The sequence below is a fragment of the Malania oleifera genome, chromosome 1 (genome assembly GCF_029873635.1).
Source record: "Malania oleifera isolate guangnan ecotype guangnan chromosome 1, ASM2987363v1, whole genome shotgun sequence".
Classification (NCBI taxonomy): Eukaryota; Viridiplantae; Streptophyta; class Magnoliopsida; order Santalales; family Ximeniaceae; genus Malania; species Malania oleifera.
This window is the reverse complement of record NC_080417.1, coordinates 15244270-15316358: the sequence shown is the minus strand read 5'-3', so window position 1 is coordinate 15316358 and position 72089 is coordinate 15244270. Positions and strand designations below refer to the sequence as shown.

General features: G+C 34.2%; 2 protein-coding genes across 9 annotated transcripts; one reads left to right on the top strand and one right to left on the bottom strand.

Moving 5' to 3' along the window:
* Window positions 1-31609: 31609 nt before the first annotated feature.
* LOC131163581 (kinesin-like protein KIN-4A) lies at window positions 31610-60586 on the top strand. 7 transcript variants are annotated; one of them, XM_058120185.1, is made up of 27 exons: window positions 31616-31916; window positions 32179-32312; window positions 34704-34850; window positions 34945-35094; window positions 37172-37422; window positions 39543-39730; window positions 39809-39933; window positions 40782-40818; window positions 42713-42804; window positions 42886-42996; window positions 43150-43254; window positions 43508-43601; window positions 43866-43981; window positions 47696-47794; window positions 47877-47990; window positions 48082-48198; window positions 48300-48380; window positions 51903-51974; window positions 52736-52853; window positions 52932-52963; window positions 53210-53307; window positions 53405-53500; window positions 53678-53899; window positions 55565-55727; window positions 56115-56270; window positions 59619-59932; window positions 60256-60586. In XM_058120185.1, the coding sequence occupies exons 2-26, from the start codon at window positions 32196-32198 to the stop codon at window positions 59832-59834; spliced, it is 3117 nt and encodes a 1038-aa protein (XP_057976168.1). In that variant the 5' UTR covers window positions 31616-31916; window positions 32179-32195; the 3' UTR covers window positions 59835-59932; window positions 60256-60586. The 7 variants fall into 7 exon arrangements, with proteins under 7 accessions (XP_057976182.1, XP_057976168.1, XP_057976191.1 ...); XM_058120199.1 differs by having other exon boundaries at window positions 31610-32312; window positions 52760-52853; XM_058120208.1 differs by having other exon boundaries at window positions 31616-32312; window positions 47877-47984; window positions 52760-52853.
* Window positions 60587-63964: 3378 nt separating this feature from the next.
* Window positions 63965-67898, bottom strand: LOC131159330 (uncharacterized). Of its 2 annotated transcripts, XM_058114184.1 has the most exons (5): window positions 67700-67898; window positions 66964-67020; window positions 65271-65421; window positions 64632-64739; window positions 63965-64462 (listed from the first exon to the last, which is right to left on the bottom strand). In XM_058114184.1, exons 3-5 carry the CDS (start codon window positions 65406-65408, stop codon window positions 64367-64369), a joined length of 342 nt encoding a protein of 113 aa, XP_057970167.1. In that variant the 5' UTR covers window positions 65409-65421; window positions 66964-67020; window positions 67700-67898; the 3' UTR covers window positions 63965-64366. The 2 variants fall into 2 exon arrangements, with proteins under 2 accessions (XP_057970167.1, XP_057970159.1); XM_058114176.1 differs by lacking the exon at window positions 66964-67020.
* Between the last annotated feature and the right edge of the window lie 4191 nt (window positions 67899-72089).

The following is a 72089-nucleotide window of genomic DNA, read 5'->3' as shown; positions in this document are numbered from 1 at the left end:
TCATTTAGGAATAAAGAAGATTCATTTGTACTAAAATGAAATAGGCTAGTGATACCTCAACAGCCTATAAGAGTTTAAAGTCTGTCTATTCTAATATAAGAAGAGATCTAGTGTGCTGTGTTAGTAGATAGTGCTTAATAGATATGTCTACTATATTAGAGACCTTGAGAATATAATGCATAAACTGAAAGTCTATCTTGATTATGCATATCATGGTAAATAGTTCTCTATATCAGCTATAGATAAAGGAATGAGATAGTATAACCTAGAAAATTCATCTCTTATGGACAAAAGTAGGTGACCTTAGTTGTATTGTCAAATATAATCCATGAATACTTAAGGATAAAATTTTTAAGAGCACAACATATGTTGTTATTTGCACGTACTTGAGATCCATAAGATCCAATTAAAAGAGATTTAGTAAAGTGATCAAACACTGAAACAAGTTCAAAGTAAGAATCTGAAATTCAGCTAGTTAAGTATTAAATAAATATACATGTTACTCTTTGTTAGTGTAGGTACAATAAAATTATTCTTGAAATATTCACAGCATATGGTTAATTCAAGAAGAAAATACACCTAAGTAATCTTTCTAAGATTATATAAATTAGTAATAGCTTAATAGCTTCAACTCAATGATCATATCAGAAGCAGCTACTAAAAATTCAGGAAGTTCACAAATTCAATTAATACAAGAGTATTGGCAAAGATTGATAGAAGGTATGATAAACTTAAAGAAGAGTTTTTGAGCTTATTGTTGATTTTTATATTGCAACAAGAACATAATAATGACATTGTTGGCCGGCTTCAAAAGAATTGAATTCAAAGAATTATATGCTTCAACAGTCAATTTGGAAAGATATTTGAAGATTGGTAAATCCATATGCAAAAGAAAATGAGCTTATTGCATAATAAAGAAGTTTTTTTTTTAAGGAACAAGGATAAATGGTTGAGGAAAGCAGGTAAGTCAAAAACACTGAAGTACAGTCGATTGACATGTTACCCTCAGTCAACTGGTTGCTCTATGACTTGCTAAAATTCCCAAGTTCAGTAAATTCGAGCGACTGACTCTCTCAGGCCCAGATGACTGAAGCTCTACTATTTGAAGAAAAATTCGAATAAATAAAATTTCAGGTGATTGCCCCTCTATTTCAGTCGAATGACTGATAGCAGTTTATATACTAAACAATGCACCTGCTATTTTATGCTCGTTTGATGTTTCTTATGCTATTTTGGGATTCTTGATTATCGTCTTTAGCATGATGAATAGTCAGTTATCTGTTTTATGCTGATTGTATATGCTTATTGATGACCTTCTCCTTTTGATTGATGCAATATAATAAGGAGGAGATGTGTTGAGTGAAAACATAAAAATTGAGCATGGATATTTAATTCATACCATCTGACATATGAATCTGAGCATGAACCTTTGAAATATGACTAAAGCATGCAAGCATGAGCATGAGCATATAACTCTAATGGAACTGCAGATGCATGAATATTTTCGTAAACCAAACATGAATTTGGGCTGTAATATTTGACTCTGCTATTCCATGTTGTTTAGCTCGGTTATTTATCTTGACCACGTTAGTTCATGTGCTGATGTTGGATTAAGTTATATATGTTTGTTGGCATGCTGAATGATGGATGACCATGTAATGATTGAAATATATGCTAGCTTATGGACCTTGTTATCTAAATGTGAAAGTTTTTTGGTCCTTAGTACTTTTGCATAATATTTATTTTGGTTTATCCTTTGGTTGATATAAAAAGGGGGAGAAAATTTAGCAAATCTAAAAGTGAGCAAACTGAGCATGAGCATAACATAATAAATTTAAAAATATGTGACTCACTCTAAAAATGAGCAACTCGGAAGCTATCCCAAGTATAGGAGTTTAGTCGTGTAATAATTAGCCTAAGGGCCAGATCATCTCCTCAGGGAATGCAGTCTAACTCCAAACTTTGTGTAATCCCAAAAGAAAATAAGAAAAGAAAATTTTACTGAACATGGTTCAGATTTGGTTTCTTGGATTGGTGAGATTTTTGCAATGAAACTTAAACCCTAACTAAAAATTAAACATGCATAAGATTAACTAAACAAACGTCAGGTTCAATCTCAGAATAGAAAAATAAGTAAACCCTGTAATCATCTAACTGAATAAAAATACTAACTTTGAACACAAGTCCAAACAAGATTAAATTCTAACAAGATAGAACCACTAACTTAATAATAAAAACACCCAAAGAAACCCCCAGGGTGTGGTTCAGGTGGTAGTACGGGCTGCGGGAGTGCCTTTCACGAGGTCAGGTGTTCAAACCCTCCCGAACTCGTTTCCGCCCCTGGACTCCTGAATTTACCCTCCCTTTGGAGTTGTGGGGTCAACTTCAAGGGGCGCATGATTAGTCACATGGATTGTAAAACGGACGCGTGGATACCCGGTGCGTATTCCAAAAAAAAAAATTGATTTTTATAATAAATAATAACCTAAACAAATATTTAAGATTCAAAATGAGACTTTAAAAAGAACAATCTAAACTCAATTATTCAAAATAAACCAACTAAATTAAAATTCCAACAATGGCTTTGAATAAAAAAAAGACAAATAATAATAACCCAATCAAAAAATTAAAAATTCCAATGGAGACTTTTAAATAAAACAAGAATAACAATAATTAAAACAAGTATTTAAATGGAAAAAAGAAAAGGAAAGAGAAGAGAGTAAAAAAGAGATAAGAGAGATGGGAGAAGAGATGAGAGAGAGAGAGAGAGTTGCAGCTGCTCGAGTTGGTTTGTTGGTGGTGAGGGAGAGAGAAAGTAGCGTGGTGGGCAAGCTGGAGTTGCTGTGTGGCTGGAGCTAGTACTGGGTGAACGTAGTCGAATGGAGTTGTGGTGGTTGCCGGAGAAGAACAGAGACAGAGAAAATGAGAGAATCCAAGAGACAAAGAGCAGAGATAGTGACGTCAGAACTGAGAAGGCAGAGAGCTAAGAGAGAACTGAGAGCTGGAGAAGACGACCACTGGAGAAGATAACCACTGTTGCTACCTTCCAAAAGTTGTTGCGGTGCACACCCCAAAAAAGAAGACCCAACAACAACTTTTAAAACCCTAAAGTACTGCCTCTTGCCTCCGCACGAACCCAAAAAATTTTCTCTCCCAACCTTACCTCCCTGCATGGCTGGGTCACCTCAGCCCAAAGGCCTCTGCCTATTTCTTGACTTCCAGGCCTGCGCATGCTTCACATGTCATGCCTAGCTCTAGCGTACAAGCCCAGCCCATGTGACAGTTGCATGCATGCCCCCCTATCGTGGTCCTGTCAAACTTTGAGACTCACGGCCTGCTTTCAGAAGCCCATTCCCATGCACTCTCCTTCACTTCACATGGCCCTTATATATTATTTTTGCATGGCTTCAATTTTCTTGCATTCACGTGCATGAATTCTTCACGGTTTCTTTTCACGCATGCACACAGATCACGTACACGCACGTACATTTTTAATTTTGGCTTTAATGTCCAAAAATTGTCCTGCAAATATAAAATACAAAAAATTCGTAAATTATCGAATAAAAACCCAAATATTATAAATTGAACTCAATATTAAAATATGAGACATAATCAGGCATTTAATTAAAATTATAGTCTTTAATGCATGAATTTAAATGCTCAACTACGCATCTTTGACGCGTAATCACAGCCCCTAACTAACTTTTACTAGTCTCTAGTAAATAATGTGAATGAAATCCAGGGTGGTACGCACAAACACTAATTCTAATGAATATTAAATAAATGCACATGCAACCTAAATATACCATTTCACATATGGAGATATCACCAAATTACACACAAGTTCATTCATACACAATTCACACAACTCCGAAGCAAGTCATTCATGCAAGTTTCATCATTACATAGTCATTAAGAACAGTATACTCACATAAAGTTAACCACCAATTACAATTCAGAGTTAATGTAGCCACATAAATTTGAGTATAAATAGGCAAAATCTCAAAGCATATGTAATGTGTAAGATTCGTTACACCCATGATACTAGTGGACACCTACAGAACGGTCGTTTTTACTCGACCTAACTAGTATACCCTAAAAAATACTCAAAAAAGGATGGGTTTACTCATCAAATGTGAGGAGGAGTTTCATGATAAAACATCCCACATATTGCAAGGAACAAACGCTAAATGTATGAAGTGGACTAGTCTAAAAAGGATCTAGCCTATTTGTGAGGTATCGAGTCCTTCACCCTAGCATCTTCTCACCTACTCGCCATATCCAACCAAGGTCACCCTAGATCAACTTATTCACAAACTAGGCGTGAATACATCTGAGGCATTAAGCAGTTGAAGAGTCTTCATATATGGAGAACATGTGTCGTGTCCATGACTTTTTTTGGTATTTGTGTGGAGTAGGTATTAACCTTTCACTTCATTCTTGTGCATTTATGTTTTTTTTTTTTTTTTTCTTTTTTCTGCTCATTCTTCAATTTCTTTCTTTTCATGGTCAATTAGGATAATCATTACACTTCTTTTGTTGTCTTCATACCACCCATGTGAATTAAGCTCGAACAGTAGTTTATGAACTAAGTCTATTTCTATGGGTGGCTTAGCCTTCACATCTTGAGTAGACTACAAGACTTAGGTTTCAATCTCCCCACTAGATGTCACCTCTGGGCTAGCAAGTCAAAAATAGAGACTAGTGTATAAAGAATTATCCAAAAGAAAAGAGAACTGAGTTTCATGAACTCTGATTTGATGTTAACAACTCGAAAGAACGATAAATGGCGCAAGAATACCTCACAAGGTGTCATAGTCATCACGAGTGTTCTCTCAGTGCTCATAAGGAACCCTAAGTGCTACGAATCACGTGAATATGTATATTCAGCCTCTTGAGATACCATGTAAATAGAAAAGTTTATATAAATTAACACGAATGTACTACCAGTCAACCTTTATGGAGTTACAAAGCCATATAAAGAGAAATTACACATAAATAACTCAAGTGTGTAACTCTTATGTTATATGCAAGTATGTGAAGGGTAAAAGTCAATGTTAATCATGGCATAATCATCCATCTTCAATAATTTTTTTTAATAAAAACTCAGCAAGTGGAAGCGTATAGTGTCACATGCAAATTCTCACCTCCCCAACTAAAGTCGAACATTGTCCTCAATGTGAAAGCATAGGGGAAATAGAAAAGTTGTGCACGTAGGAAACAAGCTAATAGGAAAAACACAGAAAATCACTACCAACTAATGCAATAGAAAAAGAAAAGAAATATGCAAATAAAGAAACAAATAAAGCAAAAAGAAAAAGAAAAAGAAAAGTAATAGGAGAGAAAGGTTAAAAAACTCCCCTAAGGTCTTTCAAAAGCAAGACCTCTTCATTTGGATCGAAGGGAGTCATGAAAGGCTTGAGCCGCTGTCCATTGACTGTGAAGTCGTTACCATTCTTTGGATCCACAATGTCTACTGCACCGTGAGGATGAACATGTTTAACGATGTATGAGCCATCCCATCGAGACTTCAGCTTCCTAGGAAACAGATGTAATCTGGAGTCGTAGAGAAGAACTTACTGATTTGGGAAAAGGTGTTTATCCTTGATTTTCATGTCATGCAGCAACTTCATTCGTTCCTTTGCTAAGTAAGCATTGTCATAAGCTTCCCTCCTAGATTCTTCAAGCTCACATACCTGCAACTTTCTCAAACCTTTGACATCATCAAGTGAAAAGTTAATCTGTTTAATAGCCCATAATGCATTATGTTAAATCTCAAAAGGTAAATGACATGTCTCATCGTAAACTAACCTATAGGGAGACATCCTTAAATTTATCTTGAAAGCAATTCGGTAGGCCCAGAGTGCATCAACCAGCTTTTCTAACCAGTCTTTTCAATTAGGATGAACTGTTTTCTCAAGTATGATCTTGATCTCTCTGTTGGCTAGCTCGACTTGACCATTAGTTTGAGGGTGGTATGGAGCAGAGACCTTATGGGTAACTCAATATTTTTGCATTAGTTTTTCAAACGGTTTATTACAAAAGTGCAACCTGCCATCACTAATGATCGCTTTGGGTATGCCAAAATGGGCAAATAACTCCTTGAGAAACCAAATGACAACCCTATGGTCATTTGTACTACAAGGTATATCTTCCACCCATTTTGAAACATGATCCACAACAACTAGAATATAAGAATTCCCAAAAGAGTTTGGGAAAGGTCCCATAAAGTCAATTCCCCAACAGTCAAAAATTTCAAAAGTCAAAATGGGAGACATAGCCATTTCATTCTTTGCTGTGATTTTCCCTACTTTCTAACAGGCCTCACAAGTTTAAAAAAAATTCTCAACTTCTTTGAACATAGTAGGCCACTAGAGTCCACTTTGCAAAATTTTTGAAACAATTTTCTTTGTAGAAAGGTGGTCTCCACATGCTCCACAATGAAAAAAATGCATCACTGAAATGAATTCATCATCAGGCACACATCTATGAACCAACTGATTAGAGCAATATTTAAATAGATATGGGTTGTCAAAATAATAATGTCATGCCTCTGCAAGGAACTTGCACTTATCCTGAGTTAACCAATGTTCTGGCATTCAGTCGGTGACAAGGTAGTTCACAATATCAGCAAACCACAGAGTGCGTGACAGTGCAAAAAGATGCTCATCGGGAAAATCATCATTTAAGGGAGAAAGAGATACAAACACATCAAGTAGCTGCAAACGAGAGAGATGGTCAGATACAACATTTTCTACTCCCTTTTTATATCAAATGGTGATGTCAAATTCCTAAAGAAGTAGAATCCATCTGATCAACCTAGGTTTAACATCCTTCTTTGCCAACAAATATTTCAAAGCAAAGTGAGCAATAAAAATAATGATAGGTGATCCAATGACATAAGAATGAAATTTTTCTAAAGCAAGCACAACAGCCAACAATTCCTTCTCAGTGGTGATATAATTTTTCTAAGCATCATTCAAAGTATGACTCGCATAATAGATGACAGACGGCTTGTTATCGACTCTTTGACCCAAAATGGCACCAAGAGCGAAATCACTAGCATCAGTAATGATTTCAAATGACAAGTCCCATCGAGAAGGTTGCATAATGGGTACAATAGTTAAATGTTTCTTCAGTACTGTTGACATTCATTAGTCCACAAAAATTCTGTCTCATTTTGCAATAAAGTATATAGTGGTTTAGCAATACTATTAAAGCCCTTAATGAAACGCCTATAAAAGCCAGCATGTCCAATGAAAGAACGGATATCCCTAACTGTCTTAGGGACAGGTAACTGGGAAATCAGCTCTACCTTGGCCCTATCAACCTCTATATCACGCTTAGAAACCAAATGACCAAGTACTAAACCACTACTTACCATAAATTGACATTTTCCCTAATTTAAAAGCAAATTCTTTTCTTCACATCTTTTTAGAATAGCAGTCAAATTTTTCAGACAGATATCAAAGGACTTACGAAACAAAAAAGATTCATCCATGAAAATTTCACACATATCATATAACATATCAAAGAAAATACTCATAATGTAACGCTGGAAAGTAGCAGGCGCATTACATAGACCGAATGACATTCTGCGAAAGGCGAAAGAACCAAAGGGATAAGTGAAGGTAGTCTTCTCTTGATCCTCAAGTGCTACATCAATTTGATAATAACCAGAAAATCCATCCAAGAAATAGTAAAAGGCATACCAACTACTTTTTTGAGTATTTGATCTGGGAAGGGTAATGAGAAATGATATTTTTGGCTAACTGAATTCAATTTATGATAATAAATGCACAATTTCCAACCCGTTACTTTCCTATATGGGATCAACTCTCCATTAGCATTTTCAATGATAGTCAAACTAGATTTCTTAGGAACTACCTGTGTTGGGCGTACCCACTTGCTGTCGGAGATCGGATAGATGATGTTGGCAGCTAATAATTTCAGCACTTTTTTCTTTACCACCTCCTTCATGATTGGATTCAATCTCCGCTTGTTAGTTTTAGTGCAACCCCAAGAGGGGGAGTGAATTGGGTGTTTAAAATTTATCGTCTAGGTCTACTGGTTTTAATGACAGTATAACACAGCCTAGGGTCAATCTATGCAATTTAGAAATTAAGCATATACGTGCAGAAAAGTAAGGTGCGGAAAAGTAAACAATACACGCGATATGTTATCGGGGTTCGACCAAATTGCCTACATCCTTGCCTTGGCTACACCAGCACAAGGATTCCACTACTGCTCACTTAACGGGTGGAGCGACACCAATTACAACCAGGTCAATTCAATGGGATAACCTCAACCAACACGCCTTACTAGGATGGGGTACCTACCTTTCCTAATCGAGTCTAAGCCAGTTCAGGACTATTCCATAAGGTTAGTCTCCCTCTTTAGGCCCACACCTAGAATACAACGAATGATATAAAATTTGTACATGGAAATACGCTTCTCACACAAGCAGGTATGTGCACCAGTACAACTCAAGTAATAATGCAAGAACGTATGATATGTAATTATGCTCAGTGCTCTAACATATGCTAAACACTCAATCAAGTATCGATTATCAGTCCATATCTAGAGTGTATGTCAAAGCAAGTTTTGAAACACAATATGTGAATAACACAAGATCGGATCAAGGTTTCAAATATACTAAGCAAGTTGATTCAAACAAACTCAACAAGATATTTCAATATACAAAGCACAATGGAGTGTTTGAAAACTAGCTTTTGAAAAGGATTTTGCGCACAAAAATATGGGTTTGGGTATCTTGCAATGACAATGCAAGAACCACAACCCTCAAAGTCTTCCCACACACGATTTATCAAATGAAACCGGTGGAAGAACTTTAATGCTAAACTCTTAAAGAAAATCAATTAAGTAATAATGCAAGTGAGAGTTCTAGCTAGTAAGATTAAGCACAATAGCCTTAGAGATACTCACAACACTTAAAAAGATCAAAGAGAGTGGAGTATGTGAGTATTTGGAAGTAGTATTGACTAATATAGGGTTTTGGATGTTGAGAGAATTTTGTCCTAATCAAGTTTGCTAATTCTTGCTAATTATGACAAATGAACAGGTATTTATAGGGAAGGAGAAATTTTTGACCGTTGGAGACTCAATGGGGATAATTAAATTTATTTTAAAATCTATTAAAAAAATTAACCCAATTTACCCCATTTAAAAATCATTAAAAAATATTTTAACCAGAGAGGTTCGGGTGCCCGACTTGAGGTTCGGGTGCCTGAACAAACTTAGTCACAAAATCATTTTAAAAGGGTTCAGGTGCCCAAAATTATGCTCGGGTGGCTGAATCAAAGTCAGTAGCCAAATGTTCATAGGTTCGGGTGCCCGGTTCCAAGTTCGGTTAGCCGAACCAGCCAATTCGATCGCCTGAGCCTATTTTGAACGTGATCGTTCGATTGCTTGAGTAGTTGAAAAGTGTTCTGACACTGGTTCGGGTACTCAAGGGAGATACGCTAAAAAAGGTTCGGGTGTCCAAACACCAAGTCAACATATTGACATATTCGGTCGCCCAAGTCGTTTTACACGGCGTGACCGAACCCTCTCAACAATCTCAATTAAGTTCATTTTTAGCCTATTTTAATTCCTCTGATATGAAGAGTGATGTTGGGGACTCTGTGCACTAAAAGTAGGTACCTAAGGTCCAACTAAGGTTTGTATGAGCATACCTACCTACCATGCATGATGCAAATTATTACAAGCCATAGAGTGCACAGTCCATAACAATATTATCCAGAATGAAGAAATGAAATAATAAATACAAATACAACACAAAATTCTTCATTCTTTGGCACGAACACTACACGCCATCATGATATGTCTTTCAGTTCGAATACACGTGCACAGTGAACCTGCATGCAAGCCTTAGTACAATCATCAGTACCAAGAGTATTTATCATGATCAAAACTGAGCGTGACCTATCAGATCAACACCGCTGCGCATCACGAACTGGTCTAGCATCTCCTTTTAGGAAGATGTTATGAGTACAAATTGAAGGGTCAATACCCTTGATGTCTGCGATGCTTCCTTAGTACATGCAATAACTCAGTTTCTTGTTTAAGAGTAAGGCAAGAAGAGATTACCACCGGGAATGTGCCCTCTGTTGGACCCAGGAAAACATACTTCAGCTCTTCAGGTAATGGCTTCAGCGCAAGTGTCGGAACTTCTTCTTTTGATGACTTCATGACTTCTGGAAAATCAATAACTTCAAAAGTTGGCTTACGCCAACTACTCGTGTAACTCGCATCCAACAAGTGAGAGGAATCATCTATCTCTATGAATTGGCCCTCTAATTTTGGCAACTCTCTAATCAAGGGAACTTTTTCATCAAATACCTTAGGTTGCTCAGAAGAATCATTCTCAAACACCTCATCAATATCAAGTACTGACAACAACTCTGCAATATCCAAATCATCTATTACATCAACTGCATGTGCTTCTGCATTATCACACCCACTTGACATCTTGTGAGCATTGAACACGTTCATCTCCAATGTCATATTTCCAAACGTGAGTTTTGGTACTCTGCTTCAACAATTAATCAAGGCATTAGAAGTAGCAGCAAGGAATGGTCACCCAAGAATAACAGGGGCCTAGTATATGGTGAAGACAGGCTGCTGCATATCCAAGACTACAAAGTCCACTGGGTAGTAGAATTAGTCAACTTGAACTAACACATCTTCAATAACTCCTCATGAAAATTTTACTGATCTTTTTTCCAACTATAGTATCATGGATGTTTTCTTCAGCTCACCTAAACCCAACTGCTCTTATATTTAAAATAGGAGCAAGTTCACACTACTCTCCAAATCAAGTAAAGCTCTCCCGAGATTCATCAATCATGATAGAAATAGTGGGAGAACCAAAATCTCTGAGTTTTTGAGGAGTCCGACTTAATATCTACGCACTGACTTGCTCAATCAAGAAGGTCTTCTTCTTTACGTTCAGTTTTCTTTTCACTATGCATAGATCCTTCATAAATTTGCATATGCAGGAACTTGCTGTATGGCATCCAAAAGCGAGATTTTGATCTTCACTTGCTTGAAGATTTCTTGAATCTCAGTGTGATACTTATTCTTTTGACTAGATGTCAACCTCTGAGGATAAGGTACCACAACTTGATACTCCTTGATAGTCTCATCCTCCTTATTACCCGACTTCTTTGAATCTGAGCTTGTTTCATCTGATTTTTCGTCTGTCTCAGTTGCAACTTTAGGTGTTGGAGCAAATATTTGTTGATCAATGGGTATTTTAGGATAGGAAACTTCTCTTTCCACTCCTCAAAGTAATGACGACCTTTGCTAACTCAAAAGAATCCCCTGAAACATTATGCACTAGTTGCTGATGTTGTCGATATACCTAGGGATTAGGTTGAGGTTGTGCTGGAAATTTCCATTTTTCTAAAGCATTCAACTCTATACTCATCTTATAAATAGTGCCTCATAGCTTATTTATGGTCTGAGTGTTATTCTGCATAAATTGTTGAAGAGTGTTCGCCATCTGTGCCACGCCATTATTATAAGGTTTTTATTTTATTTTATTTTATTTTATTTTATGGAATATGAGCTAAATTAAGTTGAAATCCTGGAGGTGGGTAGCTTTGAGAGATCTGTTGCGGCTGATACTGCTATTAAGGTGTAACGTCCTCAAAATTTTCACCATTTTATTATTATTATTATTATTATTATTATTATTATTATTTATAATAATAAATTGTTCCAATACTTGCATGTAATGGGAATCCCTATGCAGCGGAAAAAAAAAACATAAATCGCATAACCACTTATACATGTATATACAATACCAGAATTCAGTATTTTCAACCATAGCTACATAATATATCCCTCTCTCCAGTTTCAACTACCCAAAAATACAAAACCCTACACAAAACTTACCCTCTGAACTAGGGTAATTAATATATTCTCGACCCGCGAGCCTGATCTGCTCGCCCAGCTATCTCACCTGAAAAATGGTAATGTAATGGGGTGAGTCGACGCTCAGTAAGTGGAAATATGCTATTACTAGTGTGTGGCGACCAAGTCATAAAATTATAATAATAATATTTAAAAACTGTATAATCTGGCAATTCTGTAAAACACATGTATAATAACTTAAAACATTTGTATCATCTGAACTTTCTATCATTCATAGTGCTACATCATACTATATACAATAAAAGCTGTAAAGTTGTATACATATACATAACTGTGTTCTTTCCCTGGGACTCTGTATGTCATGATTTGATCCCTTATGACAGGGTTGTGCGGCCCATAAGCAGGACTTAATCTAGTCGGCCCTCCAGATAAGTCAATATACTCTACATTACTCCAGGCCAGCCAAACTGCATACACTCCTAAGCTCGGAACTAGCTGCTACCTCGTCAAACTGGCCCCCTCAACCTAGTGAACTAGGGAGCTGCATACTCTCCGAGCACGACTGACGGTACCCACACACTATCTGAGATATGTGGTTGCACACTATTTATATCTAGTAACAGTACCATGCTCTGTATTCTGTGTCTGTACTGTATCTGTCTGTAATCTTTCCACAGGGATCTAATATTATATATATACGTACTATACTCTTTATACCGTTTTCATTATATTTCCAAAATAACCATAACACTATATTACTGTACTGTAAATACCATAATATTCATAACATCTTGATGCTATAACTATGTAATTTTTTTGTACTTTCTTCCTATATAATCAGTCTGTACTTTCTTTCTGTATAATCTCTATGTTATGGCATTTAGGAAAACATAACTTTCTATATACACTATATATACTGTTCTGAATAAATATTTGTATACTGATATATATATATATATATATATATGTGTGTGTGTGTGTGTGTGTGTGTGTGTGTGTGTGTGTGTGTAATCATTTGAATAGAACTATATATGTGTACATATTCTGCCTGTATAAAATCTGCAATTATCTATCTATAGTTGTATAACTTGAAATACTTTAAAACTGCATATCAATAACATGTACTCAGGCCACACATACTTTGCAAATTCACATTCTGTATAATGTATGGTATTTGTGCATAATTATATATATAATTTCTAATAATATAAATAAATCTCCTAACATAGCATATTTCCCTTACCTTATCTCTGAAAAACCCCTACTCTACTCTAGCCTGATACCCGCAGGGCTCTCCACTCAATACCCTGAAAACCACATTCCCCAGAAGAAAACATTAGTATTTTTTCGTGTATTGCATTTCCTATAACTGGGGGGGAAGACAAATACTGAATAAAATGTCTTACCTTGAGATTGGGACGAAATCTAAATCAATTTTTCTAACGATCAGCTCCGGCAGACTTGCGGAGAACTTTGCCAGGAGCGTCGTGGTGGCCTCAGATCTTCAATCCGACGAGAAACGGGCCCGGAATCGAAGAGAGAAGGGGAGGGAGTCGTAGGAGAGAGAGAGAGAAGAATTTTACGCCAAAAATTTGTCTAAAATCCAGGTTTTTCACTATTTATAGGGCCAGATTCGTCGACGAGATACATCACCTTGTCAACGAGTCCTTCAATAATTTCGTCGACGAACTTCCTCCCTCGTCGACGAATTTCAGACTGTCCCAAAAATCCTTCTCGGTATTTTCTCGTCGACGAACTCCCTATGCTCGTCGACGAGAACTTGTGGAAAATCTTTCAAGTTATTTTTTTCCAAAATGCAATGTCGTCGACAAAACCTGCTGCCTCCTTCTGTTTTTGTTTCCATTTCCTTCTCTTTTAATATTTAAGTATCATTATTTTTTAGGTCGTTACATAAGGAGCTACAACTGGATGATATAGCGGCTGCGGAGGTGGTGCATAAGACTGAGAACGTTGCTGAAACTGTGAGGAAGATGGACTAGACTGATCATTCCTCCATGAGAAGTTCGAGTGATTCCTCCATCCTGGAATATAAGTGTTCGAGAATGGCTGATTTTGAGATTTGTTGACCCAATTTGTTGATTGCATCTGATCAGATCTACTCTCCTGCAATACTGGTAGAAGCGGACAATCCTGAATCTTATGGTTAGGGATATCACAAATAGAACATACCTCCACCGATTTCGCGACTTTCACTTTCTCTAGCTCCATCACCTTTATTTTCTTAGACAAAGCAACAACAAGAGCCTGTAGATTATTCTCCTCTTTGACCTCATATTTACTTCCACCACCGATTACTCTGAGAGGTTGTGCTGCCATTGGTGCCCGATCATATTGTGTGTTCCATTGTTGGGCACTTTCAACTAAGTAATCAAAGAATGATAAAGCCTGATCTAGTTCCTTACTAAAGAACTCCCCGTTGCACATAGTATGGACAAATTGTTTACATTAAGGGGCAAGAGCAATATAGAAATAATTGACTAACCTCCAAGATTCGAACCCGTAATGTGGACAGATATTCATCAGATCCTTGAACCTCTCCCAGCAAGCCTGAAAAGTCTCTTCACCCTTCTGTATGAACTGACTGATCTGCTCCTGCAAGTACTGGGTTCTTTGAAAAGGAAAGAATTTGTGTAAAAACTCATGCTGCATTTTAGCCCAACTAGTAATAGAGTTAGGTCTTAGAGAATTAAGCCAGATTTTTGCCTTATCTTTCAAAGAAAAAGGAAATAAGCGAAGCTTGACATACTCATCAGTTCCAGCCCTATTAATGAAAGTGATACAAACCAACTCAAAATCTGTCAAATACTGATATAGACTCTCAGAATCCACCTTGTGAAACTGGGGTATCAAAAACAACATACCATGCTTAATTGCGAAGTTTGGTGCATCTTGTGGTAAAGTAATGCAAGAAGGTGTAGAAGTGCATGTAGGCTGTAGAAAATCTTGCTGGGTACGTGGTGCAGGTGCAGTCATAACTTCCTCAAAAAATTCTTCAAAAAGATCACTCAAATCAATTTCAGAATAACTCTTAAAAGTAACAGAAGAACAATCAGACTATGTGCTCTGTGTGTCACTACTGGTGCTCAGTGAAATTTTAGATAGTCTATTCGAAAGATCCCTGACCCAAGGCATCAAACATCAATTCAAATAACAAAAATTCTCCCATACAACGACAAACAAGCATGATTAAATTTTTCAAAATTTTCAAATTTTATTTTTATATATATTTTTAATATTTTAATATTTTTTTAATTAAAAATAAAAAATAATGTGAAAAACACAGATTTTGAAATTAAATCTGACATTCCCCGGTAACGGCGCTAAAAACTTGTCTCACTCTAAAAATGAGTAGCTCGGAAGCTATTCCAAGTATAGGAGTTCAATTATGTAATAATTAGCTCAAGGGTCAGATCGTCTTCTCAAGGAATATAGTCTAATTCCAAACTTTGTGTAATCCCAAAAGAAAATAAGAAAAGAAAATTTTACTAAACATGATTCTGATTCAGTTTCTTGGATTTGTGAGATTTTTGCAATGAAACTTAAACTTTAACTAAAAATTAAACATGTATAAAATTAACTAAACAAACGTTAGGTTCAATCTCAGAATAACAAAATAAGTAAACCCTGTAATCGTCTAACTAAATAAAAATACTAACTTTGAACACAAGTCCAAACAAGATTAAATCTAACAAGATAAAACCACTAACTTTAATAATAAAAACACCCAAAGAAATATTTAAATTCCAACAAAGACTCTAAATAAGAAAAAAAAAATCACTCAAATCAATTCCAGAATCACTTGTAAAAGTAATAGTAGAACAATTAGACTATGTGCTCTATGTGTCACTAGTGGTGCTCAGTGAAATTTTAGAAAGTCTATTCGAAAGATTTCTGACTCAAGGCATCAAACATCAATTCAAATAGTAGAAATTCACCCACATAGCAGCAAACAAGCATGATCAAATTTTTCAATTTTTTTAATTTTTAATTTTTATATTTATATATATTATTTTAATTAAAAGTCAAAAATAGTTGGAAAAACACAAATTTTGAAATTAAATATGACACTCTTCGGCAACGGCGCCAAAAACTTGACTCACTTTAAAAATAAGCAATTCGGGAGCTATCCCAAGTATAGAAGTTCAGTCGTGTAATAATTAGCCCAAGGGTTAGATCGTCTCCTCAGGGAATGCAGTTTAATTCCAAACTTTGTGTAATCCCAGAAGAAAATGAGAAAATAAAATTTTACTTAACATAGTTCATATTCGATTTCTTGGATTTGTGAGATTTTTGCAATGAAACTTAAACCCTAACTAAAAATTAAACATGCACAAAATTAACTAAACAAACGTCAAGTTCAATCTCAGACTAACAAAATAAGTAAATTATGTAATCGTCTAATTGAATAAAAATACTAACTTCGAACACAAGTCCAAACAAGATTAAATTCTAACAAGATAGAACCACTAACTTTAATAATAAAAACACTCAAAGAAATATTTAAATTCCAATGAAGACTCTAAATAAGAAAAAAAAAAAACAAACTGATTTTTATAATAAATAATAACCCAAACAAATATTTAAGATTCAAAACAAGACTTTAAAAAGAACAATCTAAACTCAATTATTTAAAATAACTCAACTAAATTAAAATTCCAACAATGACTTTGAATAAAAAAAAAAAGAAAAATAATAATAACCCAATCAAAAAATTAAAAATTCTAATGGAGACTTTTAAATAAAACAAGAATAACAATAATTAAAACAAGTATTTAAATGGAAAAGAGAAAAAGAGAGAGAAGAGAGAAAAATAGAGATAAGAGAAGAGAGGGTAGAAAGATGAGAGAGAGAGAGAGAGAGAGAGGGAGAGAGAGAGAGAGTTGTAGCTACTCGGGTTGGTGTGTTGGCGGTGAGGGAGAGAGAAAGCAGTGTGGTGGGTAGGTCGGAGCTGGTACTGGGCGAATGTAGTCGGTTGGAGTTGTGGTGGCTGCTGGAGAAGAATAGAGACATAAAGAGACGAGAGAATCTAAGAGACAGAGAGCTGAGAGAGTGACGTCGGAGCTGAGAAGGCCGAAAGCTGAGGGAGAACTGAGAGCTGGAGAAGGTGACCACTGCTGCTGCCTTCCAAAACTACTGCGGCGCACACCTCGAAAAAGAAGACCCAACAAAAACTTTTAAATCCCTAAAGTACTGCCTCTTGCCTCCGCATGAACCCAAAAAACTTTTTCTCCCAACCCTACCTGCTTGCATGGGGGATTCACCTCAGCCCAAAGGCCTCTGCCTGTTTCTTGACTTCCAGGCTTGCGCATGCCTCACATGTCATGCCCAGATCAAGCGTACAAGCCCAGCTCCAACATACAAGCCCAGCCCACGTGACAGCTGCATGCATGCCCCCCTATCATGGTCTTAACAAACTTTGAGACTCACGGCTTGCTTCTGTATATATATATTCTTTTGTATGGCTTCAATTTTCTTGCATTCACATGCATGGATTCTTCACGGCTTCCTTTCACGCATGCACACGATTCACGTACACGCACGTACGTGAATCCATAATTTCGGCTTTAATGTCCAAAAATTGTCCTACAAATATAAAATGCCAAAAATCCATAAATTATCGAATAAAAATCCAAATATTATAAATTGAGCTCAATGTTAAGATATGAGATATAATCAGACATTTAATTAAAATTATAGTCTTTAATGCATGAATTTAAACGCTTAACTATGCATTTTGACGCGTAATCAATATGATTGATAATAATGACTGATAATGATGATAGCTTCACATGATATTTGCACTCATACTATACATGGATATATTGTTTGTCCTTCAAGAATGAAATTATGAATTTATTGAATATGAAATACATTTCATTCAGGGGAAGTTAGACTTGTTAAGTAATGATATCATGATTACTGGAAATTATTGAAAATTCTGATATACAATCTTTTGTATTTTCTCATGCTACTTTGAGAGTTATTGTTTATCTTTTATGCATGATGAATGCAAAGGTTCTGTTTTGTGCCTTCACTGGATATATACTTTTGCTTATGGGTGCTCATTGCTTTGATATTTATATTTTTTTGCTCTTTTTTATTGATGTTAAAAGGGGGAGATTTTTTGGGAAAAATTGAGCATGACACTTCATACCTAAGCATGTATATTGACTCGATTATGAAATGAAATATATGAGCATGATATTGAAATTGATTGTGAATTCTGATTTGCTTAATGAAAATGATAGTGATATTGCGAATATTGTTAAGTTGATGCTTATTGTATGGGGGATCATTATTAAGGTTTATTCATTTTTGCTCCTTATTTGTCATCATAAAAAAAAAAAAGGGAGATTGTTGGCCTCACAAGACTTAGAATCTTGTTTTGATGATAACAAAGTAAAAGAACTTAAAATATTTGGTTAAGTGATGATTCAAGACTCAAGTGTTCAAGAACAAGTACTTGACAAAATCTTTTAAAAGCTCGAACTTAATGCTACAAGATCTTATGAAGTTAAAGACTATTGAAGCTTAAAGTGAAGTCAAACATGAAGGAAGTCAAAACAAATACATGAAGATACTGAGAGCAAAGCTAATACATGAAAACTTAGCGCTTAGAAAGTTATAATCTTTTACGAAGTCTCACGTAAGTACTTCAAATATTTCAATATGAATGAATGAAACTCTTACGTTTCATTATTGACTTAGAGACCAATTTTTGAAAAACCCTGAAAAATATTTTCAAAAGTCTCAAAGTAATATGGCAAGTATAAAAGTTTTTGGGAATAAAAATTGTAAAAGCATATGTTGTTGCACAATCAGGCGACTGACCTGTTTTGGTCAGGCGACTGATCTTTTTATGCCAAAATAAATTAGGAAAACAGAATAGGTCAAGTCAATTGACCCTATGAGTTCAGGCAACTGACCCCATTCTAACTTTGAAATTTCGTTGGATTTTAAAAGATCGGGTGACTGACCCCGATAGCCTAGTCGACCGAACTTCATAACGGTCAAATTTAAACAACAAAGAAATGTTTCCAAAATAGATTGCTTGACCCTCAAACTTTATGAAAACTTGGGAAATACTCCAAGTAACTTGGGGAATACAAATATTGAACTTTTTCCATCTATACATACATGTTATGTCAAAGAATTAAAGACACCAATACATACAATCAACATTCAAGCAAAGTACTTTCTACTCTTCAAAAGTCATCTTGCTTAAACACTCTTGCTGAAGTTTTCTACTGAGAATTTGCTGATTAAAGCCTATGGTTCTTTGTGTTTCTACTGAGTTTCTCAATATAAAAAAGAACCCTGGTGATAAATTCTTGAGCTTCATCTTACTATATTGATTTTGATTGAAGTACATTGTGATATTCGCTTGTACTAATATTCTTTTGTTGAGAGTACTTTTTATACACAAGAATTGTTCATGTTTCTCTTATTGTTTTTTACAGTTTAGGATTGTTGAATCGTTGGACTACCAAGCGTTGGGTATCGTTTGGAGAGGAGGGTTCCATCCTACTTGAAGGAGTATGTAAACAATTTGCTCCGCCCGGTTAAAGGAGTGAAATAGTGAAATCCTTAGGTGGTTTTCCTAAGGTGAGGACGTAGGTGGGAATAGCTGAACCTCGTAAAATCTCTGTGTCTCTCTCTTCCCTAAACCTCTTTAATTTTCTGCATATATAAATTGTGTGGATGTTTACTTAATTACTGGAAGTTAAATAGTTATTGAGAATTGCGGAAACCTTGATTAAAGGAAGTACGTTGATTGCGGAAACCTTAATTAAAGGAAGTACGTTGATAAATATCAAAGTATTTAATATACTTAAACTCAAGTAACTTGTTTGATATCAAAATCTGAATTTTGGAAGCTTGTTGAAATTTCTATTTTATTGTGAAATCAAACTTACCTTATTGATTGAATTAATATATTGAAAAGTTGAATTCTAAATATTGAAGTTTTGACTTTTATCATCATTCATTAATAAATACTAATCTTGGATTGAGTATTGGTCATTGCAAACCAATTATATACTTATGTGATTAAGTTGGGAAAGACTTAATAAAAAGATTTATAAAGAAATTTTTAAAAACTCAATTCACCCCCCCCCCCTCTTAGGAGTACACCTTACTTCTCAATTTATGATGACAAATAGATAATTAAAAAAATTATCTTATTAAATACAAAAAAATAAAATAAAAAATATGATATGCATGAGAGTTTTAGCTCCCACTAACCGTAGGTCATAGATTCATCATTAACATAAACTACTCATCCTATACTCAATTTTTTTATGCGAGACAAATTCTCAAGTAAAATTTCTTAACAATAACGAGACATCAATGTGGATTAAGCGACATGAGACACTTCTAAATTCTTAACGGTAGAGTTCAGAAGCAAGAATTTCCGACCTTGAATTTAGATTTGGATGAATTTGTACAAATTTCAATATAATTTTATACATTATCTTGTCCAAATTTAATACAACTCCAAATCCAAAACTTTTTCGAACATGGAAAACATGTAAAGAGGGGATACCATGAACCTGCGCTTACACATAATAGAGGAGCCAAAGCCCAAAAAGCAAGATTAGATCAAAAGGGACATGATAATCTTTCAATTACTTAATGTACTAAATTACAATTAAAATCTAAAACTGTCGGTAATCAACAAAGACGGCTAAAAAAATTCACATGGGATGTCAAGTGGAAACTCTGGACGGGGTGTTTTATTCAAAACCCCCCACCACATAGTCATATCATTGAGATAACTAGCTAGCACCAAGCCCCCATAATGATTTCTTACCACTACCACCACTAAACCAACAAAAAGTTCTTAAAAAAAATGAATTCTTCAAATTATGATTGGCATCGGGATTTATCTAGGGAATTAATTAATTAAGAAAGCGAAGAAAATCTATCCTCTACTTTTTAATTTCTTTTCTATGTTAAAAAACATAGATTTTGAGATTTGCAATTAGATTTGTATGGACTAAAATAAAAATGAAATATAGAACTAATCTTATGCTTGGGAGAGACTTGAGTTTGAATTTGTGTGGATTTCGATAAAATGTAATGTAAAATTGCATTAAATTTGTTCAAATCCAAATCCCAGATTGAAAATTCATTTTTCCACACTCAACATATGTTCAATAAATTCAAATTCAATTGATTAGCTTCTCACAGGTTATCTAGATTATTGGAGTATTGATAGGTATCTGATTGGCTTTTTATAGCCCCTGGGTATGCCCAGGTCTGAATTATTTCTTTGATTTTAATTGGATGAGGAATAAGGTTCCAAACAACCTGGAGATACCCAGAGTACTTGTAATTATGCATTTTGTTATGCATTTTGATCAATATATATTTATCTTTTGATCAAAAAATAAATAAATAAATAAATTCAAATTCAAGTTCAAAATCCATATTTTCAAATACTATATTGTGGGAAGTTGGAAAGTAGCCTGTAGTCCTTTCCACTTAGTCTCAAATAGTTTGAATAGGAAACTTACAATTAGAAAGTTTCATCCTTAAACTATTGGGATGTTTTTTCTTGGAGACCTTAATTAATTTGTCTTCTTTGATGCGAGTGAAAAACTTAATGCTTTTTAAGAAGATCATTATTGCAGTCCACAGACCCACCAAACTTCTGATAGGATTTGTTAGAATGTCTTATAAGTTAGATCACTAGATTGTTTCTATTATATATCATTATTCATATGTATGTATGTAAATGCAAATTAATAATAATGTCACAGTCAAGATTTGAAAGGGCCTAAGCTAGCTTTCAAGGATAATCACTGGTGCATGCATGGATGATGGAGGTGCAGGTTAATTAGGTGGGTGGTACATTTAACATTTTCCATGGGACATATTGTTCAAAGTTTTGAATATGGATAAAGCAAATCATGTGTAAAGGAACAAATGATGTTCTTCTGTCTGCTAGTGACTAATCAAATATTCATCAAAAGGAATAATTACACTTTAATTTTTTACTGTGCGAAATTCAACTTTGAAATGGCCATATGCATGTGCAATATCTGTACTCCACTTGCAGTATTAATTATGAGCAATCAATCAATCTCATAGCTTAAGTCATTAGGAGGCTGCTAAGCTTAGATTAGCTTATGAGGAAGTAAATCCACACTTCTCTCCTGTGGGATCACACAAGCCAACAAAAACTTCTCTCTACCCCCCTTCTCTCTCTCTCTCTCTCTCTCTCTCTCTCTCTCTCTTGGAAGGTCTATTGTCTCCCTGCTTTCAAAGATTTTAAATATTAGATTTCCAACATAAACTTTCATGCCCCTTTTGAAACTTGAAAAATATTAGAGAAAAGAAAAAAATATATGAAGGAATTCATTTTTTTTATATTTGATTGTCAAGGAAAGTGAGAAAGGAAATAAAAACTTATCAAACGAATGAACAAAAATTTGATCCTACACGTCATTGATATTTAATTTTCTTTATTTATACTTATATTAGAATAAGCATTCAGAGAACATACCAACGACGATCGGGGGAGTGGTGCGAGAGTGCACAGGGCAAACATGTAAGTCAAAGAAAATATTTTGTTTATTAATTGATTCAAAACATCGAAGTTGTATTCTTATTTCTTCCTTTTTATCATTTTCATGACTGAAATTAGGCACGGATGGTTGAGTTGAGGGATGCACCTGTTTCAGAGGGGAGTCAGTAAATGATGGATTTCCAGATAACTGCTCAGGTGCTTGGGGAATGAGTAGGGGACTGGGTGAAAGGTCTTGGAAGTGGATACATCACCCCAACAACATTATCATCTATGGGTGCAGCAGCTCGTGCAGACATGGAACGAGTGCGTCGAGACGCCGAGTTTCGTGCGGAGGAGATGGTTTGATAGATGCAGATGGTGGAAATGGAGAACCAGGAATTGAAAGACACGGTGTCCACCGTTGTAGTGGAGAACCAGGAATTGAAACACACGACGTCCACCATTGTAATGGAGAACCAGCAATTGAAAGACACGGTGTCCACTTTTCAAGCCCAGCTGGAAGCCTTGATGAATAGGCAAGCACAGTTCGAACAAATGATGCACCAATCTCGACCAGATGATGCGGGTGGCTCCTTTCATTAGAAGGTATCTTCAATTTAATTTAGGAACCAAGTCAGCAGGCTAGGAAGCTTGAAATAAAAAGTTAAGACGATTACAAAGTGAAAAGGAAGTTACTCAACACAAAGTGAAGAAAGTGTCGCCTAATTGGTCGAGGACGGGAGTAGGAGCAGATCACTAGGATAAATTCACTACAACAAAATGACTTCTACCTCCCATCTTCTTGTAACTCCTCTTGGTGTATACATAATAATCTCAAATATGTGAGATATGCAACATAGTATAGGTTAACTTCACCTAAAGAGATTTTGCATGAATACAAAAAAGAATACCACAATCTCTTGTTGAAAAACCTAGTTCTAGAGAGAGAGAGAGAGAGAGAGAGAGAGAGAGAGATAACTTTGTAGAAAATTAGGAAAATTCAGTGACAATCAAGAGAAAATACAAAAAATATAGAGAGAGATTTAAACTGAGTTAGAAGAAGCTGAAAAATCAAGTAGGTGTTCTTAATTTTCATTTGTTCACCTAGGGATTTTGGGTATCTAAAGGAAACAATGGTAAAAACTTGCATAAGGTTAAATCCTAATTAGGAAGATTTAAGCTTGTTATCTCTAATTACTTGATATGGTTGCATAATGCATACATGTTTTTTTTTTATTGTTATCATAGTTGTATATCGTGTTTAGTTGGGAAATTTTCATATGATAGATATTCATCTTGTAAGGATGATAGCTTTACTTACTATGTCAAACCTTGTGTATGCATATGTCAAATTGTTATAGTGTGAAATTGATAACACTAGTTGTCGTGGTTGTGAAATTGTGAAATTTAAGCAAGTAGGGATTGTGTCTCCTTTGGGTGAAAGACCCTAAATCTCCGTAGGGTATTTCTGCATTAAGTAATGGTTGGTCAAGCTGTAATTTGGCACTTGTTGGCATTTCTGCTTTAAGCGGTGGTTAGGAAAGTTGGAATTTGGCACTTGTTTGAGATAAAATGTGCATTTAGTTGGGATAACACTGCTATATTTGGAAAAAATGTGTAGATGTATGTTATTTGAATGTTATGTGATGGTCACTTTAGATGAATAAATTGCTTAGAATTAAGAGTGTGTTCATGCATATTGTTTTGAATAAAGAGTGTGTTCATGCACCTTATGATCATGCATACATGTAAGACATCATGTGTTAAGTATTGAAATCCTTATTTGAATAAGGATGTGTACTGATCTTGTGGTTGCTCACCCTACTCCATATGCCTAGATGAATAACAATACTATACTGAACTCAATACTATCCACTGTTCTCTGCTATTTATATTCTTTAATGGATAGATTATATATTGTGATTTGTTGATTGCTACCTGATTGCATGCTAGTCTAGAATGCCTCCTGCATGACGGATGCAGTTGATGTGTATTGCATGCTGATAGTGGATATAGGTTCTCGTGTGCTTTGAACTGAATTATAAATGACTTATTTGAACCTATCAGGTACATGTTTTATGGGAAAATGTCCAATTTACAGACAGCATGCTGCCGAAATTTCGTTAAAATTTTTCAAAAAAAAAAACCATGTACAATGATAATTATGATAAAATGAATATTAAAATATTTTTGAAAGGATGAGTGAAAGTTACGAATCATAAGAAAGGAGGCAATGTAGGCTTAGTTCATTTAAAGAAGCATTCATTTTTATATTTTTGGTCCGGTAAGCCTAAAACATTCATTGCCAAGCCTAACTCATTGAATTTGAAAATTAGAAAAAGGCATAAGTTGAATATATACATAACTCAGAGGGAGCATCATCTTGATAATTCTTTAAATTAAATGCTCACATCATCTCATAACATTCATGTCCATATGCCTAGATGAATAACAATACTATACTGAACTTAATACTATCCACTGTTCTCTGCTATTTATATTTTTTAATGGATAAATTATATATTGTGATGTGTTGATTGCTACCTGATTGCATGCTAGTCTAGAATGTCTCCTGCATGGCGGATGCAGTTGATGTGTATTGCATGCTGGTAGTGGATATAGGTTCTCGTGTGTCTTGAACTGAATTATAAATGACTTATTTGAACTTAACAAGTACAGGTTTTATGGGAAAATGTCCAATTTACAGATGGCATGCTGCCGAAATTTCGTTAAAATTTTTCAAAAAAAAAAAAAACCCTGTACAAAGATAATTATGATAAAATGAATGTTAAAATATTTTTGAAAGGATGAGTGAAAGTTACGAATCATAAGAAAGGAGACAATGTAGGTTTAGTTCATTTAAAGAAGCATTCATTTTTATATTTTTGGTCTGGTAAGCCTAAAACATTCATTGCCGAGCCTAAATCATTGACAATCTTAAAAACACTTGGCTAAGGATTTGAAAATTAGAAAAAGACATAAGTTGAATATATACATAACTCAAAGGGAGCATCATCTTCATAATTCTTTAAATTAAATGCTCTCATCATTTCATAACATTCATGTCCATATGCTTAGATGAATAACAATACTATATTGAACTCAATACTATCCACTGTTCTCTGCTATTTATATTCTTTAATGGATAGATTATATATTGTGATTTGTTGATTGCTACATGATTGCATGATAGTTTAATGCCTCCTGCATGGTGGATGTAGTTGATATGTATTACATGCTGGTAGTGGATATACGTTCTTGTGTGTCTTGAACTGAATTATAAATGGTTTATTTGAACCTATTAGGTACAGGTTTTATGGGAAAATGTCTAATTTACAGATAACATGCTGCTGAAATTTCGTTAAAATTTTTCTTAAAAAAAAAACCATGTACAAAGATAATTATGATAAAATGAATGTTAAAATATTTTTGAAAGGATGAGTGAAAGTAAAATATCATTATTTTTAACTATGGATAAACATTATCATTTGTTTACCACCAAGGATGTTCTGATTTGGGAACGAGTTAAAGTGTTTACGTGCGTAGTTTAATGCATGCAACTGTTTATATATTCATACGTATGCCATTCACATTCATTTCAATGATTCGTTTAGGATTGAAAATTATTGTACGACGCACTCTCAATATTTTTTTTCCTAATTATACTGAGCGCCAACTCTCCATTTGTAAACTAATTTTTTTTTTTTTTATGATTCTTAATTTGTAGGGTTCGCGGCTATCATAACATCAGCACGATGCCATGCATGCATGCACCACAATCGTCGGATGCAGCTTTCGATTATTTATTTGTAATTTTTATTGTTATTTGAACAGATAAAATTTTGTATTTTAATTTGAATTTGTATTTGAATTTTGAATATTTTGAATTTTTTTTTGTTATCTGAACAGATGTTATTTCTTTATTTTAATTGAATTTTTATTTGAATTTGAAATTTTGAATAATTTATGAATTTTGTAGTAATTATGGTTTCAGGTTAGGCATGCGAAAATGTAATTACAGATTTTTACAGGAATTGATGATTAAAAAAATTAGTATTAAATATTTTTTAAAATTTTTAATTATTAGTAAATTGATTCAAATTTGTCACTAATCGTAAGGTATTAATGACGAATTACAAATTCATCACTAATAATAAAGTAGTAGTGAAAGATTCAAATTCGTCACTAATAGTGGAGTATTAGTGACGGTTTTTAGATTCGTCACTAATAGTATGCTATTAGTGAAGGATTTGAATCCTTCACTAATACTTTATTATTAGTGACGAATTACAAATTCATCACTAATACCCTATTATTAGTGACGAATTTGAATTCTTCACTAATACTATACTATTAGTGATGGTATTAGTGACGAATTTGAGTTAAGCCGATATAAAATTTATAGTGACGGTATTAGGGTTTTAGTGACGGTTATAATCCGTCACTAATACTTAATTATTAGTAACGAATTTAAAATTCGTCACTAATAGTTAGTAGTAACGACAAATATAACAGCTATTTTAAAATCGTTACTAATACTTATAAATTCGTCACTAATACTATTAGTGACGGATTTGATCCTTTACTATTTTTTGTAGTGCCAGCACTAACACTGGTTTTGAGCTTAGATTCAATTAGGGATAATTAAATCCATGACAAGACCAAACGGATCTTGTCCAGTGCTTTGAAGGCAAGTCATGATGAGAACCAGTGGAGGTGCACATATATCCATTTCAGACTACTTCAAGTTGGAGCCTGAGAGAAAGGTGGAGCAGCTTAGAGCCATTGGAGTTTTCACGTTAAAGACAAGAACTGATTCAGAACAAAATTAAAGTACTAAAAGGAAGTGCAAGTCTGCAAGTGGCCTGGCTGTGCTTGGGATGATATAAAGGAGCAGGACTGGACCACAGCTAGCTATAATTGCAGCTTGGGGATTATCTGTGTCCCTATATCTGCCAACTTTCAATTCCTCATACACTTGATTTAGTGCACTGATTATCAAAAACTGCAAATCATTAGTAGAGCAATTTAATATATGCATCGATGACTCTAGGCAGCTCTTGGACTGGGTTAGAGGAGCTTGAGATAGATTAAAATGATAATATAAACAAAAATAGTTAATATACCAGACAAAGGGTTTTTTTAGAGGAATAATAATTGAGTGAAGGACTTGATGAAAGCCACGGGATGAAAAGCTGAGAGCATGTGATGAGAAGGTCCACATGGGTAGAAAGCAGAAAAGATTGGAATAAAGACTTGCCTTGCTCTATCTCCCATTCTCCCTCCTTCCCAGCTTTCTCACCACACAAAAGGGGGAAAAAAAAACTAGAGGACCAATTAATTAAAAAGACTGGTCTCTGCACATCTATAGATATAGTCCCTTTCAGTTGTAGCCAATTAGATATATATGTATGGGGCAGCTGGCTTACCATCAGACGAAAAAATATGCTATAGCTTATAATTAATCTCTGTGAAAAAGCACTGTCCCTTTTCTTTTCTCATGAGAAAGTGTACAAAGAACATTGAGATTCATGTTAAGTTCCTCTACAATCTATAGGGATTGCTTCTTGATTGCTTTCATTGAGGTTGATCAATCTCTTATCGGTGGTAGAGAAGCAACATTTGTGATCTGGTAAATTACGCGTCCAGAATTAGATGTTGTGCAGCATTTTGAAGAATCTGCGATGGATTCAGGTGGATTTCCCGATTAACGAGTTAAAGCCATATATTCTCCTTTCTGCAGGATATCGATTGAACAAATGAGCACATTTGCTCGTTAACTACCATAGGCTGCAAGTATTATGACCCCATAAGCTGGACAGACATTAATTAATTAAGTGTGGCATAAAGTTGGTGCTTTCAATTAAGATCCAAGCTGCAAGTCTTATCAGAGAGTTCTCGGTCATCTTCTCATGGGACAATAGGGTCAGTGTGATGGGTTGGTGCAGACCAAAACTAAGCTTGTTTGGACACTAATATTACGTTAACATCACATCCATCTAAATTTCCTCAAACTAACCAACTTCTAAAAGGGAAAATTAAAAAAAAAAATAAAAAATAAAAGGAGGAGGAAAAGCTAGTTTGAGATGCATGTGTAAGTGCCGAGTGGGGGCATAGGTGCTTGGAGTTGCTTGGCTCCCATTCAAGCTAACGGTTGAATTGATGCTTCAGAATCCAATGAACAGAAAAAGTTAGGTGAGGAAAAGGAAACCAGAGGTTGTGATCTTTGTTCATGTATTTTATGTATATCTCTCTCTCTTCTTTTGGTTCTCCTCCTTTCCTTGTAGATAAAGGAGATGAGGATGGCGATCGAAAACTGATAAAAAAGTCATTGTGTGCTGGTCACTTTGCTTGACTTGCATTTTACAGCATTATCACCTCCAAGCAATTAAAATGAATCAAGAAATAGACTAGACAGGTAGATTTCATGAATGTTGCACTGATTAGTTTTTTTATTTTTTTAAATCTAAGCATTGTAATTGTCCAAGTGCAATATGTATTCTTCTTCTCCTTCCTCTTTTCTATTTTCTTTCATTTTTTTTGTTGAGACAGTAGAAATAATAAAGCATGAAGAGTCATTTTCTTATGGAGAAAAAAAAAAAGCAGACCCAGATAGGGGAAAGACCATTTTAGCGTGGCCAAAGTAAGATTTTGAGCAATGAATTGGATTGGATTGGATTGGTGTTTAAAAGTAATAGGTTAATTATAAAATCGTGAACCATGCATCCATCTTAAAAAGCAAGGTGATAATCAAAATCTGCAAGAGAGAAAGAGAATGGAGTTTGGGGTCTGAAGAGAGAGAGAGAGAATCTGGCCCACTTGGTATGAGAGTTGGAGGAGTACTAAATGACAGAGCATGTGAGGGAGGGCCCAAAAGCTGCTTCTCCCTGTGGTTGGGGGTCTTATTTGTGTTGTGCCCCTCCCTTTCAGTCCTGCTCCTCCACTTCCTTTCCCACTTTTGTTTCTTCTGTCAATTGCCAATTGGATGGAGGAAATCACAAAAAAGAAAAAAAAAATGTTGAACTTTATTCACAAATTTTGGGCTAAAAATATATATATATGAAAAATCTACTTTTTCGTGTTTAATTAGTTATTGAAGAAAGAAAAAAAGAAATAAAATTTATACAAAATTGGATTTGATTGATATTTGATTTTAAAATTTTCTAATCATAAATAAATTCTCATTCTTAATAATGTTTGATTTAGAAAATGAAAAAAATTACTTTTTTTCCTTCATTCTTTTCTTGGAACGTAGTTTTTCATCCAACAAAACCTCAAGGATTTTATTTGATAAAAGGAAATATGAGGAAAATAAGAAAAGAAATTAATTTCTTATTAATTCCTCTCTCTCTCTCTCTCTCTCTCTCTATATATATATATATATATATTCAAAAATAAATATTTATTCTAATGTAATTAAAAGTAAAAAAAAATTAAATGTTGGTGATAGGTAAAATCAAAATTTTGTTTATTATTATCATTTTCTTAATAATTGATGAAAATTAAAATTCCTTCATATATTTCTTTGTTGTTCTTAATATTTTTCAAATTTCAAATGAAATCTTAGAATTTGGAACTTATAAATTTAAAGTCTTGAACTTGTACTCTAGAAGGAGTCGATAAGGGGTATGGCGTGAAACTTCATGTTATATAGTGATTTTTTAGCCTACTAAAAAGGTATAATAATAATAATATAACGGTAAAAGACATTCACCTCTCTTAAGATTTGGTAAAAAAACAAAAACCCTCTTGAGGTTTCAAAAATGTCATAGACCTTCTTTGAATTTGTCAAAAAGACACTCACCTCTACTAAAAAAACTTGTCTTCTTGCAAAATATAAGGAAAAATTTGCATTTTTTTGGCAATCTTATGGGAGGTTTTTGAAATTTTTGAAATTTCAAAGAAGGTAATTATCTTTTTGTCAAACCACAGGAGAGGTTAGTGTCTTTTGCCATAATAATAATAATAGTAACTCATGTATCATATTTAAGGATTTGTTATGTATTAATTTTTTTAAAATTTATTGGTGCATTAATTAATTACCAAGATGTTAATGTTGATTCATTGCTATCATAAAAGGAGGACTATATTTCCCATTTTTATGAGAGTTGATATGGATGTCAATGCAGGAGGAGACATGCAGGTGCAGTAGTGAATGGCTTTGATGGGTGGGGAAGAATCTTGGTCTCATAGCTATGGAATGTGGGGGAGAGGTATGAATGAATGAACCCACTTTGAGAATATATGTGTATATTACCATAACAAAATAAAAGAAAAAGATGGCTTTTGGAGTAAGGAGCACATGCCTAATGCAGGTTGCCCCTTTTTTGTTTTTATGACTTTAGGAAAATTATATGAAAGAAGATAGATACAATTTTTAATATTTGTTAAATAATAAAGATTGAACTTTTAATGTCGATTTTTGTAATTTGGAACATACTTATATGCTGTCGTGCACAAGAATAAGGCGCTCTCACTATTTTCCGTCGAGGGCGGGGAGATATCACAATGCCATGTGCCCCTACAGTAAATTTTTTTAATATTATTATATTTTTTGAGGAATTTGAGGTGGATCGCGGGTTCTACTTTTTAGATCTATAATGTCTCACCAAACCTGAAAACTAGCCTTTTAATATTATCATATTAAACGTGCAAAATGTTGGTAATGTTAGTAGTAAAAAATTCAAAAATTCAAGTTATGTTTGATAACATAAATTCATTTAGGTTAAAATTTACATAAATTTAGATATATTTTTATATTGTATTTTGTCTAATTTTATAAAAATTAAAAGAAAAGATTTGAAATTTAATCGCTTACCTCGATTTTCCATTAAAACCCCATTTCCTCCAAATAAAAAAAGAAAGAAAAAGTAAATTTGCACAAATGAGGGGAGTTGTCCTAATTAGGGTAAATTACCTTATCTATCCTAATTTTTTTTTTAAATGGGTACATAATTATTACAAAAGCCAATTTATACTAAATTACTAATTCCATTTTTCTAAATATAGCCTAAGTAAAAATACAAGTATGCTTTAAATAGTTATGATCTAATGCTCTTCCAAAATAAGAAATGATTTAAAATTGGGAGGCTGCCATTTTCTAACCGTTACTCTAGTGAGCTAAACAACAAAGAACAAACAGTATACTTCTTGTGAAATACTATGTCAAATACTGACGAACAATCATTTTCGAAAAATGTAGTACTCTACGAGGGAGGAGAAAAAAAAGGAAGAAAGAGAGAAAAAGGAAAGAGAAGGAAAAAGTCATGGAGGGCAGGGGAGCGCTTCCTGATTTCCAGTGAAGCAAAGGGCAAGTTGGGAAAGAGGGATAACAGAGGTGTCAACACCACCGCCATGGCTAACAGGCTAAGGTTTGATTATGTGGGTATGGGGACTGGTGACCGGTGAGAGCAGTGAAGAAGAAGGGAAAATGATAGTGCCACAGTGACGGTGGTTGTTGTATTCGCCTTCCTGCCTTCTGGTACTGCTCTTTTGAATGCTCTCATTACCCGCCGCCTGCTTAGTTCCCACCCACCCTCTCTCTCTCTCTCTCTCTCTCTCTCTCTCTCTCTCTCTCTCTGGAGTACTGTTATAACCCACCTTCGTCTTCCTTCAGTTGCTGCATCATTTTCTTTCCCACAACCCCAACTTCCCAGAAAATGAGGAAGTGATTCTCTTTCGGTCTCTGGAAGTATTAGTTGTCTGATATTTCACTTTCTCATTTACTTTCTCGCTGGAAAAAGTGCCGCTGCTACCATCCATGGAGGTAGCAGAGGATTGCTGCGTCAAGGTTGCGCTTCACATCCGCCCGCTCATACCCGATGAACGCCTTCAAGGTTGCAACGACTGTGTCACCGTCGTACCCGGGAAGCCTCAGGTACTGTTCCACATTTAATTTTTCTATATATATATATGTATAACACATATAAATATATATACTCTATTTCGATCTTAGCTTTTCCCATGCGCTGTTATTCTACGGTTTCCCTTCAATTTACAAGAGATTGGCAGTTCTTGCCATCCTGATTTTGAGCTGTTGAGTTCTTACGAATGACTATGATTTCTGGGGTTTTCGGGATCAATTGTGTTGTTCTAGGATCGCTCTATAGTATTATGGTTCTGTTATAAATTTTCACTTTTTTTTTTTCAATTTAAGAACAGAGGAAATAAAACCTCGACTTATTGTTTAATTGCACGGAACAGAATGGAATCGTGATTGCTTTCAGCTTGTTTCTTTTTTATTCGTCCAGTTCGAACAATTTTATTTATTTATTTTCAATTCCTTTTACGTTTTTTTGGTAGATAATTCCATTACATTTTTCTGTGCACCGTCTATGTGTATTTGTCTCGGAGCAAGCCTTTAAAGAATCAGACAAGACCATGTTTTGGATTTTCTTGCTTTCTTACAGAAGAAAAAAAATCTCTCTCTCTCTCTCTCTCTCTCTCTCTCTCACACACACACACACACACGCACGCACACGCACGCACGCACGCACATATTTAATTTTTGCAAAATTAGTTGTCTCATTTGGTTCTGCTTGGGGTATAACCTGCTTGTATCATTGTATGCAAATGTTCTATTGTTCTGTTTCTTTTAGAATCTGGCTATGATCGGATGCAGTTTTTCCTCACTACTTCAATGGACATTTTTTGTCACCTCAGTTGTTCTTAGCTGTGCAATCACTGGTCTTCACTAAAAATTGGACTTTGAAACGCATTTTATACTTACCAGAAATTTAAAAATTGTTAAACTTATTACAACCAATTTATTAGAAGCACACCATTTTGTTCTCATAGAATTAATTATTAAGGGTCAGCGTAAAAATGATTTAATATGCTTTTGTTAAATCATATCACAATTGTTTTTCAATGCTAAATCAGTAAATCAAGTACATATTGATTTCCATACATTCATGGTGTATCACTGCAATGGTGGAGGGTCCCGCCTTCTCCCATCCATTCTTTAGAAGTCTATTTTACCCCTTTAAAATATTTTTAGGAAAAAATTGTAAAAAACCTGCATTTTTCAGTATCTTGGGCTCTCTAAAGTCATAAGTAATTAGGCATTTTTCAGTATCATGCCTATGATTCTTTTTGCCTGCTCCCTGGTCTTTGTAAGTATTTTTGCCTATGAAGAATATGGTCATGTTTTTTTGTGTGCTTACAAGAATTCTCAATTGTCAAGATCATATTCTTCACAAGAACCCCCCCACCCCCAACGACAAAAAAAAAAGAAAAATAGACAAACACAAATGAAAAATAGCATTAGTGTCCCTATAATCTCCCTCTATCATTAAGTGAACCCTTGGCTATCTAATTCTTAAAAAGTGGCTTATCTGTGGTCTTGCTTCTGTTGTACCTGCCCACTCAAGAGGCTACTAGCATTTATCCATTTGAAGGGGTGTTGGCAGTAGGATGGATATATGATTGTGCATGCATTTAAAATTTTTTTGCCTTTTAGAGGCAGGATTTAATATTGTTTTATTCACTATAAAGGATTAAGTTACTGGGATTTATTGTTCATTTTGCATGAATTTGTAGTATTCTTCCTTCAATTAGCTAGTTCTTGTGGGAAGAGCATTTTTATTTATTTGGAATTTTGGAAGGTTTGATTCAAAACTTCGAAGTTAAGATGCTGCTTTTTCACATAGATCTCCAGAAGATTTATGAAGTTTCCTTGGGATGAACTGTGATTGAAATTTAACACATCTCAAAGACTCCCATGGTCCTGCCCCATACCCTGCATGGCTATGTTCCTTTGTAATGCATTAGCTTGTATTATATTGTCTTGAAGTTCATGTATAAAATGAAAAGCTCCCAGATGAGCTGAAGTTGACTAGTTCCCAGCCACTTGGATCAGTTAAGTGAATCCTTTCCCGCCATTTAGCTCTAAGCGCCCCAACTTGGATTTTTTTGATTAATTATCACTTGATACTAGGCAAAGAAGGATGTTTATTCTATTTAGAAAAGTTTAAAGGTACATCTTGCAAGTTTTTGGAAGAGTAGACTAGCATAACAAGATTCCTGGTGGTGATCTCAAACACTCGGTATTAACTATGATGATGATAATGCTCAAGCAATGGAAGTAGATTAAAAACCATGTTAATTTTTGAAATTATAATCCCCCTCCCCTCCCCCATGCTTGCACGCAATCTTCTGAAGATAGATTTTAATATCGTTTGGATGTTGGGGACAGAGAATCTTTGTTTCTTTTTCCTACAAAAAGACTAATTTTGTGGATGTTGATTTTGTTTTGGTTGTGGTGCAGGTACAAGTTGGTACACATTCTTTTACATTCGATCATGTCTATGGAAGTAGTGGTTCTCCATCACACTCCATGTTTGAAGAATGCGTCGCCCCACTTGTTGATGGTTTGTTTCAAGGATACAATGCCACTGTTCTTGCATATGGTCAGGTAAAGTCCATTGCTTTTAAAATATTTAATGTGCGTCATGATTTACTCTTGCCATCTCCTTCTTAAAGTAACTGGCTTTTAAAATTTGGTGCAGACAGGGTCTGGGAAAACATACACCATGGGGACTGCTTTCAACGATGGTTGCAATACAGGATTGATCCCTCAAGTTATGAATGCACTATTCAACAAGATTGAGATGTTGAAGCATCAAATTGAATTCCAGTTGCATGTTTCATTCATAGAGGTTCATTATTACCTTTCCTTCTTGTTCTACTTTATATCAAGATATGAGTGCTTTCAGTTTTTTCTTTTAAATTTGATTATGGAATTCATTACAGAATGTTATAAGTTTCTAACTAATAAATATATTGTGCATATGTAAATCCTCCCATTCATTTGCAGTTGATGTTGTTGTTGGCAGATGTGCTAAAAAAAATTTGGGGATCCACAAGTTTTATCACATTTGCATCCATAGTTTTATTATGATTGGCTATGGCCCCACATGCTTAAGATTATATTTTAAGCTTGTTCGAAAATTTCTTTTATTTTTGATTTCTTGTGGACCTTTTGAGTGTTTTTCAGGCTTATGTCTAGGCCGAGTCAATAGGATTGTCAATATGCACATTTGATAATTTACGAAGTGACTTGATGCTTTCTTTTTTTCACTCCCTGCATGGATCTCTCTCTGTTTTAGTGCTTGTAAACCCAGTGCTAGAGCCACTTAATATTTTTTTGTTTCGCTAAAGCTAGTCTGAGGCTGCTAATTTTTTTTTAGAGGTGAGAATTAGAATTTGGAACTAATGCAATGAGATATTGGACAAGTTATGGCTTCACTGAATAATTATATATCTGTTAAAAACTTGCAAACAAAATAGACTAGAAAAACCTAGATGTCCATTGTTGTCTTTTTTGAAGCTATTAAAATGCTATATTATTGGTGGAAGAAATATTTCATTGTCCTATTAAGACTCAAAAAATTTATTTTTCTTCTTTTTCTTTTGGAGTTAGCTACACTCATTCTTTCTCAATAAAATGTAAGCAGCTGAAATGAGGAATGTTAACCTGTTGAGGATTTTGGGATGAGTCAGTAGAAACTAGCAAGACAATTTTTTTAGGAAAGCACACATATTCATTGTTTGAGAATTGTTCATTTGTTTGAAAAGCTAGGGTTTTCATTGTTTGAGGAGTGGATTATATTTTCTGACATGGTTTAGTCCAGCAAAATGAAGTAAATGATTTTCAATCTTGATACAATTTTAAGTTGGCTCCACTGCAAAGCAAAAGGCGGACAAGAAAGAACGTTGTTGAGGCTTTGAAGAAGGAATGTCACTTTGTTTAATTAATCCTACATAGAACCAGATTGGAAGAGGGAAAAAAAAAATTAAAGACTTAACTCAAATACTTAAATCAAAGTTGGTTGTTTGTATTTTATTCTAAAAACTGGCAGACCAGAAGTCTTCTGGATAGTTCTGTTGAACTATTGAGTTGGGTAGGTTAATTTGAAGCATGCTCCCCACCAACAAACCCCACAATCAGCACCTTAAAATGAAAAATTAAATAAAATGAAAGACAGAATAGGGGAAGTTTAAGTGTACAATTTCTTCTCCGTATCATTTTTGCTCAATTCTCTCCGTTGGCTTCACTTGTCCACGGGGCAAAAAGGCATTTGTTTCATTTTTACATTCTAAAACGAAAAGTAATTTGGTTAATTAACTTCTATTTTATTTTGTCCATGATGGCATAAATTGTCGGAAAAGGATTCATTTAGCCGACCCCACCTAGTGGGACTTATGGTTTGGTTTTGTTGTTATATTAACTTTGGTTTTATTTTCCAAAGTACAGGGTTGATGTGTGCGTCCTAATTTGGGGTGCCTATTTGAGTCCAGGCTGGGTTGGCTATTTGCCACTCTGTTGAATTTCAAATCACTGGCCAGAATGTGCCAATGGAAAAGAGCTTTATGAGTTCAACCCTGCCTTTTTATGCTAGTTCAAATGAGTTGTTTGTTCATGGTCTCGGCGTTTGTTTATGTAGTATACTTCCATTATGATCAATCTCAATCTTAATCTGTTACCTTTTCATGTTTTAATGGCTGAATTCATCATCCTTTTCACGGAAAAGGAAGTTTATGACTATTTATTTTCGTCACGGCACTGACCTCAATTCTTCTTTTGATTGTTTGTTGTATATTATTGTTTGTATGATATTCCTCTTGTTCGGAAAATTCAACAGAAACTTGCTTGTCTATTTCTTGTTATGGACTGTAGTTTCTTTAATTTATTATAGTGACAGAAAAGAATTAACCAATGGTTTCTATTTGAAGATTCTAAAAGAAGAAGTGAGGGATTTGCTGGATTACCCTTCTTTGAGCAAGTCGGAGACCAATGGACATGCTGGGAAAATTACTGCCCCTGGGAGACCACCAATACAAATTCGTGAAACATCAAATGGAGTTATAACATTAGCAGGGTCAACTGAAGTAGCTGTCAGTACACTAAAAGAAATGGCTGCTTGCCTGGAGCAAGGATCACTAAGCAGGGCAACAGGGAGCACAAATATGAACAACCAGTCCAGGTGAACTTGCATCTTTGGTCTGTCTTTCTCGCCTATTAGAAATTTGTATGCTTCCTGATAGACCATTTCATCCTTGAACATTGATAAATATTGAACTACTGATGCTTGTGGGTTTCGATTTATCAAATCATGAACTGGCATCGTCTGCTTTCTCTTAGTGCATTCTAGTAGAGGTGGTCAATAGTACATGCATAATATACAAGCACATGGCTGGAAAGATTCATCTGAAGTTATTTATTCTTGTATCATCACCCCCACTACCACTACGGCCACCACCCCCTTCACTGTCATAATTATTTCCTGGGAACAAGACATATTTGCAATCTTGATCCAATGAATTGTATTAAACATCCTACAATATGTGAAAGTAATTTGATATATACCCCCATTACTAGTTTGCATCTGTTGGTACAAAAATGACTTTTGTGCTATATATATATGTGGCAATTATCTTAATTTCTTTATTTAGCAATCATGAAATTACCTGATTGTATCGGTGATCTTATAGATATGTAATAATTCCTGAACCTATTTGACTGAGTCATGTAATAATTCCTGAACCTATTTAACTGAGTCATGGTCCCAACTACTTGGATCAAGGATCAACTACTAGCAACAATTCTCTAAATTCCTTTATGCAGGAATCTTCAGATTTGCTTAATACTTTAAAAAAAAATATTGAATTGCTTTGAAAGATGCTTACAACATGTTCATAGGCTCTCCATATGCGGGGTTGGGAGCGCATGCATCAAATCACTTCCCAAGACCATGCAGTTGTGGGAGCCTTGTGTATTGAAATAGCTATCAAAAGTTTCAAAGGTACAAATTGATTGTTTGGCATATGTCCCATGTAAATGAATAATTGATGAAACAAGAATCTTAAGTAAAGGGTACAAATGACAGGTTTTCTATATATAGTTTCTAATATTAGGTTTAGATAGTCGGTCAATGTCTGGGACTCTGGTGCGAACTTAAAAGTCTTGGGCTCAAGATTAAGTTTTGAGGGTGGCTACTTCGTGCAGCAAAATGCTGAGGTTGCGACTGTATCCAGAGTCCAGACATCTCCCATGATCCTAATTCAGAGGAATTAACACTGAGTAATTTCATGTTTTAATCATAGTTACCACAAAAGCTAATATGTTAATGAACCACGAATTGGTACAAGCTTTCCAAAACATGGTACATTTTCATTCCAAAACACAAAATCTAGTACCTCAAAGTTTTAATTCAGTGTTTTCCTATGACATCTTTATTTGTTAAAGTGGACCACTGTTGCATTTAATTTTATTTTTTGGTCACTGTGAATCTCCTTGGCCAAAAAAAATCCCTTTTAAGTTTAAAAACACCTTAGCACCCTCTCTACAAGTGCCATTTCACATTCTTCACCTATATATCCATGTAAGCTTCTCCCTAATATATCACATTTTAAAGCATGTAGTACCGTGATCCCAGCCCATACCACAAAACATAACATTCCCCATGCTAGATAATGTTCGTTTTGACACTTCTGGGGCAGCATGAAATCTTTAATTGTTTTAGCTTTATGTTGCAAAGTGATAGACCACTGCACTAGCAGCAGTTAAACTTTTGGTCAAATATGGAAATTATGGTGCGACCCATATCTTTGTTGCTATGAGTGGGTTTTGTTATTTCTATTTGTTCCACAATAATCTTGTGACTCGTTCGATTCTTTTGTTAATATATACTTATCCAAAAAAAGAGACTATGGCTATTGGTTGGACAATGACTGGGAAAGCAAGTGTAAGCGCGAATGTCTGTAGAGAATAAGCAAACTATACAGTTGTTGTTCTCATTGTTTTTAGCTTCCTGAAAAACATCAATAATTGCTGCCCGCTTGCTGTCTTTATGATCATGGGGCTTCAGACCCTCTTTTAAGTGCTTCCTAAAGAGAACCTTTGAGGCTGAGCATTTTTTTTTTTCATTGATTTAATCTGAAATATAGACAATTGTGTTTATTCATATCATGTTGTTTGGCTTCAAAGTTAGTTTTATCCAATGCCTTATTTGTGAGGGTAGCAAATGTTTATTTTGCTTTTATTCTTATGCATGGATTCTCCATCATCTGATGTCATGTGGTTCCTTTTTGCATGTTGCAAAAGTCGGTCGCATGCCATCTTCACCATCACATTGTCACAGATGCGTAAACTTCATCCAGTTTGTCCTGGCGAGACCAATCCACATGTGGATGTGGGTGAAGAGTACTTATGTGCAAAACTTCATTTGGTTGATCTGGCTGGATCTGAACGAGCTAAAAGAACAGGCTCTGATGGTGTACGTTTTAAAGAGGGTGAGTGGAACTGTTTATGACAATGTATTCCATCTGTGCTTATTGCATAATGACAACAACAATAACTATTCTGAACAGGTATTCACATTAACAGGGGGCTTCTTGCACTTGGTAATGTCATCAGTGCATTAGGAGATGAGAAAAAGCGGAAAGAAGGCATGCATGTTCCTTATCGAGATAGTAAACTAACTCGACTCTTGCAGGTATGACCAGCATTGTGTTGATCTAAATAACATTTACGTGTAGTTGCCCAAAATTTTGGCTTACAGGATAAAATCAAGCATTTTGGTGGGGTGTTGCAAAGTGACTTAATAATGTACCTTCACAAAACTGTATTATGATTTAATTAATGCTTATACAACATTGTTTAATAATATACCTTCACAAATAACTACTTGATTTTCTAAGGCAAAGATCCAGGGATGCTTTGGTTTGAGGAATTGAAATTTGTTCCTTGTGTTTAATAATTCTAAAATTTTCCATTTCCTTGAAGTGATAATTCTGTAAATATGTTGAATTATAATTTTGTGTTAGAATAAGTCAATAGTTCCTGCTTTTCTTATGGCTGGAATTTTTTCTTCCTGGATTTGGGGGCAGGACTCCAACTTTACTTGGAGGAGTGCACTCTTAGCACATGAATAGGAATTTGGATCCTTAAATCCAATTTCTATTCCTATTCCCTGCACCAACTTGTGCTGTATTTATTTTTTAAGTATTTATGATTGATGTCTGAGCCAAGTTATGACTGATTCTGAGATAGGGTTTATAACTTTCTATTTGCACGGTTTAAAATTTAATGTTTAAAACCATTATTGTTGGGAGTTTAACAATAATGTAGGATTACCTGGCCTTAAAAAACAAGATGAAAAATTTGTAAATACATGTTTGTGCAATTAAGAAAAGCAGTTGTGGTCTGCCCCTTCCCCGGATCCTGCATACGCGGGAGCTTTGTGCACTGGGCTGCCCTTTTTAGTTTTGGGATTTGTTTGTGCCTCCCTGCCCCTCATTTCCCTTTTAGTGCTTCTGATCTAAGTTCATTCTTCTTTGGCAGGATTCGCTTGGTGGTAACAGCAAAACTGTTATGATCGGTATAAAATTCGCATTTCCATCTCCCTTAGCCTTTTTCTTTTTCAATTTTCAAAGACTTTGGTTGTTTGCACATATGTATAGAGAATAGTCATTTATTGGCTCGCTGGATAATTTCATGATTTGAAAATTTTCTTGTTTCAATTGAAATGTTTTCTGGACCAAGCAATTGTTTCTTCAGCAGTTACTTCTATTAACAGTATCATTTTGTATGTTTTGGTAGCTAAAAATTTTTCATTGTTTCCAAAGTCCCCCCCTCCCCCACAAAAAAAAAAAAAAAAAGGAAAAAAAAACACCTTCCTCTGATTTACTACATTGACTAATTACTGTTGTACCTTTAATTTCAGAAAAAAAGGATCTCTTAAGGTAGAAACTAATCATGAAATGAGAAGGCAATTTTGTTGGAGGACTAATTGTACACTAGAAACTCGTGTGGCTTAAGCCCCCAAAGGTTGGCTTAAGGTGGACATGGCCCGTTGCAAGGCTTCCTGGTGGCAGGAGGTCATGCGTTCAATTCTGCATGAAGGCTAAGTCTTGATTTATTAGGAGGAAGATGTGGGGCTGATCACATCCTCCCTCGGTTTGCTGTTGCTTCCGCCAGGGGGGCAGGGGATCGGAAGGGCTCGTCTAGGTTGGAGTTCTGGGATATAAAAAATATATAACAATCGGCAATTTCTTTAACCCTACTGGATTTGTTAGCTAGTTGGCAAATATGTCAACATCTCTCTAAATTTGTTTTTGAGGATATTTTGTAACTCTGTGTGTGTGAGTGTGTGTGTGTATTTGTTGTTTACTGAGTGTTGGTAAGTAGTTGCTTCTGCATAAGTACTTCCACTGACCCATAGTGTGATAATAACATTTTGTATGGCATTGCCAGTGATGATATGGTAAATATCAATGCATCACAATAAGCATGTTCCGTATGTTTGTAACTACCAAATTGCTTAATTGCTTATAATTTTCATCTTTCTGTGTGGTACGAATTATGATTAAATTTATCATTGAACTGAAAGGTTAAAAGCTGTAATATCAACTCCTAAGTATTTAAGACTAGAAAAATGAAAGAAGCTAATGATTATCTTAATGCATTTTGACTAGATGATAATGAAAAATACAGTTGGCATTGTAGGATCATATGATTCTTGATGGCCATTTTTCATTGTTGGAGGTTCTTAATTAGATTGGCAAACTGTTGTAGCTCCATGACATATTGTATGAGTTGTTGTGTCCATTCAACAAAATCATCTTGCAGTCAGCTTTTACAGTCTAATATTCTTAATGGAAATTGTTTTTTTGATCAAATAATAACCATGAATGACCACTTAAGTATGCCTTCTTGCATGAAAGATTCACTCCATGACAATTGCAGGTTGAGTTTTCCAATATAGAATGCTAAAGCTCAATATACATTGTTGGTCCACAACCTAAAAAAATTAAGTTATTAGGTAAAGTGTTAATCTAACACAGTATCAGAACTGGTTACCTGGATATCTTGGGTTGTTGCCTGAATTTATTGTGTTGTTTAAAAAATTATTATATTCTCTATAATGGGTGTTATTGATCGTGTGTGTATCTCTCCACGTGCTGTTGGGCTGCAAGTGTGGGGGAGTGTTAAAGGTTGATATATATTGTTGGCTCACAACCTAACAAATTAAGTTATTTGGTGAAGTGGTAAATCTATCATAGAACACGAGACACCTAAAATAACACTTGCCAATGAATCGTAGTGTGTTTTTTTTTTTTCTTTTTAAATAATGATTCCCTTTTTCCAGTTTTGGAAATTACAGGAGCAATATGGGTGTATGTTGAAGATTTTCATATGCTTTTGTTATTTTGAATGGAATTGAAAGTTCTTCCATATCTTTTTCTTATTAATTCTGAGTGTCATCGTTGCAGCTTGCATCAGTCCTGCTGATATCAATGTTGAGGAAACTCTTAACACTCTCAAATATGCTAACCGTGCTCGCAATATTCAGAATAAGCCTGTTGTAAGTTATAGACTGTTGTTATCCCATTGTTTGTTAAAATTTCATCTGATACCTAATTCAGAGCTGCATTTTATTCTACAGGTTAATAGAGATTTAGTATCAAATGAAATGCAAAAGATGCGGCAGCAGCTGGAGTACTTGCAAGCAGAGCTTAGTGCTCGTGGGGGAGGAGCTTCATCTAATGAAGTGCAGGTATATTAATGACATACTTTTTCTTTTTTATTTCTGCTGCTTCATTTTTTTCCCCTTTTTTTCTGCTTCACGTTCTTTTTCCCTTCACGCTGATAAATTGTGTTTGATTAGTTGCATTGCATTAATTTTATTTCCTTATTTTTCCTTCTATAGGTTCTTAAGGAAAGGATTGCCTGGCTTGAGGCTGCAAATGAGGACCTTTGCCGAGAACTTCATGAATATCGCCGCGGACATGCTATTGCAGGGACAGATGCTCAAGTATATTTATATAACCTCTACTGGGTTCTTTTTATTTTCTTTCTTCTCACCTTCACCTCCCACCCACTCACTTGTTGAATTTGATAATATTATTTGTATAATTGCAGTGCTAAACTCTTAGTATTGCCATTATTATTCATGCATGTATATATCTTCATCTTTTGTTTCATGGTTGACTGTATTTATCTTTGGTTTCAGTAGACAGTGTACAATAACTGAATAGTTGTCAATGTGTTTTCTTTTTATAACTCAGGATGGTTCCATAAATTTTATGAAAAGTGAGGGACTTAAGATGGGTGTGCAGAATTTGAACTCATCTGATTATCCAATGGTTGAAGCTGTTACAGGTGAACACTACTGATCCAGTTAGTAATGACACCAAAAAAGGGATAATGTATGCTTCAACTTGCAGCCCCTTAAGATAGAGAGTGGATGACTTTAAACTAGTTGCTTGCGTACCACCAGTTATCTGGAGGAAAAGAAGTTGGTTTTGTGTGAGGGTGTTTTGGTGGTATATTAGATGTTTATCTTTATGAATAATTTACAGCCATTTTTTCCTAGTTCAGTGACTTCAGTCCTTCATACTTAGGTAGAGCTTCCTATTTTCGCAGGTGAAAACTCCGGAGAAATTGATGAAGTAGCAGAAAAAGAGTGGGAGCATGCACTTCGTCAAAATACCATGGACAAAGAGTTGAATGAGTTAAACAAACGTTTGGAGCAGAAAGAGGTTTCAATATGCATTTCACATTTGTATATTTATTTTGATATTCCTGATCTATAATTAAAAACTATGGCAATCTATTGAGGATAACAATATTGGTAATGGTCATATGCAAAACTGGAGAGCATGATCATGTCCAGGAATTCATAAATTGTATTATATTGGAGCAAATGCCTTAGAGGAAGATGACTCCTACAGGCACCCTTAATTATCGAATCTATCTATCATTCCCTTCCCCTCCTTCCCCCCAGCCCTCAAGCACCCACACACTCAACACACACAAACAGGGGAAGAAACATACTTCAAGTTATCAATCACAAAATTTTTTTTAAAAAAATCCATGGCACAATCTGTATTTAATTTACATAATTGTAATTGAAAGTACTTGTAGTGACTAGTTCCCTACATCTGATGATATGTTCTTTGAAGATAAATAGAAAGGATACAAATATAGTGACTGAAAATATTCTTTCTAAGAATTACATCTTTTAGTATTTATGACTTCTGAGACATATCATATTGTCTTTTTCCAAGTGGCTGGTGCTACCTATTTTTTTATGAGAGACTTGATACTGGCATTGAACAAATTGCTTCATGAAGTGTTCTTAAAATCATGCAGATTGCATATGCAATCTAGTACATCTAAAGCCATTTTAATTTTTGAGTCCGCATGTAGGTTCCCTCAACCTTGATATGAAATTTAATTCTAAGAATGGGACTTCCTGGCAAGTATGGTATTAGAGTTTTCATGGGTTATTTTGTAAGAGAATCAAAAGGTTATGCTCCATCAAAAGACTCTTATAAATATACCACATGCTTTAAATGTAAAAAGATGGGTCACATAAAATTTGATTGTCCTTTTAAGAACAAAATGTTAGAATGAAAAAGGTATGGAGAGTTAAAGGAGATTCAAGCACTAACCCCATGGACCCAAGAAAAAATGGGTACCAAAAACAGTTACTTAAATGTCTATTGCAGGTGTGCTTGAGATCATCCTTCTCAAAAGATAGATGGTATATGGACAGCGGATGTTCACGTCATATGACTGGGGATAAAGCTAAATTCGCATCTATCACACCAATGGATCGTCATCGATCCTCAAACATCTAAATAAATGTAGTTAAGAATACCCTCCGTCTTGTGTGTGGCTATTTTATACAAAACAGTATTATTTGACTCAGAATTCACAGCTGCAACTCCACCTACAACTGTGGTACCCAACGGTGCACAGATATTTTCCACTAATTTATGTCCCTTCATCACCATCAAGACGCCTTTACACACCTTCATTATTGCACTTTTAGACTTGTAACTATACCCTTTACAATCTAAAGTGCCCAATAAAATCACATTCTTCCGTAGATCCGGTACATGCCTTGCATTACATAATGTTCTCACAACACCATCATACATTTTAATTCTTATGTTTCCTATTCCAACAATTTTGCATAAAGCATCATTTCCTATCAAAACAGAACCAGAATTAACTGACTTGTAGGTGTTGAACCATTCTTTATTTGGTGTCATGTGATAAGAGCACGCCGAATCTTGGATCCAAGAATCCGTGAGACATTCTGAACCTTATGAAACAGAAAGCATATCACCATCACTGCTCCCTGAGTCTCCTTCTTCCACTATGTTCGTAGATTTTGACGAACCCTCTTGATTTTCTGCATTCCCCTTCTTTCACTTCGGATAATCCGGTTTATGTGCCCAATTTTCCCACACTTAAAACAACATATGTCCTTCTTGGACTGCGACCGAAATTTATTACTGTTCGATCTGCTTCAGAATTTGCTTCTCACACGTTCTTAGTTACCCTTTACCACAAGACCTTCACTTTGCGAAATTTCATCGCAGGCTTTCTTCCTCTGATGAAAACCCAACAAAGCGCTTGTTACCTTTTCCAAATTTAGGGTTTCTTTTCCCCATGTCAGAGTAGTAACCAAATTTTCATATGTATGAGACGCTGGTAAGGAACTCAATAGCATCAATGTTTTGTCTTCTTCCTCGTACTTCACATCAACCCGCTTCAAATCACTATAATCTGATTGAATACATTGATGTGTTGGTTCAAATCCGAACCCTCTATCATCTTAAGCCAATACAACTTCTGCTTAAGATATAACTTGTTCGTTAAAGACTTAGACATTTACCGGCTTTCAAGTTTTTGCGAAACTTCTGCCGGAGATTCCTCATCCATGACTTGATACAACACGTTATCAACCAAACAAAGCCTAATAGTCGACACAACCTTTGCTTCCAATTCCTTCCAATTTGTTTCATTCATGCCTTCCGGTTGACCTTCGTATAATGCCTTCACCATACCTTGCTACACTAACAGATCCTTAACCCTTCTCTACCATAGTTTGAAGTTTCTTGTTCCATCAAACTTAACAACATCGAACTTTGCAAAAGAAATTTTAGAAGTCATTATAACCTAACACTCTGATACCAATTTGTTGTGCAAATGAATGCGCAGCGGAAACAAATAATCTTACAATGCAGCAACCAACAGTGAATTATACAAAAAAAAACACAATCATGCAAATTATATGAAAGCAATAAAACAATGACACAAAGAATTATGTGGTTCGGCAATGCCTACATCCACGGGAGCAAACGATAGTGATTTTTTATTATCTTCTGTCAAAAGACATAAAGCTACATCATGCAACATGTATATATAACCCTCTCGGAGGTTTTCCCCCCGAAACCCAACCTATGCAACTTCCCAATTCAAAATTTGAAAACCAGTGTTGAGTAACCAAGCAAAACTGTCGACGGTATGTGCATTGAGTAACCAAGCAAAACCGTCGACGGTATCAAACATACCATCGACAGTTTGAAGCCGAGATCAAACTGTCGATCTAACACAAGAAAATAGTCGATTGTTTCTTCTAAACCTTACAAAACCGTCAACGGTTTCAGGCAAATCGTCAACGGTTTGGTCCTGCATACCAACATCTTTGTTTTGCACCATGTTTTCTCTTTGTACATGCGTTCCACTCAACATAAGAGCCACATATTACAGCAGCGATGGTATTGGAGCCATTTTTAATTTCAGTACAAGGTTAATTGATGAATTAACACGGTATCAGCTGTGAAGAGGTCCTTTGTTCAATTCTCAACTAAAGTATTTGCCCCCTTTATTTTATTTCGCATTAGTTTCCATGTTAGAGGGTGTGAGCAACACGTGAGGGGATGTGTTAATGCTTGATATGGCTGATTGACCTCAACTGAACAGCTTTAGATTTTAGCCTAAGCAGTGAATTAACGGTAGTTATTGACGTCAAAATGTGAGTTATTTTTTTTTATCAACTTCTGTCTTTTAGTTTCTTCCCACATAAGATCCATTATTGGACAAATTTGACCCTAGAAATTGCATGATATTTTCATCATATCCATCACATGTTTTGGCTTCTGAGATTTATGATGCTTAAGATTTGTAGTTGCCTTTTTGGGGCGAAGTCCTCTCCCTGGTACTCTATTGTGCTCATTATTGCTTTTACTTCTTGTAGCATGACGTTTGCAAGTTCAAACTTCATTCCTATACTTCCCCCCCCAGCACCACCAATAATGACTTTCACATAATTTATTTATTTTTTCAGGCCATTATGAGTATTTTAAGACATCATCAGGGTTTTGAATTGGAAGTTCAATTTTATTTGTTTGCATATTCATTTTCCACTGTATGTTGGATTCTGTTCATTTGTACAGTCCGAGATGGAACTTTTTGGAGGGCTGGAAACTGAAGCTCTTAAGCAACACTTTGGGAAGAAAATCACCGAACTTGAGGAAGAGAAAAGAACCGTGCAGGTTGAGTAAAATATTTTGAATTTTTATTGTCCTTTTCCCATATCTTCAGTTGAGAGACTGATATTCAATTACTCAATTACAGCGAGAGAGGGACCGTTTGCTGGCTGAAGTTGAAAACCTTGCTGCTACTTCTGATGGACAAGCACTGAAAATGCCAAACATTCATGCACAGAAATTGAAAGCGCTCGAGGCACAAGTAACCTATTGTTTTTGCAAATTTCATTATTATTATGTGTTGAATGTGTTCTTATTTAAACATTAAGCATTTCTCTGATTGTGAATTTCAGATCTTAGATCTTAAGAAGAAACAAGAAAACCAGGTTCAGCTTTTAAAGCAAAAACAAAAAAGTGAGGAAGCAGCAAAACGACTGCAAGATGAAATACATTGTATCAAGGCTCAAAAGGTCAGATGTCGTACTGGTTCTTAATTCGGTTTATATTGCCATAGTAAGATTTAGTTTGTCATACTAGGATACTTGGATATTCATGGTTCTATGTTTTGCAGGTTCAATTGCAGCATAAGATCAAGCAAGAAGCAGAACAATTTCGACAATGGAAGGCCTCTCGTGAGAAGGAGCTGCTACAGGTACCTTAATTTCCCCCCCCCCCCCTCCCCCCTCATTTCACAAGGAGGCAATCTTAAAAATTTTCTGTTTCGGTAATGTTTATGGTTTACCATAAATTGGAGTTCGCAAGCAAACTGGACTGCTATGGCATTGCACCTAATGCTCTCATATGAAGAAAAACTCATTATCATTGAAATTATGCTTGGTAAATGTAGCTTGCACTGTTTTTCCTTTCTTCTCTCTCTCTCTCTCTCTCTCTCTCTCTCTCTCTCTCTCTCTCTCTCTCACTCACACACACACACACACACACACACACACACACACACAAAGGAATTACAACCAATAATTATGAGATCTAACAATAAATTGGGGGATAACAGTTTGTGTAGGTAGTCAAAATCCACAGACAATCTGATGCAAATAGTTTAGGAGTTGGTTTCTATTCCATAAATGAAACCAAAGTTTAAACCATTTGTGATTTTAGGATGGTTCCTTGACATACTGCCAACTGTAAAGTTGCAGAATCACACATAAAAATTTTGATGCTTATTCTCTAGCTTTGGCTTGGCTACCAACAAAGCCTTAAAATGTAATTGCTTGGGGTCAATTATATAATAAGATTGACAGGTAGCACCATGATTTTAAAAATTGGCCAATAACTTTGTGTAACAGTATCAATGCCTTCCGATGCTGTTACAAGATGATATCTAATGAGTATTCTGATTCAAATCTGTATCACTTGATACGGTCTGCTAGTGTCGTAACAGTCATTATGGTCCGTCACGCGCTGTTATTGTCCATATCAGGCTGTTATGTCTTCAGATTGGTTGTGATTGTTTTACAATTTTTACACTAGTTTTGTACTTCTAAGAACAATTTTCAAGTTTTTAAAATATGAAAAAGAATTTGTAAACTCTATTCATCATATTTACGAACAAATAGTGAAGAATTTAACTCAAATTAATGGAATATAGTCAGTCAGTCTATTGTGTAGGAGAACAAAAATCATATATTAGAAGTTTTTTATTTTATTGGTTCGAAATTATATTTGTAACATACATATACATCCTTCAATGGTAAAAGGGAATTGTATTAAAGCTTAAATTTGAAGCCAGGTAGACTTCAAGTCTTTGATCCATACATTTATTGTTTGATTAGATGTGTACGCTTTTATATTATTAGGATATGAAATATGAAAAGTAAATATGTTCTATTGTTTGTGTTTCATAATTTTATGATTTCTTAGCTCAGATTAGATTTTTGCTCAATAAAATGTTGACTACTAACATTCTACAAGGATTTTCTCCTTGTAGTGACAGAAGAACCAATAGAACATTCAGCATAGCATATGCTATGTGCAACTAGATTAAAAATTTTGGGAATAATCATTTAAGACATCTGAGGGCAAGATTTTGGAGTCAAAACAGGTGAATCTATACATTTTAATAAGTTTGCTAATCTCATAAACAAATTTAGGCATAACATCTGAAATGATTGTGACAGTTGGCGTTAAATAGATGCCATGTTTTTAAATACTATGGTAAAAATCTGACTAGAAAATTGTATGCGAAAAATTTTTCTCTTACCCTTTTAAGGAGGTGATCCAATGGGGATCTAGCCACCTCATCCAGGGTATGTCTTGGCAAGGATATGGACTGATAATGGATTCAGGTTTGTGTAATTGTTGGAAAAAGATGGCGTCCTTAATCCCAGCCAGTTTCATCACTAATGTCTTCCTTTCTTAGACACTGTTGGCAGTTGCAATTTACCAACCACTGATTAGCTGAAGGGTTTGGTGTGACCATGATTATGCAATAACAAGAAGACGTATCTTTGTGGTAGTTTACTTCTAAGTGATTTAAGTGATTTCTTGGTGGTAACCCTTTGATGGCGAGACCTTTGGTTCTATTCATGAGTTGGTTTGATTGTGTACCCTAGTATGTCCAAGTATGATCCATAATTCTCGTGGATCACATGCAAGCTTTTCAAAAGTAATTGCTGAAACACTCCCCGGTTGTTGAATATAACATGTGAAATTGCTACAAATTATATTTCTTCAACATTTTGATCTACATGGGTATTATGGTCCATTGGATTGAGACCTACTGGTGCAAATAACAGTGGAATTTTGAGGTTTAATTTTTTTTTTTCCATTTTATTTATAAAAAAGTAGTTGAATTCCATTCTGCTGCGATCATATTTATGGGTCTCATTATAGAACTTTTGTTGTGCAGTTAAGAAGACATGCAAGAAATTAGTTTGGCTTCATTTTTTGCATAACCTAATATGAGTGTTTTCTTCTTTGAGGGATTAGAGAAACGTTTTGGACTAATGAAGAGAGTTGTGATGTAATTGTATGATTTTATATCAATGGCTGATGTTAAGTTCCCTCTCCAGTGACATTTTTTAACCAAAATTTCTATTATTGATTGTTCATGTTTGAGTGCATGGGCTCCTGAGTCCTGGCAATTGGTTAGGTCCAGGTTGTCATGTTTGGGTTTAGGTCAAAAGTGCTTTACCTGAATCAAATATGATTCTGGACAAGTTAGAAATTAAATATATCATTATGTTTTATTTCTTGTAATTGTTGTTGTTATTATTGTTATTTTTTAATTATTTTTATAATGATGATGATGAGATTTATTATTGTTAGTATTATTTTGGTGCTGCTGTTGTTGTTACTATTATTGTTGTTGTCAATATTATTCTTATTATTATTGTTGTTATTCTATGTTTTATTATTTTTATAATTATAATTATTCATATAAATATGATTTTATTGTTATTTTTGTTATTAATATTGTATTATTTTATCATTGTAATTATTATTTTTATTGTTGTTGTTGTTGTTTCAATTTTTATTATAATAATAAATTAGTCTAATAATCATTATTGATGCTGTTGTTGTTATTATATATATATATATATATATATATTTGTTTTTGTTGTTATTATTATTATTTAGTGAGCGTTAAAATTGCCTCTTCGAAAAAGGAATCAGGAATGAAATTGTGATTCCTACCTTTTAGAGAAGGAATCATCATTCCAATGAATGGGGGAATCAGCATTGCAGCCGGAATGTGGTCCATCCTCATTTATGCAAACCAAACATAGGAATGGAAATCAGTGTGAGAATTTCGGTTCTGTTTCAGCCTTGATTCCACAAATCAAACTGGGGATAAAGTTCTTTTACAAGACAAAAAGTAAATGAAGTCAAGAAAAGTGTCCTGCTCATTGTACCAAAAGTCCCCGAATACCACAAGCCTAAGCTTTAAAATATCATTTTGAAAATATGCATGCCATCTTCCTTTGCTTTTCTAAAATGTTTCTCCTTTATAGATGAGAAAATCTTACCCATCCGATAAAACTTTGAACATTTGAACCATGATGTTATTGCTAATACGTGACTTGACTTTTCAATTCTGATTCTTTTGATGGTCATAAAGCATAATGATATTCATATTTTCTACATTGCATGCTTTCTGTACTTATATTCTTTAAATTGCATTCAAAAAAATTTTTTTTTTTTTTTTTTCGAGCAGCTAAGGAAGGAGGGCAGGAGAAATGAGTATGAAAGACATAAACTGCAAGCACTAAATCAGCGCCAGAAAATGGTAAGAAATTTTTTTCCCAGACTTTTCAAAGGCATAACACTTGTTTCTTTTTGAGATTTTTTGGTGCCGGACTGATTGACAAGAAATAAAATCAAAGGAAATTAAAATGAAAAAGAAATTAACTGAAAACTAATGGTAAAAATTCAATGAAAATAAAATTTCAAACAAATTTGCAAGTTTTCTCAAAAGCAACAATGAAGCCTTTATATAGGCTTTTCCTTCAAAATGAAAGGAAACAAATAATGAGCAATAATCAAATTACACAAGTAACTGAAAATTACTATTTGCTAAGTAAAGTATACACCTATGCCTAAGATAAACATGAAACCTCCTTTGGTCATGATTCCCGTCAATTTTTTTCTGCTTCTACTGATAATGGAGGTAATTGGGTAATTGGCTAGGTGCAATTTCATTTGCCAGATTTCTGTTTTGCATTTGGTGTTGGCACATGGAGCATTTTTCCACCTTTGAAATGCTAAATTGGTTAAAAGTATAAAAAAAAAAATTCCGTATTTCGCTTGACCCAAATTATGTATTTAAGCAAGTGCTTGGCATGTGCCTGAATGTTCCGCCACTGTATATTTATGTGCTACTCATATAGTTTTTTGAGGAAAGAATCTATCTTTGAGTGCAGCATGTTGCCTATAAAAGAATTTGCAAATACCTATTTATCTATCTATCTATCTATCTATTATTATTATTAATATTATTATTATTCCATTACTGAAAGAGTAAATTCTGCTGATGGGTTCTATTTATAGCTTTTTGCTTGCTATCCATTGCAGGTTCTTCAAAGAAAAACTGAAGAGGCTGCTATGGCAACTAAAAGGCTGAAAGAGTTGCTTGAAGGCCGCAAGTCTTCAGCTCGTGACAACCATGGCAAGTTTTCTTCTTGAAAATTATTTTTCCCTTGCATCAGATAGAAATTATTTCCTAATTATATGTTTTGTCTTTCAGTTTACTCTAATGGGCACTCACCAACTGGGCAGGTAAATGACGACTTTGATTCTGACATTGGATTATGATCCACAGTTGGCATATCTCATTCAACTTGACATCAACCTGACTTGTGGGTTGATTTGCTGTGTTTTCAGTTTTTCACCTAATTATAAATAGATTGGGAAGGTTCTTTTATTGGACCCATGTTTCCCAAACCCAGTACACTGCCAAGTCTAGTTTTATGTTTGCTCTTTATATTCTCAGAAAAAAAATTTAAATCTAACTTGCATCTATAGAGCAATGAAAAAAATTTGCAACAATGGCTTGATCATGAGCTTGAAGTCATGGTGAATGTGCATGAGGTTCGATTTGAGTATGAGAAGCAAAGTCAAGTGTAAGTGTTCTGTACCATGTTTTTCTTGTAGTCATTATATACTATGAATTTGCTTGATTGCACTTACACTATGTTCTTAATAAATATATTCATGTAGACGAGCTGCACTAGCGGAAGAGTTAGCCTTGTTGAAACAAGTAGATCAAGCTTCTATGAATGGGCATAGTCCAAGAGGAAAGAATGGATATTCTAGGTATGTGGCTTTGGTATCATCCATTAGGTGAAACTAAATTACTTTAAATTATGGTGTCTGAAATGACATATTAGGGTGTTGATTTGTTTGATTTGATTTGAAAGATAGATACACCTTGTGTTGCTTCAATGGAGTGATGTTTTTCATTGGACATTTTTTTGATTCTCGACTTGTTAGAGTGTCCTCCATGTCACCAAATGCAAGAATGGCAAGAATAGCTTCGCTTGAGCACATGCTGAGCATATCTTCAAATACACTTGTGACTATGGCTTCACAACTTTCAGAGGCAGAAGAGCGGGACCGTGCCTTTTCCAGTCGTGGACGTTGGAACCAGTTACGCTCCATGGGAGATGCAAAGAACTTGCTTCAGTACATGTTTAATGCTACAGCAGATGCAAGGTGCTCTAATACAACATAGTTGAGCTGATGGATTTTATTTTCTTATTATTCTCTTTTTGCTGTTAGATTGAAATTTCAGAACTTTATTTGAAAGTTATAATGAACTTTGAGAATATATATATATATATATATATATATATATATATATATATTCATACTTAGAATCCTTGAAATAAAGCTTCTCTCTGCCAACTTATATGAAACAAATGGAATAAAAGATAAGCAACAGCAAAAGATGTTATAGTAATTCATACCAATAAGCACTCAATCAGGGAGAGGGACTCTGGGATGTTGTTTTTGCTTGGATGAGGACAATAATCTAGTAAATGGAGGATTTATCTGTCCTACATGTCCATCAATTAGTTTGCTTTATGCCAACTATTTGAGTTGTGGGTTCAGTTTCTTGCTAGCTTTTTTCTCCCAACCAACGCTTTGGCAGAGCAATAGCATAAGATTAATTTCTTTTGATGCAATAACAACTAGTATAATGTTATTTAAACATCTAGATGTGACTTGGTACGTTCACATCTTCATATATCTGGCTGCGAAAATAGGAAATCCATTATGGACAGTTATTTTTTGAGGTTCAGCTGTTGGATTATGATAGTCAATGAGGATTTCACATTGACTATCAGCCTGTGGACAAATATATCAATCCTAGATGCTAATATTTGTGTCCAACAAACTCTTAGTTTCTTGCAAGATAATAAATAATATAAATATCAGAGGACAACTTGGATTTACAAATATTTTTAAGCATGGGATTTTCAATATTTGTGCTGATTCTATATATATATATATATTACTGAGCCATTTCGGATTGCCAACAAAGACACACTTCCTTCCAAGTTTTCATAGCTGAAAAAGTTTTCTGCCAGTTGTAAATGATTTTCATTTTTTAATTTTGAATAAATTTTTTAGCAAATTTAAATCAATGTTTTAAAAGGCAAGGCATATTGATGCATTTTAATCCAAATGAGGGTGAGACTAAGCCTCAAGGCATAAATATTTTGGGAAATTTATTTTTCGTATAAAAATATATAAATAAATTACATATATATTGAGAAATAGGGACAATTTTTTTTAAAAAGTTCAAATATGATTTGTGAATTTGGTGGCCATCCTAAGCATACAATCTTAATTTTGTTCAAGATCCAGGTTGCAACTTGTAATTGGAAAGGTCTAGGTTCTAGAGTTTAGAGATTCAACTTGATTTGAGCATTCCTCAATCCTTGTGTATGCATCTGAGAAATATTTTGGCCCTAGTTTACTAACCTAATTGGACTGAAACTCACAGATAAAAATGTGCAACACTCAGCTGAAAAATTGCAGAAGGCTTTCCTTTTGCACAAATGTTTCAGCTTCGCTACATTATGAGTTTGCCCATGTGGAGTTTTGGAATTTGAGGCTATTCCTCGGGGAGTTTTAGGCATGCCTCATCTTGAGGTGAGCATCAAGGGCAACCTCACTTGTGCCTTTTGAAGCATTGGCTCAAATAAGCTAACTTGAATTCCATATTAATGTGATTTCTGGATATTGGTTTCAATGATGCGATGTTTGTCTGCTTTGTCAAATTAAAACTAAAATTTCCTATTTCTGAGGTATTAGTTGTCTATGGTTCAAACTTCAAACTGATTAAAGTACCGTTGGTTATGCTTTCGGCAGGTGTCAGTTGTGGCAAAAGGAGAGGGAAATAAATGAGATGAAAGAGGAATTGAACGAGCTTCTAATTCTATTGAAACAAAGTGAAGCTCATCGAAAAGAAATTTTGAAGGAGCAAAAGCTGAAGGAGCAAGCTGTTGCTGCTGCCTTGGTTACATCTGCTTCGGTAAGATTATTTGCTTGATTGTTCATAGTTTTATTACACCTTTTTTGATGCATACATATGCTGTATTTATATCCAGCTTTTGCATTACTGTTGGAAAACCAACTTTGTAACAGATATATGCAAACTAGGGAATTGAAAATTGAGTTCAAATATAACAACTGGTTATCTTCTGAATACGTGTTGGTACTGTTGTTGCTCACAATAGTTGTAGCTTCACTTTTTTGTCCATTTGTGGCAATGAATTGAATTGGTTGACATTAAACAAGATTCTGAATAATTTCTGGAGGCTCTTTGAGCTAAATCTAATTTTGGTTTTCTTACCAATTACCTTTGTGATTTGTCTGAATTTTGGTCATTGTTCTTACACCGCCAAATGGAAACTGGCAGGGTGCTCCACGTGGTTCATTGAAACACTTTGCAGATGATATGAGTGGTCCATCATCTCCAATATCGCTACCAGCTCAAAAGCAACTCAAATTTACAGCTGGGATTGCTAATGGGTCAATTAGAGAGTCAGCAGCATTTTTAGACCAGACGAGAAAGGTAAATCTCCAAACCATGATGCCTTTGGACTGTCAGCCTCCCATTTAGTCATATATTAGAGAAGGAAATGGCATGTGGATGCAGATCATGGTTTTAAATTTTGTTGAAATTTTGCATCTAAAACCCTCTATTATTAAAATTCAATATAGTACTACTGTCTTTGATTTGATGGAAAATTTGAGGTCTCAATTATTTAGTATAAGATTCATAAATTCAAAGAATTTTGCCCGAAAATATGTTGATTTAGATATAATTTTAAGCATTTGAAATTTGAACAAAGGGTTAAATGTTTTTGACTAATCATTGACTAGATTGTATGCCATATAACTCAACTAAAATCCAGCTTTATATTTTAGATTTTTTGGAACTGTTCTATTTGTTTAGCTCACCCATATTGAGTTATGGTTTCATATTTTATTTAACAATATGTACAGAAATAAAATATTTTCAGTGATATATTTTTATCTCATTAACAAAATTTCATCACAATAGTACACAATATGTTAGTTTTTAAATTTGAAAATTAGTGTTCATATAGTTTATCTGAGTTACAGTTCATTTGTTAGAAAAATAAATCAAAGAAAGTGAGATGATCTAGCCGAAAGCAGCTTCAATGCACATTACTGTTGTTCCTTTCCTTGAGGGTTTTATTTGCACCCACTGCTATTGACATGAATGTTGGGGATCGAGGAGCAACAATCACACCACAAGCAAGAAATAAACATGCAAAATGAAGACCAAAATTTAACGTGGTTCGGCCCAAAGTGGCCTACGTCCACGGAGCACACCAATCTTCTCTAAAAATTGGAAGAAAATACTAGAGGAGGAGGGCACTCTACTCAACTCAACTCAACTCACTCTTTCTCACACATCTCTCTCTCTCTCTCACCTTCAACTTAATTACACTCACATATTGTGCACACACGCACATCTCCATTTATATAGATGGATGGGGATGGATAAAAATTGAAGGTGGTAATGAGATTCAATGAGGTGAGCTGGGATTGGCACAGACACTACAACACAACAATGCTGGTACTCTACAGCTCATCAAAGTCGGTTCGTAACTCTGGGCAAGTGACATTGTAAAAGTCGAGATGTGAAGCTAATTCTCTTGACGTGCTAACAATTGGAGGACCAAGTGTGTGACTGGGGCCAATAAGGATCATCTAGACTTAAGATCGATCTAAATAGGGTCAAGACGTGGGAGGTAAGATTGGTTTGGAGCCACATGGAATGCAATCCGAGGCACATAAGGTGCTAGTGGTAAGGCCCACTTGAGCAACTGTTGGGGAATTGAACTTACTCCCATAAGGGAGATTGTTTCCGTTCAAGGGGGAGCAGTTGGAACTCACAAGTGTGGGGGAGATTGTTGAGAATTCCACTTGTGAGTTTGTCCCACATTGGAAAAAATTGTAGGAAAAAAAAGTAGAGAATGTTGTAGTACTAAAAATGCTTCAAGGCACGTTACAATGTAGTTTTCCTTAAAATATTATTTGCCCTCACCAAATTGGTGTGTATTGAGTCAGCAAATACGTTTGCAGGATACACTGAAGTCCAGAATATAAACTGATATCAGGTTGCATTATACACAAATGAAAACTGATCACTAACACCCTTAGAATAATCTGAACAAATTTCCTGGAATTTTATTTCTGCAGATAATAGAATCCAGATTTTAAAAAGATATAATTTGTGGAAGGTTTATGTAAGAAAGCGAATGAGAGAATGATGAATTTTTTGTATATTTCGTGAAGTTAATTCTGTCTATTTATAGATAGAATTATGCATTTTTCGAAAGGTTGCATCAGTTCAAATCGCGAAGTAAATTCAACCTGGTCGCACTCGGCGTCGACCTAGTCGAGCTTGGTTGTGCCCTGGTCGAGACTCTTGGGATTTCATGTTCAGTCAATGGTACCATCGACTAGGTCGCACCTGGTCTCCTAGTCGCACCACTTGGTCGCGCCACTTAATCTTAAAAAATATAAGATAATACAAGTGCTTGTGCACCAACTAAATGCGCCACTAGCGCCCTACAGCCCACGCCGCACGTACGTGTGCGTGTGCAGACGGTGCTTCACACTGTCCTAGGGTGCACTGGAGTACACACTAGCACCATCTCTTAACCAATTTTAAGAGATTATTCCACCTTGTCATTTATTAATGACCTTTTCTTTTCCACTTTTTCCAATGTGGGACAAACTCACATAACATTAAATACTTTAGAAAAGTCATCAAAAGAAGACTTTGAAAAACCCATAAAATCATATATTTTAGAAAAAATTTCAACAAAATTGAGTGAATGATGGGTGTTTATATACATGGTTGAGCCCAATACCCAATAGGCTTAAGCTTTTGGGTCAAGTTGGTGTTCACTCATGTATATCAAGTCCACCCATGGGCTCCTTTGGTGCTAACAATGAAATGGGTTCAGGCGAATATTTTATGGGATATAATGAAGGCTTTGGCCACTTGGGCTTGCATAAAAGATGAACCCTTGAACACTTACATGAGAAGTAAGATAGCAATTCCATGAGGCTTATTCCCTGCAATGGTTTATTCCTGGATGCATCCGCTGAGGAAAATATTAAGAAAATAATAGGAAAAATTTTCTTGCTGCATTGTACCTATATGATATTGTGGTATTATGCTTGTGAAGTTTCTATGTGTGCCTAGGTTGCGCCATGCGCACATGTCTCACGTTCTTTTACACCTCTCGCATTCTTTTCTTTGCTTTTCCAACTCACTCCCTTGTTTAAGATGAAAATCAGAACTTATCTTGAAAACTCTTACATTATTTATTTTATATATATATAGATAGATAGATAGATAGATAGATAGTACGTTGACTTTGTTTTGCTTATGACATTTGGCCTATTACAGGGCAATCTCTCTCTTAATAAATCTTTCTTAGCAAAAACCCTTTTCTTATCAAAAAATAAAACAACACAACCTAGGTAAGGAAAGGAATGGCAGCTTTGAGCCTTTTGAAATTTTATGTGATATTATACCTATTGATATAACAACTCCATCTTGTTCGACCATTTATTTTGTGAACTCTATTAGAATATGGAACAGTATTTACTTGACTTATGAATTGCATTTATATCAATTTAATATTTTTAATTTGTTATCACTTTACAGTTACTGCAACTTATGCTCCAAATGCTTAGTCATTTTTGCATTTACTTATGATACTCTATTCTAAAACATGCATTATTTTGTCTGCCATAAGTTCACAAATTCTCATTAAAGGTTTTCATGGTGTACTACAAAATTTCATCATTTTAAAAGAAATTGAAATTTGTGTACCTTCAATTGATGTCAAAATTTAAAACCTTGATGCAGATGGTACCAATTGGGCAGTTGTCAATGAAGAAAATGGCGGTAGTAGGACAAGCTGGGAAACTCTGGAGGTGGAAAAGGAGCCATCACCAATGGCTGTTGCAGTTCAAATGGAAGTGGCAGAAGCCTTGGAAGCTTTCAGAATGGATCAAGCATAGTGATGAAACAATCATGAGGTCAAGGCCTCGTCCACACGCTCTGGTTGATGTCATGGGATAATTCACAAACACAAGCTTTCATGGCCTCTCATTTTGCTGTATATACATCTTGACTGCCCTATGTGAATTGACATGCAGTGAGATCAGAAACGACTGAAGGTAATCACCCTCTGCCTATGAACTGCATAGCATTTTTTTTTGGGAAATGTGAAATTCTGCTTGCTCCTTGGATTTCTTGAGAGCCGATGTCTTTTGCAAAATGTTGGCCTTATTTGTGCTACATGGATTGTCGCCATTTGGGTTGTTTGCTAGAGTTTCTATGGTTTAATTTCTTAAAAGAGAGTTGAAAAATATATCAGGCATTGAACTTCATTTTCAATCACTCTTGAATTTTAAGAAGCCAGCAGATTTTCTTTGCCATCTAGCACGATAAGCAAGTTCACCTGCTCATCATTAACTTCTTCCCTTTCAAATGAATGCAGGGGTGTGTTGTTTTTGGCTGAGGAGATGGGGTGTGCATCCAACTTCCACCATCCTTGGCTAGGATTTTTTGATGTTTGATTGTATAGTCATTGGTTTCGAGTGATTAACTACTATACATCAAAAGCATTTTGTGAAGACTGGTGGGAAGGAATTTTTTTAAAAAACCAGAGGCAGGTGATTTATGTGGGCGACCGGGCATAAGGTGGAAGTGCTGTTCGTGATGTGGTCGTATTTTGTTCTTTTCTTCCCCTCTAAATTTTGTAATGTTACTTAAATTCAGTGAATTAGAGGATTTCCCCCCTTATATAAAGTCCTTGTATGTTGCCTCAATTGAGTTTTATTTTTTATGTTAGTAGTCAACAACTGGAACTATATCCATCCATGGAATCGAATCCCGTAATGTGAAGCCATTCCCTCTTAGGAAAAACTAACTAGATCCTCATACGTGTGCTAAGAAACTCATCAAGGTTCACAAAGAGATGGCTTTAACAAGTGGAAACCCCATGAAAACATGGTGGTGGAAGTTTTGAGCACGCTTCCTGGACGTGTATAGTATGACGAATAAGTATTCCAGCCATCTTTAGAAATGTATGACCATAGTTTGAGCTCCTAAAAGACGATGAGTTTGAAGACTTTGATGAAGTTTTCATATGATTTGAAGTATGCAACGTGACCTTGGCATTTATCAATAGATGTCTATTTATTCGAGTCTAACAATTTACTATGAATAGCAAATAATCCATCATATTTTTATACCACCAAAAACACTAGAATTAAAAAGCTAAAAAATGGCCACATTTACATGTGCGTAGAAATTTTAAATTATGCTCGCTCTAAAGATGACTTTTGAGTGCGAGTGATTAGTTAACTAATCAAAGGAAGCCTTATTTTTTTCTGGATGGCGGCCATAATGACATTGAATGATGAGAAGGCTATAGACACGTGAAAGAGGAGTTGTGTTGAGTGTGTCCATGATTTCGTGCCCTTTTCCGTGGTACTTACATACATAGTTGTGCACAAGACCTAATAAGTTTAAACTTTTGGATTAAGTTGGTACTCAATCATGTGTATTGAACCCCCATGAAAACTTTCCTATTGTAACAATTTGTCCTTGAAGTCCTTTACTTCTTAAAACTAATAAATAGGCATCGAATGACTTGGTATGTAGAGTAAGATTCTCAAATATTAGCAATCCTTAGACAAGGTAAAAATATTAGATCAAGCCAAAGCTTCTTAGAAATTTCATAGAAACAAATTTTCTAGAAGAAAAAAATAGATAAACGTCAAAAACTAACATTACTGTTAGAAAAATGTAGAGTTCTATATCGTAAATTAGTACTTCTTAAAAAATTATCTTTATATTATATAAAACCTCATTCTCTTCAATTTCCAGGCTTCATGAACTTGATGTTGAATTCAATGGGCCTTCAAAAATTCTGAGACAATAAATAATATTTCTAGAGAAACTCTCTATGATGGTGTTAAAGATTTAATCACCATTTGGAGCTTTGTTTTTGTTTTTGTGTGGGGGAGGGGAGGGGGGGGGGGGGGACCCTTGTATCCTACTCTTGTTGTCTTCAAGTACTAACAATGCAAAAGATTAAATCACCACACAAGTATTGAAGCCTCTGATTATTATCTTTGTAGTAATTGTGCCTAATGGATTGCTAACAAGATGTGGCTACCTTCTATGGTGGTAGTTCAACCATGTAACTTATTTTCTAATATTAGGCTACTAATATGCAAAGGAAAGTGATTTTGTGGATTTGACAACTCCAATAAAATTAGTGAATTTTTCTCATAAATTTGCATGTTTCTAGCAAGATCGATATTTTCAGCTATCATTCTATTGTCATACAACATATAGATTCTATAGAACTATACACATAGTAATACTCCACCTAAATAAAGTTTCAGAGTACAAAAAGTTTGTGAACTTTGGGTAAATAAGAAATAACTCCATGTTACTAGATTAGGACGCTTAAATTGTTGTGCAAACCATATTACTCTTCACATAAATATTTTATAAAATACACTACGTTAAAAAAGTGTGATGGAATATATTACTGGATTATGCGCGCGCGCGCACACAGAGCACACACATATTTAGTACACAAAATAAAATGTTCTTATATAGGTGTTTTAAAACCATTCTCTACACTGTGCTTTCTCAACCTACTCACTCTTACTCCTACTCCTATACCTATTCAGGGAGTTAGTTTCTTAGCTCTCTATATATGAAGGAGTTAGTTTCTTAGCTCTCTATATATGAAGGAGACTTGAGATCTATTTGTTTCTTCTAATATAAATTAGTGAATTTTTAAGATATTCCTAAAAAAGTTGGGGACTTGTATTGAAACTTAGCTACCATTCTTCTATGTGTCAAATTTTAGGAGCATACATACATTCTACCCAAGTACTTGTGTGTGTATAAATTCTATCCAAGTACTTATATGTGCCTGTGTAATGCATAAGTAAGTTTTTGCATTTCTTACAAGAATTTCTATTTTGCTAGCTCTCCATTTTCCATCATTCAGCCAGGTTTGAAGTACATAAAAGAAATCTCTGCCCTTTGTGTTATCACTTTACACAAGGCCTGTAATCATGTATGCCTTGAAATGAATATTTGTTGCCTTTGAGTGTGGTGCAACATTTGCAACTTAAGAAGTCAATCAAGGTACTTTGAAGGAATAAATTAAGGCATTGTCAATTCACATTACAGCGTTAGCTTGTGTTACATGTCTATTCAAACAAAATAGGAAAAAAATTGAATAAGGCTAAGGCTATTGAAGAATTATTATCGTAAGTCATTTCTTGTGAGTCTATCACAAAGCAGAGAGGTTTTGACGATATCATTAAATTTATTTTGAAGATTTTTTTTTTTCCAATTAGATAAATGTCATATATTAAAACTATAAACCAAACTCCATAGCTTGTGATATTTTGTAAATGACTGAGATGTTTGTTTCGTGCTAACCTAAGCATGACTAGTATATTCTGCTCAATAGTGGTAAATTCTATACCATAAAAAAATTCTTTCTATTTAATTATAATCTAATTACTCCTTTTTTTGTGTTGAAATATTCTAAAATTAATTGAGGAATGATTTTTAATATGTGCAGCCAGTCATCTAAAAAAGACAATTTAGAAGACGCATTTTTTTTTTTTTTTGGTAAAAGAGGGCAGCACCTTCTAAAAACGCATGTTATAACCTAACATTATAAAAGTATAGTACCCTAATGACAACAATTTCACGTTGTAATAGTTGTGTCTAACAAAGCAAATATTATTGAAAATGCAAACATAATAGGGAATAAGAAAGTGGGTATACATTAGAAATACATTAAATACAACATCATAAACAAAAGGCTAACTAGCAAAGCAAATACAACTCAAATACAAATGTATCATCCCAAATTCAAGTATCTAGCTTCTCATAAGTGATTTTATTCTACAAACTTAAGATAAATCGATAGAAAATTAGAACATTATTGTTGTAATAAAATATTTGGCAATAATCGCAAGCAATTTGTAAAGAAGAAATGTATTAATTCGCATAATCTATTGCCCAAAAATACCCATGGAAATGCAAATACAATATAACAAAAGAAATAAAAGGAACTATTATTTCTCTATGATAGAAATTGTCATGTTAAATCATCTATGCATTATAAATAGGAAAAAAAATAAAACAAGAAAAACAAGAAGTGTTTGAAAGGCGCTTTGGATTTTATTAATAACTGTAGCAATAAGAAAAAAGATTGTGGTCGACTACATGCTAAATGCAAACTCCAAAAGCCACTTATTCTCTCTCTCTCTCTCTCTCTCTCTCTCTCTCTCTCTCTCTCTCTCTCTCTCTCTCTCTCTCTCTCTCTCTATTTATTGGAGGTTATTAAACTTGAACTATACCATAATACAATAAGAATTAGCTCATTCCCATCTTATATCTCACTCTTCACCTACTTAAGATTAGAACTAGAAAACTTCAAGAATGTCTAGTACTCAAGTTATTGAGCTATTCTTAGAGTATAACCACTTATTCTCTTACAAAGACCAAACCTAATTTTATACATGAATTTAGTAGATGTTTCTTAACCTTAGACATTCAACTTAGTAGATCGATGTTCCTTCATCATCTTCTTTATGGAACTTCCATACCGAAGCCATAATCGTATTAGAGCTTCCAGACTTTCCACCTCTTTGGACCTACATTATTAGTAGTTTCATTTTTATCAAAGCAAAATGATAACTTTGGTCATAAGTGAACACAAAAACCATCCAATTTTTTATTGAATGCTTTCAATTATAAATAAAAAAAAAATCTATCATTTATCAAGAAAGCACATATATACACAATAATAACCACAACTCTTACCTTTTTTCTTGGCATTGACTTTTTTATTTTTTCAGTCTTCAAGTTGTCAGGCCTATTTTTCAAGTACTCCCTCAATTGTTGATCATCCATTGCATCAATCATATCAGCCTATCATTTAATTAAGAAAATAGATAGTAAATATATATTTGTTGACGCAACGATTAACATTATTCTCTGGTACTGTTTGAAAGTATGTATATCGAAGTTTGGATTTGAACTTATGCGAATTTGATTCAAACTCAATATACTTTCATACTACATTTTGTCTGAATTTACACAAATCTAAATCCAAGATTCAAATTAATTCCATACTCCTAAACACGCACTGTAAATGAAAAAAGCAATAAATATAATTAATATCCAATGAAAAAATTATGTGACATACTCCACATTTTTGACATATTTTATATTTAGGTCGTAAAATATTTGACCTTAAATTTGATTCTGTGTGAATTTAGACAAGATCTAAGCAAATATTTATTGCCTTTTATGTCCAAATTGACATAAACTGAAATTCAAAATCTAAACTCTAAACTAGAAAACATGATATCAATATTTTTATAAGGAATAAACTCAATGCATTGGTTTCTTATTCTACAAGATGATGGGAATGAACTATTTATCTATTTTTATACATACCCATTGTGAAAGCTCAATGACTTCCTTTTCCAGAGCTGCCTCCTCTCTATCTGCAATCTCTCTCTTTTCTTGGATTGAAAGAGCCTTGCTCTCTTCTATTGCTTTCTTTTTATTCTTTCCTTTACTCCCAGCAGTCATTTTGTCCAAAATACTGGAATTTAGTTAAGGAGTTAAAATCTAAGTAAATGATGTATTTAATGATTGGTGTTGGCAATTTAAGTTGAGGATAAAAATATTTTTATCCGGAGAGCCCTTGAATTTGGAGTTCTATTGTATTTGGATAAGATGTAATATAAGATTGTATTAAAAGATTTTTAAATCCATCTAAGTTCAAATCCAATGCCTGAAATCTATACTCTCAAACACAACGTTAGTAAATAAATATCCACAGAATAGAACAAAATATTAAATAATCTAAACTCAATCAATATATGATAATTTCTTACCAAAAATTTGAAAATATAGTTTCAATGTGTTAGTCAAGTTGGATAGTGATTAGGTGTCACAAGTAATTAAAAAAAGTATAATATGTATTATATACATAATATAAGATATTTTTTTTAACCTTATAATATGATTTTTGGAATGAAATTTATTCTCTATGCTAGTAATAAAAAATAATAATGACCATTTAAAGTTGCAATGTTTGCTTTAATGTCAAAATTGTGATGCACATTAATAATGTAAAATTATGAATATAAAACAAATAATGAACTTATATAATGATTTTAAATGTCTTTATATTATAAATTGATCCTTAGGAATGTAATTTGAAAAAAAAAATTATTTCTCTCACTTTTGAAAATTCAAGACCACTAATGTTTTCTTTGAATACAACACACCTTACCATGTACATACATTAATTAGCCAATTATGCCATTAAATTATTCATCATAAGCATAAATTCTTTATTAAAACTATCTCCATCTTAATATAAAGGGTAAAAGACGCTCACCTCCCCTGAGATTTGACAAAAAGACAGATATTTCACCTGAATTTTCAAAAGTGTCAGATCTCTATTGAGATTTCAAGAATGACGCATACCTCCCTTGACATTTGCCAAAAAAGACACGTATCTTTCCTTAAAAAACTTATCATATAAGAGGATGTTTGTATCTTTTTGACAAGCCTTAGGGGAGATTTCTGGAATTCTTGAAACCTCAGGAGAGTTTTTTGGAATTTTTGAAACGTCAAGGGAGGTTATTGTTTTTTTTTTTCGTCAAACCTTAAAAGAGGTCAGTGTCTTTTGCCTAATGGAAACTAAGAAGTATGATCCTTTGTCTTGGAAATAGATTTTCCTATCATAAGATATTGTTACCATAATTATTTTATTTATTTATAGATTAAAATGAATAAATTCTAGTACTCTTGTTCCTTTGATTTTAAGCAAAAAATTTTTAGCATTGGATCAAAAAATTTTGAAGTAAAGGAGATTCTGTACACTTAATTTTTGAAAAAAAAGGGGGGGCGGGGGGGGAGATGCATTTTAGGATAAAGCAAAAACAGAATAAATAACAGCTAAGAAAATGATTGTTCTAGCATCTATTGATGCCATCATAATTAAAGAAACTACCTAATTAATCCATGTTTGTTGATATAAATTAAGGATTGAAATTGTTTAAAGAAACGCTATTCGATCGATCCCGATTCATTGGTTAAAATAAATTAAAAGTAATTGCAAAATTTTACATACCTGAAAAAATGTTTGCACAAACTCTGCTTGTTGGGCTTCTTGATATCAATGGATTGGCTTTTAGGAAGGCACAGTGCAGCAAGTAAAATATAGTTTTTAAATCAGAGTTTAAAATAGATTTTGATGATTTAAATATTAGTAAGAAAAAGTAGCAACATGACAAATAAAATAAATTTAGAATTGACTCATTGAAAGAGAAATAGACAAACAGAAATTTATTCATAAACTGAATTTTCCTACATAAACCCCACAATTTTCTTTTTCTTTTTAAAAACTATTGAAGCATGTTTCTTAGCATTAATTCTTAAATAGAAATGTACGATCTAGGAGGTCACAACTTCTTGGTTGAAGGATAGTTCTTAAGCATCTACATATATGTTGTATGTGTCTTATCATAGTTTTTGTTTCTAATTAGTACACTTACTCGAACGTTTGGATCAAAATGAAATGTAGAATTAAAATATAATTTTTTTATTAAAAAGGTATTGGGTCATTAAGCTAGTCCATTAACAATGACGTAATTTAATAAGATAGAGAATCAGTAGATCATAGATTCAAACCTTATGAACCAAAATGGGAAAAGAAACTGAGATAGTTCACATTAGTTTTTTACCATTCAATGTGCGTGTGTGAATCTGTGAGAGTGTATGTTAGTCTGTGTGTGTGTGTGTGTGTGTGAGAGAGAGAGAGAGAGAGAGAGAGAGAGAGAGAGAGAGAGAAAGAAAGAGAGAGGTACCTAGAGTCTTAAGCAGCATCATAAGAAAATCAAGGGAGGAAGAAGCTTGAAGAAGATCGATATTTGATCTTCATATAAATAATTTCAAGAACTGATGATGGCGAACTTAAGAGGATCAATACTTGACCAAAAGTGAGGACAAGATTATCAAGGCTCTAAAACTGCTCGAGACTGTGGATATTAATGGGTCTTTAATGTCCTCTTGAACGAGAGAGAGAGAGAGAGGACGGCAGAGGACGAGAACGTGATGACGAGTCGCAGAGAGAGATGAGAAGAGATGAAGCGGAGAGGAGGGAGATAGGAGAGAGATACGAGAGTAGGGAAGAGGCGTCACATACAAGACAAAGGTTATAATGATGTTAAATGGAAATTACTGGCTACTTTAGAGCATGTACCAACTCTCGGTGTGAGCTATTATGATGGACCCACCTATGAAAGAAACTAGTTGTATGTATTAGAAGCAACCGATAACTTCTAGAGAGAGAGTGAGAGAGAGAGAGAGAGAGTCTTAATAAGCACCACAACAAAATAAAGGCCAAGAGGAAGCCTAAAGAAGATCAATACTTGATTTTCATATAACTAGTTCGAAAAATGATGGCATAAGCATCATAACAAAATTAAGGCCAAGAGGAAGCCTGAAGAAGATCAATACTTTATTTTCATATAATTGATTCGAAAAATGATGGCATACTTACGAGGATCAAAGCTTGACCAAAATGAGGACAAGATTATTGAGGCTATTTCCATTGAGACCATGGACATTAATGAGTTATTACTATCTTCTTGAGTGAGAAAGAGAGTAATGATAGATAGAAATTATTGGCTACTTTAAAGCAAGCATCCACTCATTCAAAAGTGTGTGGACCTATATGGTGGACCAAATTCAATAAGAAATGAGTTGTATGCATTTAGAAACAGCTAATAACTTCTCATATTAGAGACCAAGTACATGCCATTAATTTTTTCTCTTAGTGAGGAAGAAAGAAAAAGTGTTTCACACAATGGAAGGAAATGAATCAGCAAGTTATTTACGATATTTTATTTAATGAAAACCAATTGGAAATATAATTTATATATCGATATTTAATTTATTGCTTAACAATTTTCAAATCCAAATTGAAATTAAAAAGCAACAAATATTTTAAAAATTTTTAACCAAACTAAACTAATTTTTTATAAAAAAAAAAAAAATGATGCTATTTTGGATGATTGATTACATTTTGATTAACTAATGTATTCTGCGGTTTTTATCCATTTTTGTGAAGTACAATCCGTCTTTCTCTCACACAATTCTTTCTTTCACTCATTTGTAATTTTTCTTCATCATTATTTTAATATATTGTGCCAATTTTAATATGAGGACTATTTTGCCCTTTCTCGAAGTTGCTTTTGAGGGCATTTTGGGTCAATCAATAAATCTTCTTTTTATTTTATATTTTTTGCCCTTATGTAGTTGAAAATGCCGCCATCTTCTTCCACATCCGACGTGATTATGCATGCATCAACTCATAAATAAAAAAATAGTTATTATTTAATATTATATATAAAAATACTAATTAATATTAATATTTTGGAGATTAACAAAAAATATATTTTCAAAAAAAAAATAAAACAACTAAAATTGATAGCTAAATTGTAAAATTATAAAGATGACTAAAAATAACATTCGAAAATTTTAAATAATAAAATTATTATTCAATAAATATACAAATATAAAATACTAATTAATATTAATATTTTGAAAATGAAACAAAAAAATTTTAAAAAAAATTTAAAAAAATGAAATTGATGGCTAAAACTGAAAAATTGAACCAAAATGTAAAATGATTTGGTTTTTAGTAACATTTATACACCCTTAGTACTTTGGAGGGTGTTTTGAGGGGTATTTAAGAGAAAGAGCATCAAAGAGTTTCTTAAGGGAAAAGAGTTAGCATTTGAAAGGTAGAAGCTTGAGAGAGGTTAATTTCATATAAACAAAAAATCGATTTTGCTCATCCTTAATGTTTGATTTGTTTTTTTTTTCTTTCTTTTTTTTTTAAAAAATTGATGGCTAAAATTAAAAAACTAAAATGTAAAATTGTTCAAAATCATTTTTGGAATGAAGAAAACCAATACAAGATTTTCAAAATCCCCTTCATGTTTCTATCGTCTCATTTATGAGCGGTTTTATTGATCAATCAGTTCTCATCTTAAAATATGTTCAACATAAAAATTGTGATATTTTCTCTTAACTTTCTTTTGATACTAAGAACGTCCAATTTGGAGTTTTCTAGAAAAAGTAATGCACAAAACACTAAAAGGTGTCCACAGTAAAAAATTCCCTTCATGTTTCGTCCGTCTCATTGATGAGCGAGTTTCGCAATCAATCATTTCTTATCTTAAAAAGTATTCAACATAAAAGTTGTGGGATTTTCCCTTAAATTTCTATTGATACCTAGAACATCCAATTTTGAGTCGTATAAAAAAAAGTTATGTTCAAAAAACTGAGAGGTGTTTGCAACCTTTCGAGAAAGGCGTAGAAACGGCCAGAAAAAGGCTAGTTTTCAAAATAAATTATATTTTAACACCCCAACGACCATAAAATGTCTATATCTCCAATTTTCCTATAAATACCTTGCCCAAACACTTGAACAAGCTAAGAAAATCATTTAGAAAGCCGACATACATATTCTTTGATTCTTACTCATATTTGAAACCCATTTTGAATATCAAGTTCATATTTTTTTTCTTATTTTTCTTTTTGAAAATCCTTTTGGGGGAAATATTTATGGGTTATTCAAGAAGGACTTGAGCATATATTCACACTCATATATATTACTTGAAAGCCTTCTTGCTTTTACAAAGGTCAATCTTGAAGAAAATATTTCTCCTACTCTTCTTTTGAAAATTCTTTTTGGAGAAAATCTTATGAGTTATACAAGAAAGCTTTGAGCATATATTCACTCATTTATACTTACTTGAAAAGCTTCTTGAGAAAGGGTAGAACATATATTCACATTCATAGATCTTGCTTGGAAGCCTTCTTGCTTCTGATATTTCAAAAGTCTTTTTGAGAAAAATCATTTACATACTCTCACTCTTACTTGCAAATATATTTTTAAGAGGAATACCCATACTCTATTAAGCTTCAAATTTAAAATCATTTGAGAGTGCATATTAGATATATTTTTCATTGTATAACTTAGCTTTTGAAAAGTATTTCTTTGCACACGAAAATTCTTATTCTCATTGTATTTATGTTTCGGGTATAGAACCGTGCCGAGCGTGGGGTCACTTGGAGAGGTTGCTCCGCCTAGAAGGAGTGGTATAACGGGAGGCTCCGCCCGAGTGAAGGAGTGTGTATAAGGTGGCTCCGCCTTGTTTAAGGAGTGGAATAGTGAAATCCTTAAGCAAGTTGTCTTGAGGTGAGGACGTAAGCGGGGATAGCCGAACTTCGTAAAAATCATCATGTTTGCTTTTCTTTCCCTACACTCTTTAAATTTCCACTTGTGTATGTTTATGTTTATGTTTATATTGTGTTAATAATATTGTATATGTTTTAAATTTTATTTATATTGTTGTGATTGTTGCATATGCTTTGAAGTTATTTTTGATAAAGATTGTGAATCGGCTAGATAGTTAGTTAAAGTTTTTAAATTTCCAATTCACCCCCACTCTTGGGATTATACCAAAAATCACATTTGGTATCAGAGCCCGATTGCAATAAGTTTAACCGTTTTTGTATAAAGATTGCATGACTCACATTGGTGTATCCCCGTTTTATGAGGGTCTATCTTTCTCAAGATCTCCATTATTTTGTGGTATAGATTACACCGCTTGGAAACAAAAAGAAAAAATGATCATTTTTATTCAAACAGTTGATTGGAGGGCTTGGAAAGTGATTGATCAAGGGAACTATACTCCCATGTAAACTATTCAAAATACAAAGTTTCCTAAACTAGAAAATGAAATGAATGAGCATGATATTAGTTTAATGCAAATCAATGCAAGTTCCATGAACATGTTATATTGTATTATGATGGTATTAGTACTCTTGTATTATATATGGGATGTATGTATATTATGCTTCCGTTGTGTTGTAGTATAACTTATGGACAATTGTACCCGTAACCCACTTGGGGGTCGGGTGGTTTATATATGGTATCAGAGTTTTATGAATATTTAAAAAAAATATATATGGTAGAATTTTCGGGTCGTCACATGAACTAATTATGAATGGCTGGATTAGGGGACGGTGGTACGAAACACCTCAATCTCAATGAATGAATTATATGTGTATATATCATGTAACTAGTGGTTTTATATGTATAGGGTTGTTAAGCCGATTTATGAACTAAGTATGATTGGCTGGATTGAGGGACGGAAGTACGAAACGCCTCAATCTTAGCAA

Excerpts from the sequence above, each read along its gene's own strand:
- LOC131159330 (XM_058114184.1), bottom strand. The coding sequence starts at position 65,408 with ATGACTGCTGGGAGTAAAGGAAAGAATAAAAAGAAAGCAATAGAAGAG. Across the intron at positions 64,740-65,270 it reads TCATTGAGCTTTCACAATGG|GCTGATATGATTGATGCAAT; the intron begins GTATGTATAAAA and ends ATTAAATGATAG. Across the intron at positions 64,463-64,631 it reads AGTCAATGCCAAGAAAAAAG|GTCCAAAGAGGTGGAAAGTC; the intron begins GTAAGAGTTGTG and ends CTAATAATGTAG.
- LOC131163581 (XM_058120185.1), top strand. The coding sequence starts at position 32,196 with ATGGAGGTAGCAGAGGATTGCTGCGTCAAGGTTGCGCTTCACATCCGC. Across the intron at positions 39,731-39,808 it reads TGGTGTACGTTTTAAAGAGG|GTATTCACATTAACAGGGGG; the intron begins GTGAGTGGAACT and ends TATTCTGAACAG. Across the intron at positions 42,805-42,885 it reads ATATTCAGAATAAGCCTGTT|GTTAATAGAGATTTAGTATC; the intron begins GTAAGTTATAGA and ends TTTATTCTACAG.